The following is a 60,920-nucleotide window of genomic DNA, read 5'->3' on the forward strand; positions in this document are numbered from 1 at the left end:
AGGAATCAGAGTGAAGAAGGGGCACTTTAACCTCAGCTCAACAAAGCTCTGGGTCCTTGCCAGGTATTACAATCTCAAACTCATTACCATTTAATACTTGAATACTAAGCCATATTTTATGGAGATAAGGGAGAGTACAGAGCTGCTCCAAGCACTACTGCAAATTAAATAGTCTACAGACTCACTTTTTTTTTTTTTTAACTAATCTGATTTTTAAAACGTTTTGCTATGTTCCTGCGGATTTCTACTATACACCGTATTTAAAAGACACTGAAAACCATGACGAACAAAGCCAGGCAAAAAATGTGTACTCTATGCTTTTACAACCGTAACACCTGCTCTGAATACTTAATAGATGTTTCTAAGTTTCTGTCAACTGGATTAAGATAAAATTAAACTAAAGGCTAAAATGGAGGTGGAAAAAACATTCGTAAACTTTGCAGCAGCACTGGATGGTGTGGCTCAGTGGATTGGGTGCTGGCCTGCGAACCAAAAGGTTGCCGGTTCAATTTCCAGTCAGGGCACATGCCTGGGTTGCAGGCCGCATCTCAACTTGGGGGTGTGTGAGGTAACTGATTGACAAATTTCTTGCATATTGTTTTCTCTCCCCTTTTCTCCCTCCCTTTAAAAATAAGTAAAATCTAAAACAAACAAAACCCTTCACAGCAGGTTTAAGTAGAAATATTCCTACTAAAGGTTTGCCATAATCTGGGAAATTATTGCTAGTTTTATTTATCACTAGCAATTTATGATAATTTCTGCTTTCTAAATGCTCTCAAATAAAGATATTAAACATTCTTTTCTACAACTTGGTGCTTTGACAAGTAGGACCTATGGAAAAAAGCTATCATTGACAGGAAACAATTAGAAATGCCATGGTACACATAAAGCTTTGTGGTGTTGTTAGTTAAAAGTTGGAATTAAACTAAGGTTTGTAATTAGTAAAGACCAAAATTAAACTGTAGAAGTAAACTGGCAAGGATTTTTTGTGCATGTTACATTAAAAAATTACCTGACTTTTGAGAGGTAGAGCATAAAATTTTATCAACTATTTGACATATCCTTTAATACACTTGGACCTAAATGTTTCAAAAGGAATTCCTATATAGCCTTGGCTGGTAACCCTCAGTTGGCTGAGTGCTGGGGCTTGTGAACTGAAAGGTCACTGGTTTGATTCCCAGTCAGGGCACGTATGGGAGGCAACTAATCAATGTTTCTCACATTGATGTTTCTCTTTCTCCCTTCCTGCCTTAAAAAAAAAAAAATTCCAGTAAGTTAATTACTTTAAAAAAAAAATTGAGAACAGCCCTGACTGGTGTGGCTCAGTGGAATGGGTATCATTCCGCAAACTGGTTTGATTCCCACTCAGGACACATGCCTGGGTTGCTGGCCAGGTCCCCAGTTGGGAATGTACAAGAGGCAAGAGAGTGATGTTTCTCCCCCTCTCTAAAAAAGAAAACAGATAATCCATTATACCAAGAATCCCAATATATATTAAAAGGCTGGTACAACTATTTCTTGCTACTCCATATTTTTTCCAATTTTACTGTTACATACTTAAACATGTCTAAACTTCAGTGTTTGGTATTTCTTCGTCCTTATTAGCATTTTAAACTCCCAAGGGTTAAAAAAAATCACGAACAGCCTCATTTTCTTTGTTATATAACAGGAACAAGAAATCCACCAGCACCAAGAACTTTAAAACTCAGATCTTTAGTAGCACTCTTAAGAACACTCTAGATTAAAAATGTAATTTGTTAAAGCATGCAAAAAAAGTGTAACAGTGAATAAAAACCACAACTGACAGACATATTGGTTAACATTCCAAACATGTATAACCAATGAACATGACCTAAGTTTTTATTGTATTCACTTCAGAAACTTGAATCCACAGATATAAGCAGTATATAACCAGAAAGTTACAAGTAAACACAGATTATACATGCAAATTTCTGTTCACAAAGGTCACATGTGCAGGTATATGGATTAGAAGCGTGCGTCTAGATTATGGCCAAACTGTTTTTAAAATGCAGAAGTGTAAAATTACATCTTGAAAATATGAAAAGATGGTCTACACACTTCAAGAATCAGATGTTGCTTATACCAGGGGTATGACAGCTACAGGATTCAAGTGACAAGCAATAAGGTCTCAAAAAATTAATACTGGTCAAGAGAATGGGAATTTTTTTACATTTCACTGAAAATACATTGACTACTAGAATACGAAATCTAGCAGAAACTCAGGGAAAAAAATTACAAAATCTAAAGCCAATTACTTAATATTTCTTATTACCTAAACAACAGCATAACATTAAAAGAAAACTGCACCTGTATTTAAATTGCTACTCTCAGTTAATGAAGTTCTCCAAAAATGAAATGCAATACAAAAAGCTTCAAACTCAAAACGAAAAGTCTGCAAGGCTCAGATTAAAATGTGGAATGTTTCAGATGAAAGTAATAAAGGTACAATTGGTTTTGTTCTTTATTGAATGGAATCAAAAGTTTTGACATTTCTTTGAAGCTTAGAACTACTAAATTTCATTTCTTTGAATAGTTTCATATATCTTTTTCTTAGTGGTGCAAATTGTCTTAAGTAGTTTACGAAGTCAGACTCTACAAAGTACGTGTCTGTTACCATTCTGATAAAACAAAAACAATTCTTCATTAACTTAACCGTATATGTGTTTTTGCTATAACACTTAACACATGAACAGACATCTATTATTTTTTTCCACTAAAACAAAAGAGTACAATGGTTTTTTTCTAACTATCAGTATTGTATTTAAAAAAGGTTAACATTAAAAACAAAGAACCATTATTTCCTTTGAGATCATTAAGCTTCTTGCACATCTTAAGTTTCCTTCTTCTGCCTGCGTTCTTCTGCCAATTTATTCAGAAATTTCTGAAAAGAAAAAATAATTACAGGGATTGAGTCACTTAAGAGAAATACAAATGAGTTAACTCCAAAATAAAATAGTCTATCCAACTTTGGGGATTTCAAGGTAATTTAGCCTATAATCTTATCACTATTTTAACGATTCAGTTATTCCTATTAGTGTACAAAACTAAACTGGCTCAGGATATCACAATAAAGCATAGGAGGAAAAAATTGTAAAACGTGAAAAACAATTATTTCAACATGCAATTAACACTAACATAGAGAAAAACAAGACCACAGTCACATAGAATTGTTGCTACTATAAGAACACCGATTAGTTAAAATGGAATGAATTCATTCAATGTCCCTTCTATTAAACCAAGTGGGGAACGTTTTCTTCAAGGGCCAGCAGCAAGTTTTTTAGGTTTGTGGGCCATTTGGTCTTTTATGTCAAGTATTCAATTCTCCTATTACAGCAATAAAAGCAGCCATAAATAATACTTAATGAATGACTGTGGCTGTATCCACCCCCAAAAATTTATTTATAAAAAACAGTGGATGGGCTGCAAGTGTAGCTCGCTGACCCCTATATTAGACCTGTAATTTCTATAGTTCTTAAACACCAGAGATCTGTTAAGATATTAATGAATGTACAAAAAATATAAATTAAAAAACAAAAAACACTTAAAAATCTGATCTAAAAATATCAAAAGCTTTTGGCTGAAATTCATCAACTGTATAGTTACTGGAAATTAGTGAGGATTAGAAGCCATTATAGCCTTAAAAAGTTTCTTAAAAAGGCACAGGAAAATATCAAGTAATTTATCATTAGCAAGATTTTGTAATTACTTAATCATTCTTAAATAAAATTGACACAGTCCTTTTAAAATAGGAAAGAGCCACCTCCTAAAGAATATCTAGAAAACACTAGAAAGCACGATATTCTTTATAAAAACATATTTAAAAGTAATACAGCCAAGAACTAGAATTATTTCCTAAATTCAATTATCTTTATCCATCTAGTCAACACACAGAACATATTTGATGACTAAATACTTTTGTAGTTTTGCATTATAAAGCATAGTGAAAACCCAAGTTATCTACAATTATAAATTCAGTTCTTCAACTCCGTTGATGTTTTCCCATCATCTATTTCAATGCTCAGTCTTTAAAGAAGCCACTAACTAAAGTATAAATTATCCAAATAGAAATGTTATTATTGTTTCATTAATTTATCCCATTAACCTTATAATCTATTGGTCATAAAACTTACTGAAGTGTCATTATTAATAAATAATAAAGTCCATGTGAAAGTCATTAATTATGACAGGACACAGCACTTTTTAAAGCTGGAAAAGCTTTATATTATGCCACCTGGTCCCCTGGCTTCCAGTATTTTCCAAATTAGAGAAATTACAGCCCAATATCCATTTGAGAATACTTAAAAACAACATGGATTTTATTATAAAATTTATGACATTGTTAGGAATTACTAAATTATTCTCCTTTAATTAGAGTGTATTACAGAAAGAGGCTGAACAAATGTTTCTTGAATTGATTATAAACTACTTAGGCCCCATCAATAAAGCCAGAAGATACTATACACATTTTATTTTCCATAAACTTACATGTTTTGTTTTAGTAAAGGAACTCTTCTTTTTTAAGGTTTAGCCTTACCTTTAATTTCTGATAATGAGGAAGGCTGCTGCAATGAGTATTCTTTGCAACTTCTTCATTTGTATAAAAGAGTGAACACAGCTTACAGTAAAACCCTGTTTTAGGTATCACATAGTCTATACCTAGAACACAAACATACATTCTTACAAATACAGTAAACTGAGTTATTAGTGCTCTCAAATCTTTGTGTGTGAAAAGTCCAATATAACCTAAGCTAAAACAAAATCCAACAAAAAACAAGACATTATTAGTGAGTTGTATTTAATTGATGTTCAAGGTCCCACCTAATAGTACTCTTAAAAAGGCAGAAATGTAACAGGTAAAACAAAACAAAAAAGCAAGGTGAAACTCTCAGAAAACTTTTGAGAAGAGTACATACTGTGTAATGGTAACACAAAAGTAATACAAAATCAGGAGACTTGGGTAAGAAAAGAGAATATATCAATTAAGAGTTACAAATTGTTTTGTACACAAATAAATTTAAAATGCTATCGGAGCTTATGTAAGACCAATTTTAAAATCATATAGTAAGAGTTTGGGGAGGGTGAGAGGGGAAGAACAAAGCCTTAAATCTCACCAACAGGAACATTGGGCTGATACGGTCCAATTCTATACTCATCTGGGATTGTATAGTCCTCCTTGTTTTCATCACTCTGGCCATCTGCATTTTCACTTGTGTCTTTGTTCGGATCATCAGCATTCTCAGCAGATTCAGCGCCTGGTTCTGCATTTTCCTCATTTTTAATTCCATTTTCCAGCGCTGCTTCATTTTCTTGATCAAGTTCCTCCATCTTGTCCACCTTAATTTCAACCAAACCATCATCATTTTTGTCACCAGATTTAAATGCCATGCCCGATTTACGAAGTTTCTGAAGTTCCGAATCTTCCTCATCACCAACCTCATCTAGAGTGACAAAACCTTCCATATTCCCTGGGAAACGACGCTGTTAAGAAAGACAAATTTACTCTGCAACAATTGTCCTGCAGCATCCCTTCCATTTTTGCTTTACTTGAAGGGAAAGGGATAGCGTCTTTGTCTGTATGCATTCTCTCAAGATACTGCCTTTCCTTTTCCCCCAAAAATCACTAATTAAAAATACAAAACAAAAACCTTAAACTTGTTTTAAAGCTAATTAACTGAAGACTTGTCTTCTTTATAGAGTATATAATAAATGATATGAGGGCATTCATATTCTACACTGAGATTTTTATACTTCTGGGAATATATAAAAAAACGGATTAGTTATAAATAGATGATGTCCTTTCGAAGGCAGTATCTTACAACTATTTAGAGAATACTCAGTCTAACACTGTAGTGGATTAAAAAAATAATAAAGCTCTAGAGCATGACTTCCTAGATTTAAATTTTGGTTCGGCCACTTATAAAGCAGTATGACCATTGACAATTTACAATTTACAGAACTTCTTGCCTCAATTTCCTCATTCATGAAATACAGATAACAAAGGCATCTATTGCATATGGTTACTGTGAGGATTATGAAAATTAATGTACACAAAGAGCTTAGAAAAACTTATAGCATGTAATAAATGCTCAATAATCAGAAGCTCTTAACAATCTGGAAGTAAAAATTAAGTTTTCTAATAGTTGAATGTTATTTAGAAGAAATCAACAGAATTACTAAAATCTCATTTCAAGAGCCATCCATTAAAAATATTTTATTTATTTATTTTTCAAGAAAGGGGAAGGGAGGGAGATAGGGAGAGAAACATATCAATGTGTGGTTGCCTCTGCACACCCTCAGCTGGGGACCTGGGTCCCCAACCCAGGCACATGCTCAGACTGGCAATCGAACCAGTGACCCTTTAGATTACAGGCTGGTGCTCAATGACTGAGCCCCACCAGCCAGGGCTCAAGAGTCATTTAACATAAGGGGCTTGAATCCTTAATGTAAGTAGTTGTTATGAGATAGGTCTTTCCTTACTGTTCTTTGTATCATGTATTCATTTTTATATTCATATTTACCTAGTATGCTCTTATTTGTAATATGTTCTAAGAAAAGTACTTTAAAAGTTATTAAAAAGTATTTGCCCTGGCTGGGTGGCTCAGCTGGTTGGAGCATCATCCCTTACACCAAAAGGCTGTAGGTTCAACCCCAGGGTCAGGGTGCATACAAAAGGCAATTGATGTTTCTTTCTCTTTCTTTCTCCCTTTCTCTCTCTCTAAATTCAATAAATATATTCTTGAGTGAGAATTAAAAAAAGAAAAAATTGAAAAAAATTTATTCAAGTATCTGATCAAGCTCACATTTCTCAAATATAAAAAGTCTTGAACAATTTTTGAATGAGTGGAAAAATGTTCTGAAAGTATCTGCTCAGTTAACTTAATGCAAACTCATACCCCATCTTTTAAAAAAGAAGCTAAACTCTATACAGCGGCCTACGAGTACTTACATACTACCACTACAATATAGAAAAGTCTTTCTCATTCATTACTATAAAGTTCTTTTTGCAAGTTGGCATTTATGGGCAACTATAAGAGGTACTATTTAATCTATTTATTGCAGAGTTTAGTCTTAAATGCTTGCATTATCATTCATATCTTTTTCTAATATAAATGACTAATTCTCTTTAACCTGACTGTGCTAGGGTAAATAATTTGAAACATTTATATGATCTGGCTTTCTATTATAACAAGTTAATGTACAACTCTCTTTACCTTTTTAAGCTTTTTCTTTGCAGCTGAAGAACCTGCATTCCCATCTTTTTTCACAGCTTTGTCTGAGGATTCCTTTTTCCCATCAGAAGTCATATCACCTAAATTAGCAAGATCTGTCTCATCTCCAACTGAACTGCCACTTTCTAGCAGGGCTGCTGCTTCTTCTTCATCTACGAGTAGCTCATCTTCAGATTCAAGAAGCATGCTAGGTTCTTGTTCTGCCTGGTCATCTTTTGTATCTTTTTCACCATCTTCACCTGACTTCTCTTCTTGTTCTTTACCTTCAGTTGTACTTTCAGTCTTCTGGGAACCATCAGTTTTGGATTTCTTATCACTTGGAGATTCTTTGCCATCTGGAGAATAAGATCTTTTTCTGAAATCAAGAAGATACACTTCAATTAATTCTGAAATGGAAAACAAATGTTTAATACACTACTGTTTATACACACACACAGACACACAATGAAATTACCGAGATTTATCTTTTTTCAGTAAGTCAATGCCTCTGTTAGGAATCTAAAAGACAAAATTTTGTATTAGTTAAATTAATGTATTAAAATATTCATTTGCAGAATATACAATTATCTAATTGATAGCTATCCTTCATATAATCAAATAAGCTTATTTAATCCCTATAAAACACCTAAGAATTTAAGCATTTATAGTCAGCAGTTCATTTACAAACATTTCAATAAAGCAATAATAAACATCTTGGTAGCAGAACTGTTCATATAAAAATATGAATACAACAAATACATAAAAGCAATAAAGGTGCTTTTACAGAAGACTATTAGATAAGAAAACTTGCTACTAAGTAATACCGGAGAGAAGAGGTTGCTCTCTCTTTCAATAGCTAAACCCTATATTTTTAATAATTACAAATCAAGTACTACATACCCTTAGTACCAATTTCTTATATTTTTCAGACAGGTCAACTTTCACACATCTCCCTTGAAACCAAAGGGCCTTTTTCAAACAGTGGTCAACCATTGCCATTGCATCTTCTCTGGTCTCCATCTCAATAAAGGCCTTAAAAAAAATAAAAAAGAACATTATTTTTCAAAGATTTGTGTACAACTGTAATACTTATTATTCTTTTCAGCCACTTGTTAGGAGGAAAATTTAATTTTTAGCAGAGACAATGGCAAGAGTTAAGTCCCCCATAAAATAATGACTTGTCATATTTACAAAGGAGCACCAAATATTAAACCATAATATATGAAGGCTTTCTGCAAAAAGTAATTAAAGTAATAAGCTTAAAAGATACTACTCAAAATACTGTTAAAAAAAAAAGTAAATACCAGATGATGCACCAATATTAGTTGAACAAGCAAACAAACCAAATTTTTAAAAATCGTTGGAATGAGAGAGAATGAGAGAGAGAGAGAGAGAGAGAGAGAGAGAGAGAGAGAGAGAGAGAGAGAGAGAGAGAGAGAGAGAGAGATCTGACTGGTGTGGTGTGGCTCATTTGTTTGGGCAACATTTCACAAAGTGAAAGTGTTGCTAGTTCAATTCCTGGTCAGGGCACCTAACAAGAGGCAACCAATCAATCTTTTTCTGCCCCTTTTTCTAAGAATAAATAAAATCTTAGGCAGGAGGGTGGGGGGACAGAGAGCAAGCGAGAGAGAGGGAGAAAACACCTATACACATGTAGGAAGATTTTTGGATGCAAACCCTGGAAGTAAGCGTTACTAGCCTGAACAAAAGAGAGTTTTACTTGTCACTCATACTCTTCAGTATTTATTCAATGCTTTATTCTGAGTATCTATTATAATGTGGGGAAAAAACATTTACCATTGTTTGGTTAAGAAAATTTACCTGAGATGTTAAAGAAAATTTCTTTGTTTTCTTTAATGAAATAATCCTTTTCAAAACTCTACACATATATTACCTGACTTTTCATTCTCATCAGTATATAATTCTTAATTTTCCCATAAGGCTCAGCAAGCTTAAGGACAGCGCTGTCAGAATAGCCAGAATGAGGTAAGTTGCTGAGATGTATCACACGTCCAAGCTCCTGCTTTTGATCAAACTTCTGGTCTGGCTTTCCTTCAGGTTTCTTTAATAAACAGGAAAAAAAAAGATCATGTCAAATGTTCATAAGTACACATTTATTATTAGTTAACACTTAATATTATCCTAGTTATTTGCAGCAATTTAAAGTAGCTAAAGTTAATTATTAAAATGATGTAATAAATGATTGGTAATACAAATCTGAAAAAGAAATAGGTATTACCTTTATTCTTTTATACTTCTGGGATAAATGAACTCTCACTGGCTTGCCAAATACTAATGCTGGTGTTGTTGTATAATAATCCACTGCAGCCTGAGCATCTTCTGTAGTTGCCATTTCAATAAATGCCTGAAATTGTAAACAGACACACATAAAACTATTTCAAACAAACCAACATTGTTCAGAGTATATTTAACCATTAAATAAAAAATATTTTCAAGAATCTAAAAACAGAAATACCAACATTGCTATTGCTGGCTTGCTGTTTTATTAAAGGTCATCTCAGATTTTATTCTTGCTGCTAAAACTATTACTTATGCCTACTGGACTTGAAATAATGATTTAGCACGTTTTTGGTAAAAGTTTGAAACAACTTTCCAAAAAAATTATCCTTTTACAGACCTTATAGTAGCTTAATGATGACAATTTACAGCTTAAGAATCACAATTTATAATCTAATTATTTATTAGTATTAGAATTTAGGATTACAACAGGTTCTTAAATAATGTTTCATTATAATATTGATGTATTGATGAGATCCCATAGGATCTTTAACATTTTTTTTTTACTAATTAGTATGTGAAAAATGGTTTCATTGTATGTCATTTCACTTAAAGAACCTATTAAGTTAAGATTTACTATATTAACATAACTGCACTGGCTTTTTTTCTCTACTTCATTTCATATTGATGATTTAAGGTTACATTTTCCTTTGCATTTTTTCCACATCGAGTTCTTTTTCTAATACACAACCATGTAATCTGTTTAGAAAATATATTAGTGAGGAATAAATACTACACTTATTTCAACTCATACCTCATTAATTTTATTTAAAATGAGATGATTTGAAATGACTCCAAATGGTTCCACTAGCTGTAGTAATTGATATCTCAAGTTTTTCCCTCGCTGAAAATCCATGATGTGAACAACTCGGCTAGTTTCCTATGCATTGGAGAAAAAAAAAAAAAAAAGTCAAGCCAACAAATCTCTTTAAAAGCAATATGAGACAGGTTATGCTTTAAGATTTGGTAGGTTAGGCTAATGTTAACCGAACAGATTAAGTCCTTAAAGTAACAATTCATATAACATTTTAAAGAATTTAAAAACTAGGCAGAAAAATTAAATGTCAGTGGGATACAGTAGATCTCAATATTTCAGAAAAGCCTCTACATTCATTTTTAAATTGAATACCGTGAACACCACTGGATAGCAAAGTTCTACTGGATATCAAGGTGAGATATCTCAACTACAAGTATATTAGTTTTAACTCTTATCAATGTCATAGAAAAGTCTGATGGCTTCAAACTACAGCAGTCTTCCAATACTAAGGACTATGACACAAATTCAACTAGCAAGGATTTAAGTCAAAGCATTCCTAAAACAGCAAATACAGTAAGAGCTGTGTTACTAACCACTCTGCCTTTTTGCATGTGTCTTGGTCCTTGCAGGTTCCCGTTGCCAGCACCTTAATGGAGGAAAAAGTACTTTTTTCACTTGCTATAGCAGGTGATTTCAATAGAAAAACAACTTTCAAACACTAAAAGGATATAACAAATATCTTAAGTAACATGTCTTTTCATGCGTTATTTTTGAATAACAGTTTAAAGATCCTTCTTTTGCCCATAATCATTGTTTATATTTACAGTAAAAACTCTTAGGGAATAATAATTTTTTTAAAAAAGTACTTTATTGATTATGCTATTACAGTTGCCCCCAATTTTTTCCCCTTTTGACCCCCTTCCCTACAGCAATTCCCCCCATTAGTTCATGTCCATGAGTTGTGTATGTAAGTCCTTTGGCTTCTCCATTTCCTATATTATTCTTGTACCTACCAATTATGCTTCTTAATCCCTGTACCTTTCGCCCCATTCTTCCCCTCCCATCCCCGGCTGATAACCCTATCTATGATTCTGTTTCAGGTCTAGTTGTTTGCCATAACATAAATTTTATAATCACCCAGATTTCCTCTTGGTCCAACTGCTGGTCCCCCAAGGTGAAATGAGGGAGGTGGAGGCCCCAGAATTCCTGGTGCTGGGTTTGTAGATTGCTGCAACATGAATGGATCACCCCTAGTAATATGAAGACATAATATATAAGCAGCATGACAAAAACATCCATCAGAAACAATTAAGATTTATTGTTAAAATACTCCTCATATAACTATGGTTCTAATCTTTGGGGGCGTGCGTATGTGAAACAACTAGGGAAAAATCTTAATAGTGATAAAACAAAAATTACTACATAAAATAGTTTCTGAAAATTCTTTTACCCACACTGACTTTGCCCTCATATTCAATAAAAAAATTCAGAAAATATTTTGAAAGTTTAACCTGAATTCCTTACACTGATCTCCTTTACAAATGATAGCTTAAAATTTTTAACTTACATTGTGTGTCCTGTATCATTGTCAGGATTCCATTCTGGGTAGCTTTAAAAAGACCAGAAAATTAACTTTAAAATAAAACTGTACTTTTCACAGAGTAGCCTTGTTTGGCCTTTAAAATAGAGATTACTTAAGTTTAGTAAAGTTATATGAGTGTCTGTTAGATATATTACAGTTTAAACATCATATATAGATGCTTCCCCCCCCAAAATTTCAAAACTTCAAATTAATCCAAATGAACAAAAACAGTAACAAAAAAACAAAAAAAAACCTGTTCCATTCTGCTTCAAAATGTAGGTAATTAATGCCAGAGTCAATTTTTTTCTGTATTTAAGTCTTAAGTAGAAAAGTACTGCATAAGGAATTGGAAGTATGGGCTAGATGGGGAAAGGACCAACCACAGGTTTTCCTCCTCCTATATGAATACCAAGAGCACACTAGAAAGGACAGCCCCAACAGAACTAGACATATACGAAAATTTCAACTCCAGGAAACAATGGATTTTGTATGTGTTGCTCAAGCAGGGAGATTCTTCAGGAATTTCAATTTCATTCTAGCTTAAACTCAGAAATAAAGGAATCCCAAAACCAGAAAATACAACCTGAAGACTTCTGCTTAACAACTAACTTGTAATTGCTAACAACTAGCCCTCTTTTGTATAGTCAATATTTTTAAAGCATGTATTACTGTTACTGAAAATATTCTATGTTTCAAACACTATCTTTAAGTCTATTAAAAATTCTCGTTTGTATAAAAAGACTGATGTTAATTTACCCTAGAAATAACATTAAGTAACAACGTACCACTATCACGGAATCTAATATTCCATGTAAGATCCTGAGTCTAAATGTTTTACTTGTAAGTACCACTGCCTGGAGAGTATCAACTAGGCAGTAATAACAACGTGAATATTACATGTAAATAACCAACTCCCAAAAACCAATCAATGGCTGTTTCTGATTCATGATTAAGGATGCTTTAAAGGTATTTCAAACTCCTACATTTCAAGAAGAAGCTGGCATCGACGACTGTGACTTGCTCCATTGATATGTTGACTCCACTCCTGCAGCAAAGTAAATTAGTAGAATTAACAAAAAATAAAGCTAAAAATATTTTCATCTGAACCATTCAAACTCTAGAATGTTAATCTATAAGCAACATCATAGGTTGTACAAATACCTGCACATTCACTAATCATACTGACTTTAATTTAAAACTGTTTCTCTGAAGCCATGTATCTTGATCCTGCCCTCAAATACGCCAAGCACATTCTTGGAAAAACTGGATAACTTGGTTAATATACTAATAGACCTGACAGGGAAAAGATATCAAGTTAATAAAGATCAAGAATAGTAACTGACCTTGGATCAGCTAAGACAATCATTTCTGCTGCAGACCAAACTAAGTTATTCATGTCATACATTAGAAATGTTTTATAGCATTCTAAATATGAGAAATCATTCATGCTTATATCTACTTTTCTAGAAAATGTACGCTTTAAACGTGAACAATTAGTTAAAGATATAATCTTGGATTTCATCCAGCCTTTGAAGTATGATCCAAGGGTACTACAGACATAAAAAGCTAAGATGATTAAACAGAAATGGCTTTTCTAGGAAATGCTCCCCTTTTATCCAAAAACTAAGGTCCCACTGTATTTCCCAAAAAACAAGAAGCAAATTTCAATGCTTGTTTCCAACTTTTAGGAGAGGAAACATTGTAGTTAGTCAATATTTGCTTTGTGGTGATTTTCAATTTAATGGGATTAACTTTTTCCTATTTCATATATAAATGATTGATGTTTTAGGTAATGTAAGAAAAAGTTGTTAGGAAAAATAGGCTCTGCTGCACACTGCCTGGATTCCATTTCCAAGTTTTCACTTACTTGTTAGATGTGAATCCCTTGTACAAAATAAATTCACTGTGATTCAATATTCTCCTATGGTTTTATAAAAAGTAAATATTTAAAGGTAAACTGCTTATCAGAACACTGCCAGGCACATAGAAAGCACTCAGAAAGTCAACTATTAATAATACACTGCTTATAAAAGCTATCTTGTTTTATAATTCCTGCTTTTTAAGCATTATTGTTTCATAAATTCCCACAAAATGAGGCAACAACTTTTAGAACATTCATACTACCTAATACAATTATATTTGGAATATAAAACATAGGCAGTGTTTTTAAAAAGGGTCTCACAGCTGAATTAAAACAAGGAACCAAACTACAAGAGATGCCTTTTGAAAAACTTTAGGATTGTATTTTATAAACGGGATCCTAATTTTAAAAACTTATTTATATTACAAGTTTACATACATTCCTATGCCATAAGAGAATTAACTAAAACCCCATGAGAGAACTAAGATGGAATACATCCACACAGAATGGCACTTCTCAGAACTTTAAGAGCTCTCTCTCAAACCTAGGTTGTCTTTTGAAAATAATGGCTATTAACTAAGAAATTCAAAGAGACCTCTCCAGCTAGCTCTACATCCAGATATTGGGGATATCAAAAGGTTTTACTTGCAAAGCAACAGACCACTGACTTGTTGGAGGCCATTTTAAAAATGGCTGTAAGCAAGGGGAGCCATAGGTGAAGTTCACAAAATCCAGAAGCGGGATTAAACAAGTAATTTAGAATTTTCTGAACTAAAAATATTCTCAGATTTTACTTTTAAAATATTCTTGGAAAGTAATGTGTTGGGAGAGGAGTAGGATACCCTATTAAGTAAGGCACACTTCTAATTCATAGGAGATGGAAAGGGTCTCTAGTTGAACAGAAAATATTTATATCCAATCCCCCATGCCCTTTAAAGGTTCAAACTTATGCTAAGTTTGGCTGATCTTTCTAAATACTAAAGTACCAGGAAGAAGGCCAAGATGAAAGAATTAGTTACAAATCTCCCAAGCCCACCCCCTACTAATCTGCACTACTATATCTGATCTTTTAAGAGTCAAAGGGATTTTTGAAAACTTTTTTCTCTGGATTCTAGGTTGAGGTAATCCTCACATCAGATTAATAAAGAACAAGGATTCACTTTTTGAATTCAGAAGTTCTGTAGGAAAACTAAGTTATATAAAGAAAGGATAATTTGGAGAAGCAATTCTGGAATGGCAGAATAAAGAACATAACGTCTTCTAGAATAATACTAAAAGGAAAAGTATGAACTCAAGTGAAAAGACAGCGAAAGGGCAGTTTTCTTTAAGTGAAAGAATTTGAGGTTGTGTAGATAAGCAACTTGATGTTCTAAAATGACCTAGAAAGAAAGAAAAGCAACACCATCACTGAGTTACTTAAAATATCAAAAATAGTGATGACAAATTAGACGATGTTTTTCACCTAAAAGTTTCCTATTTCATATTAATAAGTTTTGATCATGTTAATGTTAACACTAAGTGAAAAGAACAGATTTTCCAAGTTATGCAGCAATACCAGAGAGCAGGATTAAATGTTTTAAAAAATTTCCATTATCTACTTTCGCCACAGGAATTTTCTCTAAAGTCATTGTTTCTACATCAGCTATCAAATAAGGACCACTGCTAAATGTGAATATTTAATTATTCTTTCAATAATGCAGGTACCCACAAAACATCAGTTGTGTTAAGGAAACTAGAATACATTGAGAATCCAGGTGATTACACTTCTTAAAACTGGTTCAATTTACAATTACAAGTTTTGTAAATAAAAGTCAAAGGGCCTCTAAACTGGTTCTGAAACAGTCCCAATAAAAACTAGCTAGGGCCTAAGCATTTTTACAGGTTAAAAGTACCTCTTGCATCATTTATTAGTATCGTTGTCCAGAAACTAGAAAGTAGCAAAATTTGGAGAAAAAATAATCATGTATATAAAATATAAGTTTTTTTCTGATTCAAGTCCTCCCATGGTTTCCTTTTGTGTTCCTTTACTCACTTTTCTATATGCAAGCAAGAAGGTTAAATTACTCTCAAAGTCAGAAGGCGACTTCTAACAAAGGTTTTGATTTATGATGACTCCAGTAACAAAGATTTTAAATCCTTACAATCATTTTCATTTGAGACACTAGTGATTTTCCTTGAAATTTAGAGATCCTACCTGAAAACATCAATCAATATTGCAATTACTGCAAACAGGCAAGAAGTTAATAAAAACATTTTGAGTCACCAAAGTTTATGGACCTCTTCGTTTAATCAACTCCCATCAGACCTAGAACTTGAAATTTAGTACTGAACAAAAACTAAATTCCATGATATACATAATATTATCCAACAAATTTGAAAAATAGACAACGCCAAAAACACCTACCAAACACAATTTCCTAATATTTATGACTTTTGGATTCTATGTCTTAAGTGAAAATTAATGTATGAACGTAAATTTAGCATTTAATGTTATTTTTTTTGGCATGAATTAAAGATTAAAATATTCCTTGTGTACTTGAAACTATACATTAATTCAAAAGATTTCGTAATAAAGAAATATATTAAGAATTACATTTTAAAAATTTAAAAAGTACTCTTTAAATTCAAATATAAGTCTCTATTAGTTATGAGACAAAAATAGATATGAACACAGAATATTGAACAAAAATCTCTAATTTGATTTACTCAAAAAACACATGAAAAGAAAATGACCTTTGCAGATGTTACTGTCAATAAATAAAATTTAAAAACCATATAACAGTAACCATCAATTTCATGGCAGCAACATGTTCCAGTTAGAATGAACTATACAGCACATCAGGAAAAACACATAGTCAGATTTATAGATCAAGCTAGTAGAGTGCTATAATGTTGACTTTAAGTCAACTGTACTGTATATTGGAAAAAAAAAAATCAGAGAACGAGTAAAATAGAAACGTTGCAAGAGAAAGGACAACATATTTAAAAGGGCATTTTGAAAAAGTTCCCATTTTGCCAGATGTAATAATTAAAGCAAAGGAGAATTCGATATACCTTTTTTCCCCCTCAAATGACTATATCAGAAGTCTAAGCCTAAGTCAGAAAAAGAATATGCTTATAAAGGAACACAGAGCAGGATACTGCAGTAGTTGATTTTTCTAAGTCTCTAAAGGATTAGATGCAATATGTGGTAATAAAAAGTGAGTTCTGAAGTATGTTTAAGAAAGTTGTGGAAAAGGAGAAAAAAAATGATGAAAAATTCCAGTCACAATATGAGAGTTTGTGTTAAAGGGAAATTAAAAAAGGAAGAATGAACTAATTTAAAATATAAAACATACTGAAACAAACACCAGGGCTCTACATTAACTTTCCCTGTAGCCACAGATAAGGAAAAAAAGAGAATTGTTCAAGAATCCATCTTTACTACATACAAATCAGCAATCAAGACAGATGGAGAGCTAAAATCTAGCATACTGAAATGGCAGAGCACATTGACTGCAAAAAAAAAAAAAAAAAATTACTTAATTCAACAAAGCAGACAAAAAAACTGCTTAAATATGATTAAGAAGAATATACTGATGCCAAAAACCAACAAGATAATCCCAGTGGATGACAGCTTTGTGGCCAGAAGTAATCTAGGCAGATTGTATTAATGTAAAGCCCTGGTTTAAAATGCTCAAAAAACAATTAAGCTTCCAAATAAAGTGTTCTCAAAAGTATAAAAATTCTTGATCAACTCTGTGTCACCAGACTACAGAATTAGAGTAAAAGAATATAGGTAAAAACAGAATAGACACTACAATGTAAAAGAAATTAGAAGCATCTGTTGTATTAACTCACCTTATTAGAATGAACTGGCAAATCACATATAGAGCACAGATGGGGATAACCCTTCGGTAAGAGTCCATGGAAGTCTTCAATATTGCTACTTGGAGGAGCGCCCCTCTTTTTCTCAAAGAGAGATCTCTCTTGTAAGGGACCAGGACCACGTCCCATTCTCTCATACTCACTGTCAAATTTATGATAGTTATGCGAGGTCTCGCCAAAAAAGGAATCATCCCTACACCTTTCTCCATCTCTTAATCTGTCATCTTCATAATCCATTCTGTCATAATAACCAGATTCTTGAGAACGACTTCCATGGTCATAATCAAGCACTGGGTTGAGACTAGGACCACGATCATCAAAACTATCTCTTCTAAAGTGCCTTTTATCTTCCCAATCATCCCTAGGTACTCTGTATGGTGGCTCCCGTGCAGCAGATCTGCCATCTCTACCATAACTTAATGTAGGGCCTTCTTCAGTTCTCCTCCTTTTAAGTTGTAGAAGGATTTGGGGCAAATTCTCAGGAGTAATCTTGTCCTCTGGATAACGACTCAGTTCATCTAAGTCTCTAGCAGACAAACCAAAGCTGGCCAAAATGTTACTGGCCTGGTCTGCATCTCCACGGTGTTGAGAAGACAAAGGGAGTGGACCTCTACTTCCAATGTTAAATATAGACTGCAAATTATGGGAAGAAGTACTAGCAGAAGACAGTGCACTATGAGCTCCTTGTTGATTCAATGAAGAACTCATTCCAAGATTCATTAAACTAGCAAGGCGTGCAGTACCCTGGTTCATCCTTCCAAGAGATGCTGGCATACTTAAAGACTGGGTAGCAGCAGCAAGAAGGCCTATTCCTGCTGCAGACAGGTCACGCCCATGACTCTGCGCGTCCCTACCGAGAGATGACTGCTGGAATGACTTGGACATTGCAGAACTATCTCTTTTCTAGTTTATAGATTTAAAAAAAAGTGTTTTAAGATGGCCAAAAAGAAAGCTCAAACTAGAAAACTAATTTAACTGTGCTTCAAAAAATGGTAACGCCAAGAAAAAGGATCAATAAGGACTGTAGAATCTTCTTCAAGCTGAGAACCAGCAGACAACTCTGTAGAAAAATAAGCAATTTTAGTCATAAATCCCTTTAAGTAGATGCCGTTTTTTAAAGAAAAAAAACTTATGCATCATGTTGATTAAAAAAAAAAACATTCAAGATCTCAAACTTAACAAGGAATTTATTATATATCTTAAACAGATTCCAGATGTATGCAGAGCCTGCATATATTTAAAAAGTAGTCTTTCATGCTAGTTTACCTATTAAAAGGAATTTCATACTAAATTTAAAAACATTTCAATCGAAGGGTTAGATGTATGATATGTACATCAAAATTTCAGTAAAAATATAGATGGGACTCTTCTTTCAGAAGAATAAAAATACACCCTATAGTATGATGCTTAAGTTCCAGAAGACTAAAAACAAAACAAAAACAAAAAAATCAATGTCAAGTCAAAGATGAATCCGTTGTATTCTGCTTTAGAAAATGAGACCTATTATAACTATCAGAAAGAACCAAGTAAAATCACGACTAAATGAAGTTTAGGTGTCAAGTACCTAATATAAGATCTAAGACCAAATACAATAGTTGAGACCTTTATACAGCAAAATCAATTTGAGGTAAAGACAGATGTGAAGAAAATTAAGTGACTTCCTACAGTTCAAGGATTCGGCACAAATTTAAGCCATATAACTAACTGCCTTCTTACTGTCTATCCTATGTTAGGCAGTGTTTATTTCATTTCTAATCTTACAAGGTTAAGAAATAAGTATGGTGAGTATAGAAATAAGAGACCTCCCAAGAAAAACCCAAATACAGGAAGTGTAGGTGACTTAAAGAAGTGAAACCCCCCCAAGTTAGCATCCACCAACACTTATTTAATGTTCAGGGCTTCAGCACCTCTAGAGTTCAAAACAGGTAAAAATGAAAACAAGATCTTGCTTGCACAGACTTCTGGAAACATTTCCCAAGAATAGCCATAATCAAGTGAAAAATTTAAATTCTGAATACAATCACCCAAGTTCTGTTTCTAGATGAAGTTATTTTCATTTTCTTCCTTAAATCATTATTTTTAACCTCAGTTATGTAGAAATTTGCAAAGTATTTACATGATTCTTATAAAATAGTTAAATGATGTACATAACAAGTAGCCTTGATGAAACAATTTTTTATAATCACAACTACATACAGAAGTTTTGAATTGTTTGCTACAGAGTTCTGTTTAAAGGCTTTGTTCAGTAAGTTTTATGTTTGATCATCTATACACCTAAGTACTGATAGTGCAATACATTAAACTTTATTACAATAAAAACCAGGCAATAGTCAATAGCTACAAGTCTGCTGGAACAAATTCCACCAATGATAGAATAAAGCAAGGAAACACTGGACAAATACAGTGGTAGAGGAAGTATTAAAAAAAAAAAAAAAAAAAGATTACAGGCAGGACTACATTTTACAAAAAGATGTAAAAAAGTTAAAAAGACACAGAAATGCTATCAGAAGTGACTGGAATTACAGACGTTTTTGCACACCAAGAAAGATGAACTTGAGAAAGGACATCAAAGAAACTAGTTCTGGATGAGATCCACTATATAAACTAATTAGGCTTTAGATAAGATTAATAAAAATAAAGACAAGAGTTAAGTGGACTTTCTTGGATGAAAGTTTCTTTGATATGTCTTGTAAATGCCATACAGAAAAGCATTTGAAATACTGTGTAAAAATATTGGTAGGACCATCTAAATATTCATGTATACTTTACTGTAAAAGATCAAAACTTTTATAGGGTTTTCAGAATCAGTATTTCAAAGTACCAAGGTTATTATTAATTGCAGTTTTGCTCTTCATGTTATAGCCAAAGCTTTGTATTATTGAAAAGCCAGTTTTTAAAAAGAACTACTGTTTTCCCTCAGGGAAATTATACAATACTAGTATGATCATGTGTAAAACGTTTTTAAAGATCTTATTTATTTTCAGAGAGGAGAAGGGAGGGAGAAAGAAAGGGAAACATTGATGTGCAAGAGAAACATCCATTGATAGCCTCTCGCACCCCCCCCCCAACTGGGGACCTGGCCCACAACCCCGGCATGTGCCCCAAAAGAGAATCAAACCAGTGAACCTTAGGTTCGCAGGCCGGCGCTCAATCCACTGAGGCACACCAGCCAGGGCATGTGTAAAACTTTTAAATATCATATTTTAAGAAAATGCTTGTTGGATTAGAAATCTCCATTACTTTTCTTTATAAGGTACAATGAAAAAAATGGAACTGCAAAAAAGAAAGGTTAAGAGACAGTAAAAGATAACCTTAAGGTAAAACAGAAAATGGATGTCAGAAAGAGGGCAAGACAAACGATGTAAATCCCATGACAACTTGTAATTTCATTAAGAATAACCTTAAATACATCCCCACACAAGGACATGAGAGTAGTATTACTGAAAAGGAAATTAAGCTAGACCTTTGAAACACACATAATTTTAAAAAAAAATTCTTATATATTTTTTATTAGAACAAAGAAACTAAGAAATCAGACATGACAATATTGTTTAAAGAGCTTTTATAAAAAGAATTCCTTTAGGATCTTTGGTCAGCGGTAAACATTAAGACAGTCATTTTAAAAGGCTCATGTAAGCAAGAACTACTGCCTATTAAAGTTAGCACAATACTGAGATGTTTACTAAAGATTTTTAAGAGTAGCTAGCTTCTTTTACTTTAGGTTTCTTCCCATAATTATATGATTGCCTTTTCATAGTATACTAGAGGTCAATAAAAGTTTGAAAATTGTTGGAGAATTGTAAAATGTAATGTCAAAATCTTAATTACCTATTTCAGAACATTTTACTTACAAAAAAAGTGTATCTTCAGCCTCCCATCAGGAAAAATTTAAAAAGGGCTGACATTATCCATAATTAGGTTTCACAAATGCTGTTTACTACAATCTGATACAGTACTTAAATTCTATTTTTAAGATTTTTTTCTTTCTTTCTAGAAAGAAGGGAAGGGAGGGAGAAACAGGGAGAGAAACATCCATCAGTTGCCTCTTGCACACCTCCAACTGGGGGCCTGGCATGCAACTGTGACATGTGCGCTGACCCAGAAATGAACCAGCGACCAGTTTGAAGGCCAGCACTCAGTCCACTGAACTATACAAGCTGGGGTGGATACTCAAATTCTTAACAAACAAGCTTAAAACTCATCTTTATAGGCAATTCTATTAAATAACCTATAACTTAAAGCTAGTTTACGGTCTAACTGTAAATGCTACTAAATATGTTAGCTTCATGTTCAACATCTGAACAAATACTAACTGTATGTACTGTTAAGAATTAACTTTCAAGTTAATATTCGATCCTTCCACTCCATGAATAGCTAGCTATCTGATATTCTTTACTGGATTTATTTTTGTTCCCAATGAAAAGAAGTGGAATATTACAAGTATTTTGAAAAACAAAGCTTAACATACTCAGAAAGTTCATGAACAAAAGCAAATGGTTGTTCCATATCTAATTTCCTATATAAAATAAAATTACCTGTTAGTCTATTATTCATTCCTTTACTTATTTAGCATAATTACTAAATAAGCATAAACAGATGTTAGTTCCTTAAAAGATATTAAAAAAGAAAATTTTCAGCTTCTAAATTCAAAATTGTAAAAGGCTATGTTTTAATGGTATGGATCTTTAGCTATGTTCTTAACTGTGTGAATTACTTCTTTAAAACAACTAATTTTAAGATGACAGACCCATAAAATTTGTAGATACTCAGGAAAAAAAAAAAAACACACCTTCATGCTGATATTATTTTAACCTTTCATTTCACATAAAAACTTACAAGCAACAGCCAGAAAACTATAGTTTCTTACAGTCTTTTTCCCTTCTGAATTAAAAACACAAAGGGTACAAGAAATTCTCATATTTCCCAAATGTTCTATCAAGGTCAAACATCCTTGTGATTTAACTTATTCTTGTGAAAATATGCCAAATGTGTTTAAGGTAGCAACCAACAATACCAACACAGTAAAAATGTCCTAACCATGTCACCAGTAGATGGCAGGTATAGCTCACTATTAGTAATTTCAAAGAAACATTATTTGAAAAGGTAGCTGTCTAATTTTTGTCAGCTACAAGAAGGAAAAAGAAGATGCATTTATTTCCTGTGGTCAGAACTTTCAAACCAAGCACCTTAATCATTTCCAATTAAAGTACAGGGTTAGACCCTGGCTGGGTAGTGTCACCCCAAATACACCAAAGTTGCAGGTTCAATCCCTGGTCAGAGCACATACAAGAAGCAACCAATGAATGCATAAATGGGTGGAACAACAAACTGATAGTTGTTTCCTTCTCTCTCTCTCAAATCAATTTTTTAAAAAAAGTGTAGATTGCTGGTATCCATGAGAGAACTACTGAATTTACTGGGAATGGTGCCTTGAACTTTGCATAAAGTCAGGGTTAGGTTAATTATTCCTTAGTTTTCTTGCTTATTAATTTTATAGTTTATCAACATTTTTATTGTAAAGTGTAATTTATTTCATTTAAAGGTTTAATTTTTCAAAAATTATTATATCTGAGGAACTATTCAGTTTTTTATATAGATCTTGAGCTACTTTAAAACCCTATTCTCTCTTATCTATTCTTCAGTGTTATAATTTCATCTCATTATTGCATACTTATTGAGTAACTTAAAAACGTTTTTCAGGATAAAATAAACAACGAATTAATTTGAACAGTAAACCCCAAGGGGACTCCTACGGGCCCTGGAGTTGGTCGGGTTTCCTCTTCCTCCTCTTCCCTCAATAAACCTGGTGTAAAAATCTTTATAAATAAATGAACAAACAAACAAACAAACAAATAGTAAACCCTTAGGAAATAAAGCCCCAGCTCTTGTTAATTTCACTTTTGTGTAAAGCAATACATGCAATATGTGCTTCATCACACAATAGGAAAGATTAAACATAAATGTAGAGCCGAAAGGCTGGGGGGGAAAAAAAAAGCAGACACCAATTAGGACTACTGCTCTTAATCCATCTCACAGACCTGGATTCAACTTCTAGACCACTTCTTGATTATTAGGCTACCAATAAAAAAGTGTTGTAAAGGGTCTGCAGCTGCTAACATAGAAAATATGTTTATCAGCAGAAGGAATTCCTAGTCAGATTTGGAATATTTTTCTTCTTCCTACCTTGAAAATTTTTTCCTACTTTCAATTAGACATTAAATATTTTCAGACTAAAGCAATAAACGAAACTGGTTAGTAAACCCATACTACAGGATAGAAAGTCATTCCACTTACTGGACAATTTTGACTTATTTGATCTGATATTACTAACTTGGCTTACTCTTTTCTCTACTTACAAATAGCAAAATTAGTAGTTTTCATCAAGGCACCATTCTGCACCCTTAGGATTTTTGCCTGTACTCTATGTTCTATTTTCTTGGCTCCCACAAACTCTTGTACAACTCTTTGATTTGGTATATACTGAGATTTTTGGAGCCCAAAATGCCCCGATTTATATCCTGGTTCTATTACAAAATAGCTGTGTGACCTTGGGCAAATTACTTGTTTCCCATATGTAAAATGGGAATAAAAATACCTATTTCATAAGACTGTTAAGATGCAATAAATTAATCTACATAAAATACCTAGTATGGTGTCTGCTACATGGTAAGCACACACAATATCAACTATGTAATCTGATCCTTAAAACAAAAGAGAAAACAAACTTTAGAGATAAAAGGACTGACCAAGAGATGCATGCACAAAGACCTTATAAACCTTTCACTTGCACTGTTATCTTTGTCTCATCCATTTCTATAAAAGCCAGAATTCATATTTGAACCTTGTTACCAAACCTGAAATCAGCTTAAAAGACCAGATTTAAAGACCGGTAGTAATTAAGACAAATAAAATTGAAGAACAGAAGTGGATTCCAGTGAAAGCAGACAAATTAAACCTCTATTTTATTCACTCTCCACTGCCAATCTACCTTTAAATTACCATCTCATTCTCCAGAACAAAGTCCTTACACCTCTATTTCCTCTGCCATAAACTCACTGGAGATCTTCAGTTCTGTTGCCTGCCTTTCAGCTGGCCTCCTTGCATGCATCCATCCATGCCCAGTTTCCAATATAAAGTTCTGAAAACATCACTCATTATCTTCCACTCTACTACTTAATAACACTCAACACCTTACTACTTACCACATGAAGTCCACACTGTGGTCTTCAATGCCTTTCATATATTGGTTGCCTCCTACTTACCTAAACCCACTCTCCACTATACACCACCACCTCATGAGAGAGGTCATTTTATGAGTAGTTAGAGGCTGCTCAGTAACTGTGCAAATTATTAGCTGGAATGTGTCTCTCCTCTCATTATTTAAAACTAGTAAGGCCATGCACCTCCACTTTATATAATGCATTATACAAACCAATGTATACATTCTTAGAAAGAGAACATTAACAAAACCTTAGGTAACTTTTATCTATCAATATCCAATGCATTATTCCTCCACCACTTCTGCCATTGTTTTTAAACTTTATCACTTAATATGTACCTTAAAAACCATTAATTTTGTATTAACATTTTTATTAATTGACTTAATATGTATGTAGTTAAAAACTTGCTTTTAAAAACTCATTTTTACATGAATTTTCACCGCAATATATACTAGTATGGTACATATACTTATTTGTTCTGCAATTGATGAACATTCAGGCTTTTTCCAGTTTCTTGCCTTACCAAGAACACTAAAATTTCTCGGTGTCTCCTCCAAGAAACACCAAGATGTAAATGTAAACTACCTCCTCCTCCATGGTGCTGTTCCAGAATACCAAAGCCCATACGAGGGTACATTTAAGCATCAGTTATTCTGATTTTCACAACTCACAGCAAGAATACTTTTAGTACTGGGTTGGCAAAAAAGTCCATTATGTTTTTTCCATACAAATGCTCTAGTAGTGCTTAGTTGTCTTTTAACTTTTTTCAAAAGAATTTTGTTAGACTGTATTTTGACAACTGTCATATCAGCTGCGTTAAAAAAAAAAGCATACCAAAATTGGTGACTTTTTGTGCAGACATTTTAATATTGAAGACGGAAGAGAAGCAACATTTTCAGCACATTACGCTTTATTTCAAGAAAGGTAAAAGCACAACTGAAACGCAAAAATTAAGATTTTGTGCAGTGTATGGAGAAGGCATTGTGACTGATCATGTGTTAAAAGTGGTTTGTGAAGTTTCTTGGTACTACTAACATTTGGCGAAATAAGTCTTTGTTGTGGAAGATGTTTAGCAGTATCCACTAGAAGCCAATAGTGAGAGATGGCCAACATACCCAAAATATCCAGATCAATATAAAGTTATTGGTGAATATATATAAAAAAATTATTTTACAGAAAAAATAAAATAAACAGACGTTTTGGCCAACCAATACAAATGTTTGTATTTATTTGATATTGCTATTCCTTTCCCAGCCACTGCCTGCTCAAACACCTGACTGTAAAATTTTACACATGGCCCTGGGTTGTATGGCTCAATGGATTGAGTGCTGGCATGCCAATCAAAGGTATGCTGGTTTGATTCCTGGTCAGGGCACATGCCTGGATGTGGGCCACGTCCTCAGGTGAGGGTGCGCAAGAGGAAACCACATACTGATGCTTCTCTCCCTCTTTCTCCCCCCGTTCCCCCATTCTCTCTAAAAATAAATAAAATCTTTAAAAAATAAAATAAAATTTCACATATGGTGTTAGGTTCTTCTATATCAATGAAAGATGTTTAATATCCTAGTAATCACAAAGGGTTGGGGAGAGAACTGTACAAATCACCTTGAAAAACCTTAAAGTTCACTACCAATCCATGATACTGAAAATTCAAGATCCTATTTCAGAATCTATTATCAATGCACTACTTTCCATGCCTGTTGCATTTACTGCCTGTCCACTATGACATCCACCACAGGTGGCCCTCCCACCCTTTGCTCTTCTTATCCAGCAACACATGGAACAGCAATAACTGGGAAGAACTACATCCAGCCCTCACCATGGCACCCTTTTTTGTTTTCCTACTAACAGATTTCTGCCTCAGATATGTATCAGACTAACTGGGACTCTGGATCAAAGAGAATGTCAAGAGATATGCCACTTAAAAAACTTTCCAGAAAAAAGTATTTTATATAAATTAGCCTTTAAACTGTAGAATAGCTTTTTTAAAAAATGTAATTAATCCAGTGAGAAGGCCCACTACATAGCTAAGAATTAAAAGAGCGAAACTGCACCTTCTACAACACTTTTACCCTACCCCTAAAGAACCCAGTATCCTCTATCCAAAAGAGAGTCAAGTACACTCAGAACAGGTTGCCCTCAACTGTAGGACACAATGCAATTCTAACTAAACAAGGTATAAAACAAAAGATGTGCTAAGAACATCTAATGAACCCTTATCCAATTCTTTGGTTTTGCTCATTCTTAAAATAGTCAATGGCTAGGATACATATTGTAAACTACTTAGCATTAGTCCTAGTATAGCAAACTTAGTATTTTAAAATAATGTTTTCAGATTCCTATTTTTGTCTAGATACAATAACCAGAGTATCTTACACAACAAGCACTACTGCTTTCTGTCACTTGTAAACTGCACTTCAGACTTCAAGAAACTGGATCACTTGTAACAATTCCCATCAAAAATACACAAGAATCCTAAAAAACAAAACAACACAAAATTCTGGTCTTTTAAACAGTTCTAACATTACAAAAATGTTCCCTTTCCCTCCCTCATTACAAAAGTAAATATAATTTTTTGGGGAAGTTTCAGAAAAACACGAGGAAGGAAATACAAATCCACAATGCCACCAACATTCAGAGCTAACATGTTGGGGTGTATTTCTATTTTTATGCATATTTAACATTCTTTTATACAACAAAATTTAAAACCTGGCATCAGTAGTTTTATTACATTTTCTTTCTTTCCAATTTATACTATATTCCATTATCATTTTCCTGTCATTACTCTCCTCTTATAGCTGTATATTTGCATTTTAAGGCCATAGTAAGATCTCCAAATGTTGAATCTTTCACTTTTTAATGAGCTTAATAACAGAGATGAACATTTATGTACATAAATCAATAACTTCCTTGGGCTTTAATCTATAAAATTAGGGATACGAACTACATTTTATTTTTAAAATTATGTAATACACTTTCTTCGCATTCCTCAGTTAAAATTTATCTTTAACTGACTTGTAATATTATTAGCGTTTACACTTCTCAATAAGTATTCATAAAGTTTGAAGACTCCTTTAACATAATATTCAGATCAAGGGTGGTTAAATCCTTAATTAGTTCAAAACACTACATAAAAGCAAGAAGTATGTAAAGATGATAAAAAGAAAACTTCCTCTCTAGGTAAAGTATATACTAATATTATTAGAATATAATGTTAAATGTAAAGGAAGAAATGTAAATTTAAAGCACTTCAACACAAACATCTTCTGACTAAAGATCGCTTTTCCAAATGTTACATAACCAACCAGAAAAATGCTCATGGAGTACTTCAATTCTATTTAATTGAGTTTGCAAAAACGTTCTTACAATTAAGTGGATACACACTACAGTTTTTTCGGGACAATATGTCTTCCCCGCCTTGATTACTAAAATACTAATGTTGAAAAACTTTTGACGATAAACTGCGTAGGTGACTAACCATTGAGTTTTTAAAAGGAAATTTTATTTTCAACATTTAAGTCTTAAGATATATTTTTGCCCGCAAAGTAGTTTAAATTTACCTAGGAGAAAACTATCTTATTTTTAAAAATCTTCAACCACGCTCTGTACAACAAGCAAAACACCTCATCAATACAAAAATCTCATAAGTACAGCCTGGGAAATCAACGACTCTCACATTACTCCAACGCACTTGAACGACTAGAAATTTCGGAATCGCCATAACCGTTCTAGAAATATCTGGATGGAAAAACTGTGAGCTCATGGGAATATTCCACAGATAGGGCCACAGAACGGTATAAACCTAGGAAATATTCCTCTACGGTAAATGGGAAAAGTCCCTGTAGAACACAGAATGAACATCGCACAGCGCTGGCAATGAAAAGAACATCGATACAATGACTACCACGGTACTCCAAACCCTTTGTCTACAAACCGGAAGGTCCCACGCGACACGTTCCTCTCTAGAGGAACCTAGGTTTATAGTATTTTAATAAGGGGAAAAGGAATTTGCGGTGACTCTCTAAAAAAGAACAAATATCCTGCCTTGCAGCGCACTGCAGAGGGCTTTATCCACGACGCAATACCAAAAAAACAAGCGCCAACGTTTCATTTTTCGGCCATTTTTAAGCGACTGGGGGTGGGGAGGAATTGTTTGAGGTTCGGCTAAAATAGCGCGCGCATGTGTCGGCAGGCTACAGAGGAGTCTTAGGGGGCGCTATGAAGCGATGGGTAAGGGGCAAAGCGAAGGCCCTGACTCCAAAAAAATAAAAAAACACGAGGCTCAAATCTCCGAGCTTTTCAGTCTGCGAAATCCTCCATTTTGGGATACATTTTCAGGCCCACAATGCAAAAAAGAAAGCAAACATGTGGAACTAGCACTATCCAAGGACTTCGCTCTCTTAATTATCCTCCCCAAACGGCAGGCCCCCTAAGGATAGTCGGTCCCTCAGGCCTTCAGTGCTCCTCCCTTCTTCTCAACGCTGCAACTCGCGTGTAACGGGCTGGTCGTCCCGCCCCCGCCCACAGAAAGTCCAGGACGCGGGAAGCTCGGTTGATCGGCTGCCCTTGGCAGCCCCCGACTCTCCCACCGCACCCCAAGCCCTTGGCTGGCCGCGTGTCTCCCTCCGGGACCGCTCACCTCAGCCGCCCGAGGAGGTTGGTGGCGCCGCCACTGCGCTCCCAACATGGCGGCCGCCGAGGAGGCGGCTCACATACGCAGCGCGGAGGCAGAGCGAGCGAGCGAGAAAGGCGCGCCGCCGGCTTCCCACAGCCCCTGTCGCCGTCGCTGCCTCCTCCGGACTGACGCGAAGAGCCCCCGGCCACCCCACCCCGATTCTTACCCGTTTCACGCCTACCTTAATGAAAAGGAGAGCGGAAAGGAGAGACACCTCTCTCCGAGCGAGCGGGACGCGGAGGCTCCCACAATCCCTCGCAGCAACGGCGCTGGTAAGAGGTGGCGGCCGCGGCAGCAGCCAAAAAACCCACTCTCGCGAGAGAGCTTGCCCCCACCCACCTCGGATCTTGTTTCTGAGCGCGCCAGACCCCTCCCCCTCACCAGCGGGAGCACTTAGCTCTCGTGCTCTGCTGTGGTCGTTTTTCTCTAATAGTGGAGCCCGCCTGTGGCGGGAAGTACGGAAGCAGCTACAGCCAACGGGTTCGAGTCCCATTCCCTTCCAAAACCTTTTTCCAAACCCTTAAATTGCATGGTGTTAAGTTTAAGTAGGATGTGTTAGAATCAAGTCGCGGGAGCCCTGGCTTAGACCAGATTTCTATCCTCAGGCTATTCTGATTATTCGCCGAAGAATTGTAGGAAGCGACAGGAAGGGGGAACCAATGCCATTTTGACTGCTTTTTAATACCAGGAATTCTGTGCTGATGGTATTCATTGAGGCGTAAGACAGCGAACCCATCCCGCCGAAAAGACGGGCATCACCAATTGGTGAATTTGACTAAATGTAAAACTGTTGAGACCGATAGGTTCTCTTTGAGCAAGGAAATAGCAGGAAAACCTGTGGCGGACGTTGATAAATTGCATAGATAAGGCTGCCGGAAATACCCATTTCCCTGGGGTTTCAAATGCAAAAGCAGAGGGACAGTCTCCTTCTGAAGTCTGAAGTAAATCAGTGAATACAAGTCCAGATTTTTATAATCTTAAGTGTGCTGAGTCAAACTGGCATCTTCGGAAAATTATTCTGGCTCCACTGTGAAGATAGTGGAGGGGCATATATGGAGAAGACTAGAGACAAGTAGAAAATTGAAGAGATCATTTAGGACAGAAAGCAGCTAGTCCTGTTAATTTGAGTGGATTTGGGAGATGAGGGAGAGAAATGTCATGTATGAATGACAAATCTAAAGTTAGCAGTGCTATTGAGGGGGCATTGGAAGATGTTTCAGCTGAGGAGACAATAGACGACTCTAGCATCAATATTTTAAGTATATTTTATTGCTTATGCTGTTACAGTTGTCCCAATTTTTTCCCTTTGCCCCCCCTCCACTACGTATCCCCCTTTACCACCAGCCACCCCCCCCCCTTTAGTTCATGTCCATTGGTCGTGCATCTAAGTTCTTTGGCTTCCCCTTTTCCTATACTATTCTTAACATCGCCCTGTCTATGTTGTACCTACCAATTATGCTTCTTGATCCCTGAACCATTTCCCCCTTTCCTCTCCCTTCCCCCTCCCAGCTGATAATCTTCCAAATGATCCCCATACCTATGATTCTGTTCCTGTTCTGGTTGTTTCCTTAGTTTGTCTTGGTCTCCGTTTTTATTTCTTAGATTCAGTTGTTGAGAGTTATGGATTTGTGTCATTTGACATCAATTTTTTTTTAATTAATTATTTATTTATTTATTTATTATTTTACTTTTAGAGAGGGGAAAGGAGAAAGAGAGGGAGAGAAACATCACAGTGTGGTTGCCTCTCACTCATGCCCCCAAATGGGGACCTGACGTGCACCCTAGTAATGTGCCCTGACTGGGAATCGAACCAGTGACACTTGGCTTGCAGGCCGATGCTCAATCCACTGAGCCAAAGCACCCAGGGCTTGACATCAATTTTTAAAGTCAGGAGTGGTATTTACAGGTCTTGAGCTGGGAGAAAATGGTGTGTGTTAGTGGCAAATCTGACTTGATATAAATGAAGCAATGGGAGTTGACAGTGTGGTGAATAGAGGCTTTAGGACCAAGTCTTCAAAAACTAACCAGGTAGAGTTGAATGGCAAAGGAGACTGAGTTGGGAGGGGGGGGAAAGAAAGAAAAGATATGGCAAAAGAGAGGAGGTACAGAAATTTTGCTGCCTTGACAGCCAAGATATTTAAAGGACAAAAAGATCACCAGGGTCAAATGCTATGAAGGTCAGACTAGGAGTGAAACCATCTACACAAGTTAGGAACATGGGCATTACTGTTAACATTGAATTGCTTCCAGTAAAGTGGGAGAAATCAGACTGGAGGTGCTGAGTTTATGGGAAGCAGGAAGATGGAAACTATCCAATGCAGAAGAGGTTAGCTATTAAGAGACTGGTGCAGCTCAGTTGGTTGGAGCATTGTCCCATAACCGAAAGGTTGAGGGTTCGCTTCCTGGTCAGGGCACATACCTAGGTTGTGGGTTCATTCCCCAGTCAAGGCGCCCAGTCAAGGCGCGAATGGGATGCAATCAATTGATGTTTATCTCTCACATCGATGTTTCTTTCTCCCTTCCTCTGTCTCTAAAAGCAATGAAAGATGTTCTCAGTTGAGGATTAAAAAATATGTACTTTTTTAAAAAGTGGGGATAAAATGATGGATAAGAGAAACTGCCAGCTTGACCATTTTGGTCTGAAGAAGCAGTTTGCACAAGAAATCTGGCCTCAAGGTGGACCTGACTGTGAACAGAGATGGATCAAGAGCTTTATGCATGTTTCTGTTACTGGAGAGTGGAAATGGTGGGCACTAGGGATGGTAAGGAATGTGTCTACAAAGCAGGAATTTCTACTGAGACTTTGAAAGGTCTAAGTGACAAGTTTGATACAGCTATATTATACAAGCCTTTACATTTTTTTAATTTATTGATTTTAGAGAGAGGAAAACATCAATTTTTTGTTCCACTTATTTATGAATTTATTGGTTGATTCTATTTTTAAAAAGTTTATTTATTTATTTATTTTCAGAGAGAAGGTAAAGGGGGAAGAAAGAGAGGGACAGAAACATTGGTTGGCTGTCTCTCATATGTGCCCCGACTGGGAACCAAATCTACAACCTAGGCCTGTGCTGTGACTGGGAATCAAACCAACCAGTGACCTTTCATTTTGCAGGGCGATGCTCAACCAGCTGAGCCACACTGGTTGATTCTTGTATGTGCCCTGACCAGGCATCAAACCCTTTTGGCTAAATTCAAGTGTACATAACAGGATAGCATCTCAATTCAGACTGATAATGAAGACATTTGCAATTTTGAGTACAGGAGACATTGACTGAGGACATGTATTGGGTTGGCCAGAAAGTTTTTTTTTTTTTTTTCCATAAGGTGGCTCTCGTAGTGCTTAGCTGTCTTTAACTTCATTTGAAGCAATTTTGTTAGATTTTATTGTGACAGCTGTCATATCAGTGTGCATTAAAAAAAAAAAAACCTTATCAAAACTGGTGAATTTTTGTGTAGCCACTTTAATATTGAAGATGGAATAAGATATGCAACACTTTCAGTGTATTATGCTTTATTATTTTGAGAAAGGTGAAAATGCCACTAAAATGCAAAAAGGATTTGTACAGTGTATGGAGAAGGTGCTGTGACTGATTAAACATGTCAAAGATGGTTTGCAGATTTCTGGCCAAGATGGAGGTGTAGGTAGACAGGCTTTGCCTCCTGGCACAACCATAAGAAGGATTATTATCTACCTCAAAACAAAAATCGTCCAGAAATGCCAGAAAATGAAACTTCATGGAAGTCTAACAAAGATTTAAGGAAGTAGGAGAGGCAGAGAGGACATGATGTGGCAGCTGCGGCAAGGTAGTGGCTGTGGCCAGCAGAAAAAGCAGTCACACATTATAAAAGCCAGGAGGGACACCTGGTGAGCGATCCCAGCCCCAGGCCAGACCATACAGCTCACAGTTCCAGTGCTGGGAAAATAAAGCCTCATTGCTTCTGGCTGTGAAAACTGGTGGGCTTGGTGCAGTGGAAGAAACTATTAGTCTCTTAGGAGAGTCCATTTCAAGGGCCCCCAGGGTCCTAGAACATACACAAAAACACCCACTCTGGGAACCATCACCAGGGCAACAGCTAGAGGGGTGCCAGTTGCATATGGCAAGCAGGTGAGTGACTGGGCCTGACCCCTCCCCCACATACAGCACCACAAGGTGGTGAAACGGGCTGCTCTCCCCTGGCAAATACCTGTGGCTTCACCCCTTACAAAGTGACAGGTGCAAAAGCTCTACCTAATACACAGAGGCAAACACAGGAGGCTGTCAAGATGAGGAGACAGAGAAGTAGGGTCCAAAAAGGTAGCAGAGGGAGAACTAAGCAAGGAAGAGATAGCCAAACTAACAGACTCAGAGTTCAAAACACTGGAGATAACAATGATCAGAGAAATGAGGCAAACGCATAAGGGAAGAAGTGAAGGCTAGACTAAGTGAAATGAAGAAAAATCCACATGAAACCAACAGTGAAGGGAAGGAAGCCGGGATTCAAATCAATGTACTGGAACATAAGGAAGAAATAAACAGTTAACCAGTACAGAATGAAAAAACGAGAATTGAAAAAAACAAGGAGAGGCTTAGGAACCTCTGGGGCAGCTTTAAACATACCAACATCCGAATCATAGGGGTGCCAGAAGGAGAAGAGGAAGAGGAAGAAATTGAAACCTTTTTTGAAAAAATAATGAAGGAAAATTTCCCTAATTTGGCAAAGGAATTAAGACATACAGGTCCAGTAAGCACAGAGTCCCAAATAAGATGGACACAGAGAGGAACACATCATAATTAAAATGCCAAAGGTTAAAGATAAAGAGAGACTCTTAAAAGCAGCAAGAGAAAAGAAGAGTTACCTGCAAAGGAGGTATCTCTCCCATAAGACTATCAGCTGATTTCTCAAAAGAAACTTTGCAGGGGTATGGACTTGGGGGGGATTGCTGGGGGAGGGGGGAGCTGGGGGGAGGGGAACAAGGGAGAGAAAATTGGAACTGTTGTAACAATATAATCAATAAAAAACATTAAAAAAAAAAAAAAAAAAGAAACTTTGCAGGCAAGAAGGAGCTGGCAAAGAAGTATTCCAAGTGATGGAAAGCAAGGACCTACAACCAAGATAACTTTATCTAGCAAAACTATCATTTAGAATAGAAGAACAGATAAAATGCTTCCCAGACAAGGAATTCATCTTCACCAAGTCCTTATTTATGAAATGTTAAAGGGACTTATTTAAGAAAAAGATAAAAACTGAACAGTAAAATAACAACAAACTCACAACTATCAACAAATGAACCTAAAAAAACAAAAAGTAAAACAAACTAAGCAAACAACTAAAACAGGAACAGAACCATAGATATGGAGAGCACATGGAGGGTTATCAGAGGGGACGGGGAGAGGAAAGGGGAAGGGGGAGAATGGGGGAAAAGGTTGAGGGATCAATAAGCATAACTGCTGGGTACAAAATAGACAGGGGGATGTTTAGAATGGTGAAGTAAATGGAGAAGCCAAAGAATGTATATGCATGACCCATGGACATGAACTAAGGGGGCGAGGGAATTGCTAGAGGGAAGGGAGGTACCAGGCGGAGGGGGGCAATGGGGGAAAAAAATTGAGACAAATGCAATAGCATAATCAATAAAATATGCTTTAAAAAAAGAAGAAATGCTGAGCCCTGGCTGGTGTGGCTTAGTGGATTGAGTGCCAGCCTGAGAACCGAAAGGTCACTGGTTCAATTCCCAGTCGGGGCACATGCCTGGGTTGTGGGCCGAGTCCCCAGTCTGGGGTGTGTGAGAGGCAACAGATTGGTGTATCTCTCCCTCTCTTTCTCCCTCCCTTCCCCTCTCTCTGAATAAATAAAATCTTTAAAAACAGAAAAGAAATGCTGAAACTGGAAAAAAAAAGTTGTTTGCGAAGTTTTGTGCTGGAGATTTATTGCTGGACGATGCTCCATGGTTGGGTAGACAAGCTGATGTTGACAAAGATCAAATTGAGATGTTGAGAACAATTAACATTATATAACGTGGGAGAAAGCTGACATACTCAACATACCCAAATCAAATTATTGGTGAAAATAAAAAATGTGTCTTTTCTTTTACTGAAAAAAACTAAATGGACTTCTGGCCAACCCAATATTTTGACACCACACAATCACTAATAGCTGACAATGCATTATAATTATAATTTTGAGGGTTAAGTGCCATAATTTCTGTTTTACATAATATTCTTGTTTTACCTAAGAGATTAAAAAGCTTGCCTAGCCCTGACTAGTGTGGCTCGGTGGATTAGGCATCGTCCCGAAAACAGGAAGGTCAGTTCGATTCCTGGTCTGGGCACATGCCTGGGTTGCAAGCCAGGTCCCTAGTTAGGGACATTCGAGAAGCAACCAACTGATGTTTCTCTCCCTCTTTCTCCCTTCCTCCCCACCCCCTCTAAAAATAAATAAAATCTGTTTTTAAGAAAAACCTTGCCTAAGGCCATGAAGCTAAATAGTGACAAAGCCAGGATTTGAACCTAGTTCTATATATGTAAATCTAAACCCAGCTTTTGAACATTACACTATACTGCCTTCAGCAGATGCGCGGTTTCAAAATTTCCTGGCAGTCTACCATCTTCCTGAACCAGGTCTTTTTTGTACTTTAGGCTATTTAAAAACAGAACACTGTTAACCAGTGGTTCTTTCAGCAGTATAGGTAGAGAAGGGGCTTAAAAAAGGAGCTTTTGAAAAGGTAATACATGTGATAAAATCCAAAGAACACAACAAACTTTTTCCCCAACCTCTATTTCCCTACACAAAGGCAACCACCAGCAACCATTTCTTGATAAATATATGAACATTAAAAATTGTTTTTATTTGATTTCAGAGACAGAGAGGAAGGAAGAAAAACCGATTTGTTGTTCCACCCATTTATGCATTGACTCCTGTATGTGCCCTGACCTGGGCTTGAACTCGCAACCCCGGCCCATGGGGACAACACCCCAACTGAGGCACTGGGCCAAGGTAAATACCTAAACATTTTGTATGTGTGCGCACATAATATGATGAATTAAAGATATTCATGAATTCCACTCTTCTCAGAGAATAATGAAATCAATTTCCCCTCTACTTGAATTTGGAAGGTACCTATAACTGGCTTTGACTTAAAAAGATCTGCTTTCACCCACTTGGAACCCAGTTGCCATGTGGTGAAAATCTCAACCAATATGAGAGGGCCCCACATCAAAAGAACCAAGGAACTTCAGTGTACAGGCTCAGCTGAACTCCCAGTGACAGTCAGGGCCAACTACCAAGCAAACTGAAGACTATATAGCTGCAGCCCCAGCTAAGCCAATGTGGAACAGAACCACCCAGCTAAGCCCAATTAACCTGCAGAAGTTTAATACTTGTTTGAACTAGTACAGATTTTAAGGTGCTTTGTTGTGCAGCGATGTACTAGACAAAGCTTTAAGACTGCACATTATTCTTGTTTTACTTCTTCAGTTCTTTCATTAAGTCTGCCTAGTATTCCATTATATGGATGGTATAAAATTTAACCACTGTTCTTCCAATGTAAATTTAGGTATTTTCCTATTTTCTGCTATTCAAAAGTTAATAGAAAAAAACCATGTAGATATTACTACAAACATGTAAAACTATGTGTAGTTCAAAATAACCCCCTCATTTTCTAGAGCTATGCTGTCCACTGTTTAAAAGTCATAAGCTTGCATTCCCTTTCTCAATCTTACAATCTACATTTAGCTAGCGGACAGCTGGGAGAACATTTTTGCGATTGCAGAGAACTTATTATACAGCGCTATTCTAGAGCAGGGGCAGGCAAAATTTCTGTAGAGGGACATATGAAATTTTAGGCTTATGGGCCATGTGGTATGTAAGAAAAAGCAGTCACAGACTGCTTGTTATTGATTTTAGAGAAAAGGGAAACATCGATTTGTTGTTCCACTTATTTATGCGTTAATTGTTCGATTCTTATACGTGCCTTGAATGGGGATCAAACCCACAACCTTGGCAAATTGAGAGTCCACTCTAACCAACTGAGCTACAGGGCCAGGGCTGACTGTTCTTAACATTAAAATAGGCGCATAATTTTCACGTCGCAACATTTTGATTGCATTGAAATTGCTTATAGATGTTTTTAAAATTAAAAAACTAGATTGCCCTCCTTAATGATGGTATGTCTTCTCTGAACAAATGAGTGCCCATTGCTCTGTTCCTTTAGTAACTGCTATCCAGATCTACTTGAAATCTGATCGCTAGAGAATGGAATCTCAACTATGGATTTTATTTGCTTTAACTGAGGTTAAGCAACATCTTTCAACTGTTTGTATCTTTTGCCTATTTATCTATTGGGTTGTTGAGCTTTTTGATTTATAGAAATTGGATTAAATAAAAATTAACCTTTGGCAAACATCTTCTACCAGCAAACATATTATATTCTGTATGGTGTTTTCCCACACAGAATCTTTTTAAGATCTAGTCACATCAGTCATTCTTTTTCGGTACTCTTCATTTTTAACTTAGAAGGCAAAGCCACCACATGATTATATAAAGAAAAAAACTTCCTATTTTCTTCCTGTTCTTTTACAATTTATCTCAGGGTCTATTTCTAGACTTTCTTATCTGTTCCATTAATTGAGTAATGTAATGTATTCAGGTGCCAGTACCACCCCATCTTACTCTTTTTGCAATGTTTTCATATGGCATAGGAATAGTTTTCCTTTATGACTCATAATTCTGCACATTACAGTTTTCTAAATGCATGTTAGAATCACCTTGTCGAGTTCCAAAATTACTGCTGTTACTTTTACCAGATTTTTTAAAACTTAAGTTTTCTTCAGAATTATGTTTATGTTGAGATTTTTTGGGCATGGTATAGCTTAGCATTTAGTCTCATTTGTCAGTATTCTAATGTTTTCTTCATTATACATGTCTTCTTAAATATTTCAAGTTTTATTTTCCTACCAGTTTACCTTCAAACTGATTACTTGCTAGTTCAATGAACTATTTTCAATTGACACTCATAGCATTTAATAATTTACCATCTATAAGAGATTTTTACTTTTTCCTATTTATACATTTACTTTCTTCTCTTGCCTGACTCCCTTTGAATGAAGCTCTCTTTCTCAATAGGAACACTTCTAGAGTTTTCCTATAAAGCATCACACCAGCTTTTGGAGTAAGATACATTTTTATCACATTAGTAATCTGGACTCTCAGCAATTTTAGCAAATGCCATTTTAGCATTATAGGGGGATTATGTAATTTTTGATATTAATTGTGAATATTCTCAGTGTATTCTTAAATAATCTAGAAATGACTTCTGTATTGTGTTTATAATGTGCATCTACTAAAGTCTTTATCCCTTAATTTAGCAGGTATGTACCAATATATATGTGAAGTTAAAAGGGAACCAACTTCACTCCCATCCTCTAAAAAAGTAAAACCTTGAAGAATTTAATAGGAATTGATAAATCCTATCACAGAGCAAGACTAGGGGTAAAGATGTGTGACCCATTCAGGCCCTCTAGAAGAACATTTGTTTTTTTAAAGATTTTATTTATTGATTGATTTATCTGACAGAGGGGAAGGAATGGAGTGAGAGAAACATTGGTGTGTAAGAGAAATATCAATTGGTTGCCTCTTGTATGCACCTCAAATGGGGACCGAACCTGCAACCCAGGCATGTGCCCTGACCAGGAATCGAACAGGCGACCTTTCAGTTTGTAGGCTGGGGCTCAATCCGCTGAGCAAAAGGAATCATCCTCAAGCTACAGCACAAGTGCCTAAGATGCTGAATACCTGAAAAAAAAAGTATCTGGAATTTTAACAGGTGTAAAGACACTAGCAGAAGACAGACATTTCAGTAGTCCCTGAAAGATGTGTTAGTCTGAATGAGGTTGATGACAATAAAGACAGGTGGATATTTATAAGAATTAGTTGGAAAGACCTGGGACACTATATACATGAAAGCCCCAAACCAACCACTAGCTTTGGAGATTCATTGAACACCATATTAAGTTCCTGGACGCACCAACTGTGCAACCTTGGGTAAATAACAACATGTACTTGTAGGGATTTGTTGAGAGGATTAAGAGATGTGTAGAATGAATTTATTAGAAATTCTGGAACATGGTCAATATACAGTAAATGCCAATATTCTACCTTGCCACATGTCCTGCAGAATATTTACATAAATATGCTAAAATGATAAAGCCATAGATTCAAAGATAATTCACTTTTATAGAGCCAAGAGTAAACATGTTACAATTATCCATTTAAATCTGGTTCTAAGTTTTATCCTGGCACCTACTTGTCAATTATAATTTACAAAGATGTTTCACAAATTTTCTTAACTATGAAGACATTTACAGATTACCAAAAGTAACAAAAGCCCACACATAATAGTTAACAGAAGTCTCAAATTTGAACAAATCATCTGCAAATCCATTATATTCATTTAATACTTTTTGAAGCTAAATTCAGTTTCAAATAGTTGTGCACTACTATATATCTTTAGGGTATATCACTAGCAATGATTTGGAAATCTGACACCTTTGTCTCCATGATTTTTTGTTTCAAGAAAAGTTTTTTAAATTGTCACCCAAAGTTATATTGACTTTAGAGAGAGGAAGGGAAAGAAACATCGATGTGAGAGAGAAACATTGATCACTTGTCTCCCGTATACTCCCCAACCAGGAATCAAACCTGCAACCTTTTGGTGTTTTGATGTGTAGGACGATGCTCCAACCAACTGAGACACCTGGCCACAGCACAAACATTTTTTAAAAGAACAAAATTAGCACTCTGATTACATTTACTTGGGTATTATTGAAAAGCAGGATATTCCTATGGCCTTTATCTAGGGTACATTATTACACACAAATATTAATACTTACTAGCTGAGACTCTTCAGTTAGCTATCAGTAGAATTGAGGCTGCTTGGTTATATGGGAGTGAGATAAACCTTTAGAAGGTGGAGAATGCCTTTTCAAAGGACTCTTACATAGCATCTGACTCTAGCTCTGTGGTAAAACATGGTGCAATGACACATATATTGGGTCCTCAGTCAGGGAAGGTGGCTTCTCTGTAGATGTGCAGTCTGAGCTAATATCTCAAAGTAGACAAAGCAGAGAAGGAAGGTGTAACCAGAAATAGAAACGGCATGTGCAGAGACTTAGTCTCAAAAGGCTTACCAAAGCCTGAAAGAAACCAGTATGGCCAAAAGGGAATCTGAGGGTGATAGATGGGGTGAGTTAAGGACTAGATTGTGCAGGGCCTGGCAGGCTATGTTAAGGTGAGCAGGGACTATATCTTGTTCATCACTTATTTCCAATGTCTAGCATAGAGGTCAGTGGATAAAAGCCACAAAAAGGTATGAGTTAAATGACCAGTCTTCTGACAAGATGGGTAATTAGCATAGGTTACTTTTTCCTCTACTCATCCATGAAACTATTATTCAAAGAAGAGGGGTTTAGGGATCTGAGAAATTTAATGTGAAATGTCCCCTGGAGAAACAGATTATGACTGGGTCCTACTTCATAAGGGCAAGAAATGGAAAAACCTAGTGTAGAAAAGGATAGAATGCTATGGGACTAGTAATATAGGCTAAGACAAAACTTTTCTATTATGTCCTTTCCCTCTCCTGTTCATTGCCTCATGGCCAACCCATCACTGGTTGGGGGTGACCAGCATATCACAACTTTACTTAGTACCTAGAGTTCTCTAGGGAATTATAACTAAGGGGAAGTAGAGAAAGTTCTGCTGTCTGTCACTGATGAAGCCATGATTCTAATGCAGGGGTTCTGTGCCTTGAGGGCATCGCCATTCTCCTTCAACTCATTAGGACACTAGGGCCTGGGGTTGGCTCCTCCCTTTCTCCAGAAACTGATAACATAATTCCCATCCTTTACTGTGAGCTCATAGGGTAAAAAATAATCAGTCACCTGAGGGCTGCAGCATCCACTAGGAAAGATAACAGGCTCAGTCCCTATTCTAGATTAAAGAGAATAAAGAAAGACAACAGAATAAAATGTGTTGAATATGAAAAATGGAATGTTTATAAAATATAAGAGGGCAATGAACTATGGATCCTGATTAGCATATATATATATATCATTGCACTATCTTCTGACAGGGCCTATAAGCAACACCTCAGCATCAAGAGGTGTTGGGTCCTACTATACTGGTGCTAACACATCTAGCATCCAGATCTTGGTTCCTTAATACCATTAAATTATAAAGGAACCAGGGCCCCTTCAATAACTGGTTGACTTTGGGATTGGAACAGGAAAAATACAGCATGAGCCTGGAGCATTTTATAGTGCCATAGTGAGGAGTCTTTAAAAGCAACAATAACCCCATAATGATGGGGGCATAAAGAAGAGACACAGGGGCCAACTGAAAGAGCTCTCCAAATGGTCAGGGCTGGAACAATTTGAAAATACAGTATTACTGGATTATTTCCCCAAGTATACAGTAAGTATCTATGAGCCCATGAATGAATGGGGGAGAAAAGATCAATATCTTTCTGAAAAATTGTAAGTAACCTGAGTATACATTCTAACTTAAGTGTAGGCTGCACACAGTGATTGCAAAGAGTACAGAATTAGGGCTCTGGCCACATAGCTAAGTTGGTTAGAGCGTCATCCCGATATACCAAGGTCATGGGTTAGACCCCCAGTCTGGGGACGCACAGGGGCCAACCAATGAATGCATAAATTAGTGGAACAACAAAGGGATGTTTCTCTCTCCCCCTTTCTTTCTCAAATCAATAAATAAAAATTTTAAAAGTACTGGATGGAGGGGACTAATTTTACAGTGGACAAACCTGGCAAATAAGACCTCAGCCAGGTGATCAAGGCTAAAATCAACAGTAATGAATCATATTGATATGCATTTTTTAAAATTTTAATTTATTTTTAGAGGGGGGGGAAGGGAGAGAGAAAAATGAATTGGTTGCCTCTCATACACGCCCCGACCAGGGACCAAACCTGCAACCCAGGCATGTGCCCTGACTGGAAATCCTTTCACTTTGCGGGATGATGCCCAACCAACTAAGCCACAGCAGTTAGGGTTGATATTATGTATTCCTGATTATGTGATGAGAATGACACTTTACCTCTGTGGTCTTCCTCTCAAAATCCCTTAAGCCGACCGACCCTAATCATGAGAAAAGCTCAATCCTAACTGAAGGACTTTCTACAGAACACCTGACTCAAAACTCAAGGTGATCAAAAACAAGGGAAGTCTAAGAAGCTGTCACAGCACAGAGTTGCCTAGGGACATGATGACTAAAGGTAATATCTTCAATGGAGTCCTAGAACTAAGGAAATCAGAATAAAGTATGGACTTTAGTTAATAATAGTATATGGACATTAGCCCATTAATTGTGACGAATGTACTATACTAATATAAAATGTTAATATTAGGGGAAACTGTATGTGGGGTACACAGGAATTCTTTGTACTGTTTTCACAGCTTTTCTATATATCTGCAACTATTCTAAAATAAAATAAATTTCAGGGTCCATTTTATCACCCCCTTCTCAGGTAATACAAGCAGTATAGAACATTCTCCCACCCCAAAGGGCTTTTACTAGAAAACAGGGAGGGCCGAAGTAACAGAGCCCCTTTAAACCAGGCTTTAAGGTACTCAGCAGACAAATACATGACCCACCAAGTTGGATCATTAAAATAGCAATAAAGAGAAAGATGTTTTTAAGCAGACATTCTAAGTATTATTGTTGATTTGTTAATTCAGTGAAATCGTTTCCCAAGAGAATATTGACAGGACCATTAACTGGAGCTATTTATAAAGCCCTAATTAAGCAGCAAGATTAGATTAACAGGAGTCACTGTCACTTTTTAAAGTTCTTAATTAGTTGCTCTTATCACTTTGTTTTCCTTTGTGTGAATTCCTAGGCACTGAGCCTCCTTTCAGTGTCCCTTTGGAGCCTACAGAATTTATTCCTCTGGGATTTTGTTTTCCTGATTAAAATTAGAGATGTAATCCAAAATTTCAATGTAAAAGTCCATTGACAGTAGTTCTTTCAATTCTGAAAGGGAAATAAATTGGCAGGCAACAGGACAGTGTTGAATACTTGGGGCCCCCTACTCATTCTGATTTAGTTTTTCCTCTTAATATGATACAGAACTGGGGCCTGAAACTTGAACAGAGCAACAAAGAGGGGCACTTGTGTTTACTAACTACTACTTATGGCCAGAGGTGACAGCTTAGATATTTACAGACTGGTAAACCAGCCAGTCTAATTTCAGCTTCCACTGTAGCATGGGGAAAAAAATAGGGAAAGAGAAGGAATGAATAAAAAGCTACTTTGCAGTGTTTTACTTCATCTTAAGAATCACCAGGAAAAAACAAGTCAACAGGGAGTAGCAGGTGACTAATTAATTTTACTTATCAAGTAGGAAACCCCATTAAATTACCTTAATGTGCATGATTAAGTCATTGAAACATCTTAGGGTATTAAATACAGGCACAAATACCAAATAAATTATCCCTTTCCAAGTAGCAACATAGGGACCTCACTCTGCACCTGAGTAGCGTTACCTTGGTCAGGAAGGCAATCTGCTCAGGGGAACTGAGATCCCTATTTTAAACCCTGGTTATTCATGACATATATTTCCCCTTTCCTTAGAAGCCATTTCTATAATATTTCACTGTCTAGAACTGAGGCTATGATCAGGCTCTGCTGGAAATTAAAGACTGCTATTCTTTCTTACGTGTACATTAAAATAGAACCACTATAAAAGTAATCCATGCAAAAGGTATACATAAGCCCCAAAGATAAGAAATAAGGACTGTTCTACCACTGAAGTCACCTTAGTCCTCTGAAAGATGAAGAATTGAAAGCTGCATGGTAAAGCCTCACTAAAATGGAATTTTTCTTTTTTATTTTATTACTGATTATGCTGTTACAGTTGTCCCAATTTCTTTCCCCCTGGTCGCCCCTCCCTCCAGTTGTCCCCCCCACTTTGTCCATGTCCATTGGTTGTGCATATAGTTCTTCTCAACATCTGTCTACTCCACTCCCTCCTATTATGCTTCTTAATTCCTGCATCATCTCCCTGCCTTTTCCCCCTTCCCCCTCCCCACTGACCTCCCGCTATATGTCCCCCATACCTATAATTCTTTTTCCCCTCTTGTTGCCTACTTAGTTTGCCTTTGTTTCGATTCCCTAGCTTCTGCTGTTAGTTGTTGTGATAGTTTTCATTTTAATGTTCATAGTTTTGATCCTCATTCTTCTAAACCAGTCCCTTTAACATCTCATATAACAGTGGTTTGGATCTAACAAACTCCTTCAGTTTTACTTTGTCCTGGAAACACTTTCTCTGCCCTTCTATCCTGAATGACAGTTTCGCTGGATAGAGTAATCGTGGTTGTAGGTTTTTGATTTTCATTCCTTTGAATATTTCTTGCCAGTCCCTTCTTGCCTGTAGAGTCTCCTTTGAGAAATCTGCTGATAGTCTAATCGGGACCCCTTTGTAAATGAGTCTTCCCTTCTCTCTTGCTGCTTTTAAGATTCTCTCTTTATCCTCAATTTTTGATATTTTGATTATAATGTTCTTGGTGTGGTCCTCCCTGGGTCCAGCCTATCTGGAACTCTCTGTGCTTCCTGGACCTGAAAGTTCATTTCCTTCTCTAAGTTAGGGAAGTTCTGCTTCATTATTTTTTCACATAATTTTTTAATATCTTGTTCTTCTTCTTCACCCTCTGGCAATCGATAATTTGAATGTTCGATCACTTATAGCTGTTCCAGAGGTTTCTGAGCCTCTCATCATTTCTCACTTTTTGTTTCCCCTTTCTGCACTGGTTGACTGTTTGTTCCCTCCCTATGTCCTGATTTGTTAATTTGACCCATGGCTTTCCCTTTCTCACCACTTGTCTTGTATGTACTTTTGTTCATTTCAGCAGGACTAGCCTTCATCCTTCCCTGTCTTGATTCAGCCCTGCTGTTAGGTCTGTAAGCTGTCTTATAACTATAGCTCTGAACTGAGCCTTGGAAAGATTCACTATTTGTTCATTGGTGAAGGTTTTTATTTGTTTTTTCGTTAGCTGTGTGATTGGTATTTCAATCATTAATTCTGCCATTCTGACCGTTGTTTATCTTTCCTTCTTGGGCGGGGTGCTGTCACACCTCCTACGCTATATTGGGCAGAGCCCCGTGTGCTCGTGTGACCTGGTGACTTTTCTCACCACACTGTGGTGCTTTACGTGGGGGCAGATGTCCAAGATGGATTCCCGCTGTTACTCTTCGCTGAGGAACAGGGCTGCCTGCCTCCCAATGGGGTCTGCTTTCCCGGGCGTTGGAATGGCGAGCTGATGGATCTGGTCTGCAGCCGGGGCTGGCTCCCTGGCGCTTCTCTCCTCCCCCCAAATACAGGTGTCTGCTTACCGGGTCCCACTGTTCGCTGCTGTGGCTGCTGCCTACAGCACAGTTCCATCTTTCTCAGACGCGGGTTCGCACTTCCTACCCGTCCGGACGAGCACCACTTGTTTATGACCTCATACATACTTCATACATGGACTTCCATGTAGCTTTATTTTAAGGAACTTATTATTTTTAGTTTTGCAGTAGTTGTAATCCTTCTTAGTTGTAGAGGGAGACAGAGCATGTCAGTCTATGCCTCCATCTTGGCCAGAAGTCTGGAATTTTTCAAATGTTGGCACTAGCCCTGAATCTGTCGCTAATGAGCTGTCAAGTCTCAAGGCCTAAATTTCATTCTCTAGAACAGGGGTTGCTAAACTAGAGCCAGCAGGCCAATTCTGGCCTGCCATCTGTTTTTGAAAGACCCTTGAGTTTGGTTTGGGGGAAAATGTTTGTTGTGACACTGAAAAGTTTATGAAGTTCTAATTTAAGTGTCCATAAATAAAGTTTTATTGGAACACAGTAATGCTCACTTGTTGCCACGTCGTCTGTGGCTGCTTTTACACTGCAACTGCAGAGCTGAGTAGTTGCAGCAGAGATTGATTATATGGTGCATAAGCCTAAAATATTATCTGGCACTTTACAGAAAGACTGCCAACCCCTCCTCTAGAATAACAATGTATAATAAAACTTTCTGCATTGGTGGAATTATCCTGAGCTTTCCAATATGGCAGTTACTAGATACTGAGAAAGAGAAACTGATTTTATTTAATTTTTGTCAATGCAAATAGCCACATGTATTGCATAGCAGAGCTCTAGGAAATGAGAGCTTAGTTTAGGTTTAGTGTTCCACCTGAAAGAAAACCTTACTTACGTTTTTTCTTTGCTCTGACCCTACTACCACACTCTTAACAATTCTGACACCTGATATGTGGGTGTTTTCCCAAGCCAAGCAAATCTATGTTACCAGCTGGGTTTCATACAATTTAACTCAATTCTGACACTATCAACAGCTCGAGACAGTGTCAGATACTACAGGTTAAGGATACATTCCCCATGACTGTCCCCCACCCACCTCCAAATCAGAGGTCCAGTTATAACTGTGCTTCTGACTGATAGCGTAAAAATTGGAGGTTCTGCCCTGGCCGGGTGGCTCAGTTGGTTGGAGCATCATCCCATATACTAAAAGGTTGTGGGTTTACTTCCCAGTTGGGGCACATATGGGAGGCCACTAATCAATGTTTCTCTATCTGTCTCTCAAATCAAAAAACATACCCTCAGAGATGAGGATTTAAAAAAAAAAACCCAAAAAACAAATGTTCCCACAACCTCCTCCTCAGGTTAAATTAATCTGTTAGAGCAGCTCACAGCTCAAGAAAACTGTGTACTTACTGTTTACCAAATTATTATAAAAGGATGTTATAGCCCTGGCTGGTGTGGCTCAGTGGATTGAGTGCTGGCCTGCAAACCGAAGGGTTGCCAGTTTGATTCCCAGTCAAGGCACATGCCTGGGTTTTGGCCAGATCCCCAGTTGGGAGTGCGTGAGAGGCAACTGATTGAGCATCTCCTGCACATCGATGTTTCTCTCCCTCTCTCTCTCCTTCCCTTCCCCTCTCTAAAAATAACACAGATGAACATCAGGATGGGAGGCAGAGAACAAGGTATGTGGGAAGGGGTACCAAGCTTCCATGCCCTCTCTGGGTGCATTGCTCTCCCAGCACCTCCACACTTTCACCAACCTGAAAATTCTCTGAATCCCATACTACTAGGATCTTTATGGAGGCTTCCCACATAAACACAATTAATTATCAACTCCATTTCCAGACTCTTAGCCCTCTGTGGAGAATGGGGAGGGTGGGACTAAAAATTCTAAGTTTCAGTCCTTGGTCTTTCTGGTGACCAGCCCCCATTAGAAGACACTCCAATCACTTGGGGAATTCCATGGGATTTAGGAGCTCTAGTCAGGAACCAAAGTAAAAAACTGAATATTAAACACAAGAGGCTTGTAATGCTCTTATCAGTTAGGAAATTACAAGTGTTCTAGGAGCTCTGGCTGGTTTGGCTCAGTGGATTGAGCGTCGGCCTGCGAGCTAAGTGTCGCTGGTTCGATCTTCCAGTCAGGGCACATCAGAGAAGGAAAACTCTGACTCCAAAAAACCTCCGCTGCCTTGCGGCATACCTCTTCAGGGGAAAGGCTAAGGGAGTAAACCCCGACAGAAAATCCGGAGCCGGAGTCCCTAAGGCGGTTTGACGTTGTAGTCAACACCGACAACTCCTGCGGCGCACCTGAAGCCAAGCTGTATCGACTCCGTCTTTCCCTTGGACCCTTCAGCTGCGAAGAGAGGGGGGGTCTGCTGCATGGGCAATAGCAGACCCTCCATATCACCCTGCCCAGGCTCTGTAGCTTCAGCTTCACTGGAGAGGACACTCAAGCGTCATCGCAAGATGTCGATTCAACACAGGAGGAGACAGATACCGTGTCACTCCCGAGTTGGACTGCACAGCCATTCTCGGCGGTGCAGACAGACTCTTAAGAAGCTACACCATTGTCTCTCGAGACGGACGGCTGCCGACGACGAGGAGCTCTGGGCCAGGAACCAGGGTCAGAAACCAATATATTTCTTTCTATTATTTCACACCACCCATCTGAGCTGAACCAAGTTAGTTAGGACCTACATGATAGAAGGACTGCATACATTACTTATCTTGGTGCAGGCAGGGCTGCCTGTCAGACATCTGAGGTCCTGATTGGAGGCAGGTTTCTCACTCAGGTGAAGGCACCTAGGATTCAGAGAAAAGGAATGACAGGCTGTCCCTAACAGGGGTCCTTTTCTAACAGAAAAAAATTGTTCGCACCCAGACTAGGACCAACTCCACAAGAGGAGTTATTCCACTCTCAGAGGTGCTGAACGCTGCCCAAAGGTACTTGGCTACAACACCAAAACAGTGCTTGAAGCCAGACCCCATTAAAGGCAGTGCTTGCTCTTCCAGCAGTGTAACACCATCCAAGGCATCATACTAGCCTGGATAGCTGACAACTGCTGGATAATTCTGGAAACAGCTTTCTTGTTTGTTTCAGATACCCAGGGACCCAAGGCAGGAGACATGGATAGAGGCATCTCCATGAATTAAATGTTAATTACAAAACAGAGGCCTGAAAGCACTGAGTGCAGACCCTCCTGCCAAATCCTTTACATAAACAGGAAATAAGAATCCCTTCCCCATGCCTTCAGTCAATTTATCCAACAGTCTGGGAATTCCTGTCATGTGCCAGACACTGCTTGGTATCTAGCAGTTAACAAGGCAAGATCAGTATCCTTTCCCTTATGAAACTTACAATCTCCCTATAAATTCCTTAGGTGGAATGATACAGATATTCTCAAAGACCCCACATGCCTTCAGACCACAACCATCAAAATCATACTCGGGCTTAATTTAGTGGGGGCAAATATGAGTGATTTTGCCTCCCAATATTTCCTGATGGACACCAGCTAACAAAGAGGCCTGACACATAGTCCATGTTGGAATGAATAAGGACATTTACCTGAAAACTCCATAGACTGTCCACCTGCCACTAATTTCCTCTTCAGGAGGGCCAAGAATGCCCTACTTCCATCCATCCTAAAAAGAAAAAGATTTCACTGTTCAACACCCCAGACTAAAACAACAGCCCCTAAGGCTGCTTTTCTGTAGAGGTGTAAACAGAAGGCCACCAGACATTTATAATTTAACCAATATTTTATATCCTCAGAAATGATTTTATTTTCCATTTGCCTTTTTCTTGCCTATGATTACCATGAAAACTATCCCCTAAGCCCTCTAAATATCACTAGTCTTAAGAACCCATATGTAAAAGGTTATACAGTATTCATGATGAGCATTTGAGGTATTCAAACAAAGCACTCAACTTTTAGCTAAGAGAATCCTTTTAAGGGGAAGCCAATTGATAGAACAAAACTAGCTTTGATAAATAACTTCCCTGCCTCCCAACATCCTCACCAGTTCCTCCTATGGAAACTAGGATGCCACTTTTCACAGAAGCAGCAACTAAGTCAGCCCTATTGGACAATCTCCAGCATCACCCTGAGGGATAAGTGTTTGCCTAGAACTGAGAACTATCTCTTCTCAGAAAATTAGCATTCCAAAATAAAATCACTACGAAGGGCGCTCAAGATTTACTGTCCCTAAGAGGCAACATCTGTTCGCTCCTGGAAAAACAATAAGAAAACAACACAAATATATTATCAACCTAAAGCAGAAATTAGTATGGTTGCAGCTAGGCCTAGTGTCTACAGCCCCTCAATCAATTGCTATTTTTATATTTTATTTTATTTTTTAAATGTTCTTTTTTTAGATTTTATTTGTTTTTTAGAGAGAGGGGAGAAACATCAATGTAGGAGATACATCGTTTGGTTGCCTCTCGCAGACCCCCAACTGGGGACCTGGTCCTGACTGCAAATCCAACTAGTGACCTTTTGGTATGCAGGCTGGCGCTCAGTCCACTGAGCCACACCAGCCAGGGCTATTTTTATATTTATATTTTAAAGCAAATTCACATCAACATTTCCCTACAAGGCATTCTCATAGAAAAATACAACTATGAAATTCTTCTGCAAAGGGATCATCCTGACTAGCTTTGTATGGTGGGGGAGTGGGAGCCATAAACTTTGATTTCAGTGAAATTAGCAAAAATCCCATGAACTTCCTCCCTGTATAAGGCCCCCTTTAAGCACTTGCTAGGCACTCAAAAAATAAAAGCCTGATTTTCTTCTCTACTTATACATCCCTTCACGGCTTTATTACCTTTTTTCAGTTTCCAAAGTGTGATTCAAACAACTTCATACTAGCCAAACCTGTTCAACCAGAACCACTCAGGAAGATCTAGAGTTTTAGGTTTCTTCTGACAAAGTCATGCTCTTACACATTAAATCTGAATGGATAAGCAACTATGCTGGCATCCTGGTATAGTTAACAACAGAGTTGGCATGAACCAGGCCCAGAATGCCAACCAGCTACTGGCTGCTGTTCTCCCAGCAGTGGAACACTTGCCTAGGTACAAGACAACCTAGGCAGTTGCCTACAGCTGGGGCCAAAGGTAGGCAAGTGGAGTTGCACTCACCTGACACTGCATCTGCAATCAAAGCACTCCAGGTTAAAGTCAGCCAACAGTTAGAGAACACCTGTGTGGAGTTCAAACACCGCGCCCCCCCCACCCCGCCCGCCCTCAAAACACCGTAACAGGACCTGGCCAGCATGACTCACTTGGTTGGGCATTGTCCCACGAAGCAAGAGGTCACCCACTGGGTTCCATTCCCAGTCAGGACACATGCCTGGGTTGCAGGCCTGGTCACGGGTTGGGGCACATACAAGAGGCAACCAATAGGTGTTTCTTTCTCATGTTGCCCCCCTCTCTTTCTCCCTACCTTCCCCTGTCTAAAAAGTAAATAAAATCTTTAAAAAACAAAACCATAACTGTGAGGCCTGAGCCACAGAAAAAATAGCAGGAGATAATTTTGCCTTGGTTAGCATTATTTTCACATGTTATTGGTACTTTTGTCCCACAGCAGTTCAACAGGAGCAAATAAATGGTCTGGTAAATAAGTATCAGGAAGCTTAACGGCCAAGAAACAGCTGACAAGTAACTTAAAAGTCTCTATCTCAATCTCCTCATTTGTAAAATTGGAATGTTATTAATAGTACTCTGTATATAAGGTAGTTAGGAAGCTTAAATGGAATATAAATTATGCCCATAGGATGAAATCTGGTATAGAACAGGCACGCAGTAAACACTTGCTGTTATCAGGAACTACATTGCAGGCAAGGAGATCATGGATATAAGTGAGTAGAAGGGAAAAGTTGCCCTAACTGGTGTGGCTCAGTGGGTTGAGTGTAGTCCAGCAAGCCGAAAGGCCACAGGTTCATTCGAGGTCCGGGCACATGCCTGGGTTGCGGGGTTCCTGGTTGGGGGCGGTCAAGAGGCAACCAATCAATGTTTCACACATCCATGTTTCTCTTCCTCTTTAGACTCCCATCCTTCCCCCATCTCTAAAAATAAGTAAAAGCGAAGAATATATGAAAGGGTGAGGCAGGAGAGCTTGTATGTAGGACCCATGGGCATGGACTCTGGGGGATGGGGGGCTGTTGGGGGAGGGGGGCTGCTGGGCGGAGGGGAGCAAAGGGGAAAAATTTAGAACTATTGTAACAATATAACCAATAAAATATACTTTAAAAAAAAAGTAAAAGCTTTAAAAAGGGGGGAAAGTTACCACGGGAAAGCAATGGGCAGTGAAAACTGGAAAGCTGGTTAAAACTAGGTTATGGAGGGTCTCAATTATGGGATCTCTTTAAGAACTATAAAAGCAACTCTTGAGAAACATAATTTTATGCAATAATGGATGTGAAAGGGATCATCCTGACTAGCTTTGTGTGGTGGGGGGCAGTGGGAGCCAAGAACTTTGAAAGGAACTTGAGACAGGTTGACATTATTGCCAAAGATTTCAACTACTGGTTGAAAACAACCAAAATATTTGCAAGAATGTTAGTAAACATTCCTATCTACTCACTCTTATAATTTATCTTTTTAATATAAGGGTAGGGTACCTAAGACCATACCTTTTTCCAGCCATCTGTAATTTCACTCCTAACCTCCTCCAAATAATTTAGAGGAAAAGTAAACTACAGGGGATTCACTGTCCAGGATTAAAAAATGATCTAAAAACGGCCTGCCCCTTTCAGGGGCTTGGGTTGAAGGAACTGACAAACTCCACCGGACACGTGTTCCTCACAACGCTTCTCAGGTCTCTGGCCCTCATGCCTGGGGAGTGAGGCTCACCGCAACCAGCTCTACGTGACTCTCCACGGACAAAAGGGATGGCAGAAAACAGGGGACGACTCTAGGGCTACGATGTCCCTGTGTCTATTTAAGATGCCCTCCAAACCCCGGGTCACGAGGAAACGAACTCCATTTTCTCCTCGTGCTTTGAAAGAAGCCTCACCCCACAGATGCCTCGCGTCCCCGGCTGGTAATCTCCAAGGCTTCTTCCCACTTGGCTCTTACCCGCAACTGTCCGGAGCTCGGCGGGGCCACTCCAACCTCCGCCGAGGCCACAGAGAAAAAGGAAGCGAAAAGCCGAGAGGAGCCCCGCCCCGGGGAGGTTGCAGGGCGGGGCCCCAGTGAGCTGGGCCCGGAAGCCCCGCCCAGGAAAGACGGAGTTGGAAAAATGCGAATGCGGAGGCATTAGTGAGCATATACTCCTTATAGGAGTTAAATCCCAGAAGAAAAAGGGTAGGAATCCGAACAAGGACTGCGTTTATTTGACTCTCATCCCCTTTGTTGCTTACGGATGGAAGGGGTGCTGAGTTTGGAATTGCTAAAGAGAAAACCTGGTGTGTCCTAGTGTGACTGTGCTTTCTGCCTACCTACACCGAACGCCTCCGGGATGCCGGTTCTCAAACGTGGGTCGCCTTTCGGTTCCTGCAGGCCCAACCCACGCTTTTCCATCTCCCACGCAGATTCTTTTTCTGGCTTTCCCTGCTGCACTCTCAGTCGACTAATGGATCGCCCACCCACAAAGGTCACCTTGGTTTTCAGAATATCTAGTAGGTTTTCGTATATATTATGCCTGTTCCTCCTACAGCCTAACCCTGCGGGACTACATCCCTGGTGCCTGTAGTGGGATCCTTAGCTAAGCTGCAGCAGCTAAAAAACACTGGCTTTCTCTGCTAGACTTACACCGTGGCACAGTCAGCCAGAGAGGCCACATTCTCAGTCTGGACAGATTGCTCACCAAATTACCAGCATTCCCCAAATTCTAGAGCCCCCCTCTTCCTCTCCTCCGCAGCAGTCCACCGGCACCTTTGCCAGGCGAGCTCTTGGGAAACACCCACTGCCCTTGACACCTACCAACATGTTTTATTATCTTACCTCAGCTTTTTCGTAATGGAAAAAAAAAAATATGCTTCCTGTGCACACAGACCTCTGCAGAAAAAGCCCAAAGCCCTAAATTTATTCTAGCAAGATACCCTGTGTTGGAAGGCCAGAGAGCCACTGGAGAAGTGCCAGCAACAAATTCCAGTTTTGTTGGAGTTAGACACAGGCTGTGATTGGAAAAGGATTACATAAATACAGTAATTTAGAAAGTCACACGAGCCGTCCTGGCCTGGTAGGCAGGAGCTCTGCTTTGCAGTTAAATAGGAATGTGGCTGAAGACTACTGCCATAATCAATGTGCTCATCCAACTGTCACAGTGTATTCATAAAGAAAGGTTATGAAAGTATAAAACCTGGCAGATTGAGTGGGTAATTGTCCTGTGGAGCTCTGCTAAAGGATAACTTGCATTGGTATCTCATATATTTTGCCTTCTTTCCTTCCAACACTCAAAAGGGAGAAGACAGAGCTACCCTGAGGATTCATGAAAAGGAAAGATGAGGTTTGTGTGTTTTCAGAGAAGAATCAGGAAGTAATTGAGGCTAGGGAGGTAGTAAGACCTTTGGGGAGAGAGGGACCAATGACCTGGTGTCAACTGGATTCACAGATTAGTCCAGGTCAAAGGCAGGATTATATGGAGGGAAGGCCAGCCATTATGAGTAAGACTGAGCAATGGGCCATGTTCTTATGTTATGTTGAAAAGATGGATACCATTTTTAGGTATAGGCCAGTCAGTGTGTCTTTTGGAGGAAAACCTAGATTATGATTTTTTCATTTCCTAAAAATCTTTCATACTCAACCTTCTTAACTTCCATCCTTTTAAATTCTGAATTCATTTTGGTGGGTTAATTTATGTGATCTTCTATCTGTAATAACTACTTTTCTACTTGTTTGCTTGTTTCTTGAAGACAAAATAGTTAGGAATAATAACAAAAAAGAAAAGAAATAATTCCAGAAAAAAATGCAGCCAGAGGAAAAGCAAAGGATTAAGGTAGGTCCATTAGTTCTGAGTTTGACCTCATAACTGAAAGGCTGGCCCCAAGGGATAGTAGGTCTGCAACCTGCTTGCCTGTCTTTCCCTTTCTCCATCTTTTCTCTTCTTTTTGTTTCCCTCCTTGATGCCTTTTGCCCCCAAGACTGTGTTTTTCCTATCCTCCCTGGACAGGAACCACCAGTAGAGAAATACTGTATTTAATCATTTGTTCAGTCAGTCAATCAACATGTATTAAGCATCTACCAACCATTTGCCAGACCCTGTTCAGGCACTGCAGAGCAATAGAGATCATTTTCTGACAAAAGCTTACAATCTAGTGGGGAAGAAAGATGAGTATAGGTATCCTTGGCATATGTCATGGGACAGCTAACCTAGCCTGGGGAGTCAGGGAGAGTACTAGAAAAGGCAGTATTCCCTCTGGCTGATCCTAAGAGCTTAGAGTAGAAGAGAGATTTCTTCACCATCTATGTCTTCCTCAAGCTGCTGCTCTCTGTAATAGCTACCCAAGTTAGAGTTGGGCCCTGCAGTTGTTTTTATTATTTCTCAAAAACATAGTTGGATTGGCAGGGATATAGAGAAATTAAAACCCACGTACACTACTGGTGAGAATGTAAATGGTGTAGCCACTTTGGAAAACAGTCTGGCAGTTCCTCAAATGATTAAACATAGTTACTTTATGACTCAGCATTTCCACTTCTGGGTATGTACCCAAGAAAATGAAATTATATGTCCACACAAAAACTTGTACACAAATGTTCACAGTAGCATTATCCATAGTAACTGAAAAGTTGAAATAACCCAAATATTCATTAACTGACACATGGATAAACAATGTAGTATATCCGTAAGGTAGAATATTATTTGGCCTTAAAAAAGAATGAATGAACCTTGAAAACATTATATTAAAGAAGCCAGGCCATATATTGTTTGATTCCATTCATTTGAAAGTGCAGATTAGGAAAATCTACAGAAACAAATAGTAAATTCAGGGTTGCTTAGGTCTGGGGGTTGTTGGGGATGGGGTTATAGCTAAAGGTTATGGGATTTCTTTTTAAAGTGATAAAAATGCTCTAAAATTGTGGTGATGGTTTCACATATCTGTGACTATGGTAAAAACCATTGCGTAGTACACTTTAAGTAGGTGAATTGGATATCATGTTGTTACAGAGTGAGGTCCCCAAAAACTCCCACAGCCCACAACTTGGGAATGGGGTATAGGACTCAGTGGAGCACAGTCATTTTCCTGAGAGATACCTAGTTTCTTAATATGTAGATAGCTATCGCTGGCTGGTTTAGCTCAGTGGATTGAGTGTCGGCCTGCGAGCTAAGTGTCGCTGGTTCGATCTTCCAGTCAGGGCACATCAGAGAAGGAAAACTCTGACTCCAAAAAACCTCCGCTGCCTTGCGGCATACCTCTTCAGGGGAAAGGCTAAGGGAGTAAACCCCGACAGAAAATCCGGAGCCGGAGTCCCTAAGGCGGTTTGACGTTGTAGTCAACTCCGGCAACTCCTGCGGCGCACCTGAAGCCAAGCTGTATCGACTCCGTCTTTCCCTTGGACCCTTCAGCTGCGAAGAGAGGGGGGGTCTGCTGCATGGGCAACAGCAGACCCTCCATATCACCCTGCCCAGGCTCTGTAGCTTCAGCGTCATCGCAAGATGTCGATTCAACATGGGAGGAGACAGATACCATGTCACTCCCGAGTCGGACTGCACAGCCATTCTCGGCGGTGCAGATAGACTCTTAAGAAGCTACATCATCGTCTCTCGAGACGGACGGCTGCCGACGAGATAGCTATCGCCATTTCACATGCCAAGAAGACTCCAGAATGGTGACAAAAAGCTTATGGGGCCTGTGTAAAATTCTACAAGTGGCTGTGACTGGTCACCACATACTGGCTGCGTCACAGGCTACGATCGGGCATTTAAAAATAAGGTGGCAGCCATTTAAGTGGGGGGGACTCCATGCGGTTTGCAAGGAGGTAGAAAGAGAGCCACGAAGTGGGAAGAGAGCAAAAGCACCTCACCAGTCAGCCTTAAGGTCGGGTGGGAAAAAGGTGCCACATGGTTCTGGATTAAGAGCTGAAAACACCATGACACAGGCAAAACCTCCCCAATCAGGCACGAATGATTGGGAGCTGCCGGTAAAGCTGAACTGTGTCTGGGAAATACAAAGCCACGGACTTCTGTTTTCCCAGAGGGAAACGGTACCTCTGACTTTATGTTCTAAAATTAGCCGAGTTTGGCAGGCGGAGGCAGAACTATGTGTTTGTGGGTGTTTTAAAGAAAACAAGACTTAATGGCAGAAATCCACCATTAATCTAAATCTGTATAACCTTTAAATAAACCCTTTCCTTTTCACCAAACTCTTGTATTGGGAGTTATGCTTTTTGGCGGCGGGCAATCAAGCCCCTCATAACTGAACAGCCTGTGGGTTCTGTTTCCATCTGGGCAGCCCATGGGTTCTGTTTCAGTGTGACTTACAGTGCAACAAAGCTATTAAAACAACAACAATGAAAGCATGTTTGGGGACCTGAAAAATCTGCAATTCTGATTCAGATTGTGGGCTTCATGGCCATTGCTTATTTTAAGGACTAGAGAGGACTTTTTATTCTGGGTCCTGTGTCCTCTTTGAGCTCCTTCCTCTGTATACAGAGAAACTTAATGCATTTGTGTGGGCAGCACTAGCAGATACAAAAGGGTAGATTGTGCATTCCCATACTTCCCCTCCCTCATAATGATTGATGCCCTCATAATTATTTTGTTTAACCTTTATAGTGTACCTAATGTGTAAAAGGTATATGGACCTGAAAGAACCAGCATCTCTTCATTCCCTCCAATGGTTGAAATTAAATTATTAATATAAAATCCTCCATATAAACAAATAAAGCTCTTTAGAAGATAGGCAATGTGGGACAAAGAATAGTTGCAAAGCATCCTGGGATTCTGGACTCCCTCTACGGCACTTAGGGAAATATAATGGTGACATCAGCTAGAGCAAAACCAATTCCCAGGCTTTCTTGATATTGAGCAAGTTCCAAAACTTAGCTCTCTCCTCGCTTGCCTCCAATCACCCGTTCATTTGATTTCTAGACTCAATTAGTCTATTTCCATACCCCTCATTTTCTCACCATCTCCACCCCCACAATGTCCAAATTGGTCCTCCAACACTAAAACCATTAGCCGGAAATTCATTAGCTGAACACATGGGAAATTACAGAGGAGATTTGTCACTTAGGCTCAAATATAGAAAGTAATTTAAAAAGGACAGTGGTGAGAGGCTATATTTATCTTGCTTGTTTGTGCTGAGTTTTATCTTATTGCCTCTCATTCTCTTCCTGGCTACCTCATTTTTTTCCTTGCTTCTTTTTAAGATAAACGTTGGCCTTTTAATCTTTGTCTCAGTTTCTCTTATCTTACTTTGTAGATTCTCCTCTTTCTGCCTTCGTCATCCATTCACTCATTCAACAAATATTGCGTGTCTACTATGTAGCAGGCCTGGTGCTAGGCATTAAGAGGGATGTAGTAATGAATAAGACAGGCACAGTCCTTTTCATGATGGAGATTGCAGTCTGATGAGGCAGGTGGAGTGAATTCAGACATGGTTACAGGAAAGGCTTAAGGGAGTTAATTGCACTTTTCTGATGCTTAGTTTACCCTGCAGTAAATAAATGGGCATGAGAAAATAGCCAGAATCTTAGCGTGTTTGTGGGGTTAGAGAATAAACAAAATATATTACAGGAATGCAAGGGAATGGAAGACACGGGTTTCTGTGTGATATATACAAGTCCCCTGGGTAGAGAGAACATGGATTTGGGAGTCACCACTTACATATTAGCTATTTGACTTAAGGAAAGTAACCTCTGGATCTCAGTTTGCTCACCTGTAAAATGGGAATTGTAATCTCTAAATTTTAGGTTGTTATGAAGATTTAATGAGGTATCATATTTAAGAAGCCAGGCAAGTGCCCAATGTATGTCACTTCCTTTAACATTATCTCCCTATTCCACCTTTGAATCCCACAATTAAAAAAAAAAATCCTCTCTCTCCCAACTGGTGGGAAATGAGGTTCTTCAAATGGTATTCACCAATCATATAACCGGAGAGATAGGTTGTTACCATATTTGTTATTATACATGCAACATATGACAGATCACTCTCTTCTTCTGGGATAAGGGAAAGGAAGTAAAAAATGAAATTATAGGGAAAAGATTGAAATGAGATATAACAAAGGACTTCCTCACTATGAGGGTGGAAATCTGAGTGGATGCCAGTGAGAGCTACAAAATCTTCTTTTCTAAGAGTATCTGTTCGGACTGGGCTGAGGCAGGCCTACCTTGCAGTGGAGAATAAACATGCCAACCTCTTCAGGTTCCATTTAGTCTAGAAAATCTTTGGAGGAGAAATTGCTATTTCCCTTCCTTTCTCAAGCCAGGCATGCTCTGGGGAGATGAATGCTGTCAGACAGGCTTATTGCTCACAAGAAAATGAAAAATGGCAGCTGCCATTTCAGGCACTTAATAAGTCCACTAAATTGAGAAGCTGCTGATTTGGTTTACCTGATTCCTCCTCTCTGATAAAGAAGAAATCTCTTCTATCAGTGGTTCTTTGAAGCTAAAAAGGGAGGCTAAGCTCCAACTGCGGAAATTGACAGAGACAACATTCAAAGGAATAAGCTGGCTCAGTGGGCAGCACCAGGATTCCTGAATTTCCAACCTCACCCCCACCCCTGGGAAATTTCAGGTTGCCTTTGTTCTGCAGAGTTCTTTCCAAAGGGGGTGAGTTTAGTTGTCCTTTATTCCTCCAAAATCGTTTTTCTTTCTTCTTATATCTCCTTTCCTCGTTCGGTTTCCTTTTCTCTTCTCTTGTGCCTCCTTTTCCTTTTTCTCCTCCTCCTCCCTCCTTGCTCCCTTCTTCTCTCACCTCCAAATCTCCATTTCAGCTGTTGGATCTCCTCGCCCACCCCAACTGGGATTTCTGTTTGAAGAACTTTAGAATTTCTTCTTGATCTAAAGCACTATCCTGATAACAAGGGCAATGCTCTTAGACAGCCATGTTTCTCCAAATGCAGCAGATTCCTTGGGGAAAGACTTTTCTTGCAGGATTTTCAGGGTCTTTCATATGCTAATGTGAATTGTGAATGTCTGAGGGGTCATTAAAAATTGAAACCCACATTTCCCAAACCTCTTAGACCTCCCCCCCACCCCCACAGAGCTTATTCTGGGATGTGGTCTTTGGAACACATTTCAGAAATACTTATCATATGTTAGAATTTTAAAAAAATACTGTAATATTAATCATCATTTGATTTCTACAAATAACAAAATAAAACCTCACTTTACAGGTGAGTAAAACTGAGGCCCAGAGAGGTTACATGCCTGGCTCATAGTAAAATAGCTAGCCAGCAAGCAACAAAGGCAGGTCTTCTCATTTATGACTCTAGTCTCTCTGCACTGCCTGGTACCAGTGCATTTAAGTATAATATGTATGTGACATCATGATATGGCATGCGATATATGATATGGAATCTAGAAGACATACATATTATATTTGGTGAATTATGACATTCATTTTTTTCCCACTCACTAAATGTGTCTTGCACATCTATTATGTGCTTATCACTATTCCAGGTGCTGGGGATGGAGCATGATAAAAAATAGGCAAAAGTCACAAACTCTTGCCTTCATGGAGCTTATTACATTCCAGCACAGGAGGTAGACATTACAAGATAATTAGGTAAATTGTATTTTATTATGCATGTTATATACAGTATTCCCTCACTTATCGCAGGTATTACATTCTAGACGCCCCACCCGCGTGATAGGTGAAAATCCGCGAAGTAGAAACCTTACATTTATTTTAGTATTTATATATATTTTAAGGCTTTATAAGCTCTTCCCACACACTTAAAAACCATTCCCAGTCCCTTATTAACCTTTCCCACTCCCTTATTAACCTTTTCCACACTTTTATAAACACTACTTATGTTCTTAAACATATTCTACACTCTTAAACCTACCTAACTTTAACAACATACGTGTACAGTACTGTAAAATCCTGCAATATAGCGAAAAATCCATGATTAATAATTAAATATAATATTTTTTAAAATCCCACGATACAGTGAGGCCGTGGTAAGTGAACCGCAATATA

General features: G+C 38.0%; 1 protein-coding gene and 1 non-coding gene across 10 annotated transcripts; both read right to left on the reverse strand.

Annotated features, from left to right (window-relative positions):
• Positions 1-1,842: 1,842 nt before the first annotated feature.
• On the reverse strand, positions 1,843-52,968 carry MATR3 (matrin 3). Of its 9 annotated transcripts, none has more exons than XM_090288217.1 (17): positions 52,907-52,968; positions 49,394-49,470; positions 48,546-48,630; positions 17,568-18,654; positions 12,850-12,911; positions 11,852-11,893; positions 11,422-11,534; positions 10,878-10,930; positions 10,282-10,407; positions 9,469-9,594; positions 9,124-9,291; positions 8,130-8,261; positions 7,705-7,748; positions 7,233-7,605; positions 5,133-5,499; positions 4,556-4,677; positions 1,843-2,902 (listed from the first exon to the last, which is right to left on the reverse strand). In XM_090288217.1, exons 4-17 carry the CDS (start codon positions 18,477-18,479, stop codon positions 2,852-2,854), a joined length of 2,691 nt encoding a protein of 896 aa, XP_090144343.1. In that variant the 5' UTR covers positions 18,480-18,654; positions 48,546-48,630; positions 49,394-49,470; positions 52,907-52,968; the 3' UTR covers positions 1,843-2,851. The 9 variants fall into 9 exon arrangements, with proteins under 9 accessions (XP_090144343.1, XP_090144348.1, XP_090144344.1 ...); XM_090288222.1 differs by having other exon boundaries at positions 5,133-5,355; positions 52,907-52,967; XM_090288218.1 differs by having other exon boundaries at positions 52,845-52,965.
• LOC150000714 (small nucleolar RNA SNORA74) lies at positions 48,695-48,895 on the reverse strand. Its single transcript, XR_016513800.1, has one exon. It is a non-coding gene; the product is annotated as a small nucleolar RNA SNORA74 (small nucleolar RNA).
• Positions 52,969-60,920: the final 7,952 nt, after the last annotated feature.

This window comes from Furipterus horrens, unplaced genomic scaffold (assembly GCF_987537825.1).
Source record: "Furipterus horrens unplaced genomic scaffold, mFurHor1.1.pri manual_scaffold_10, whole genome shotgun sequence".
Taxonomy (NCBI): Eukaryota; Metazoa; Chordata; class Mammalia; order Chiroptera; family Furipteridae; genus Furipterus; species Furipterus horrens.

Bases quoted from the DNA above. Each gene is read 5' to 3' on its own strand.
- MATR3 (XM_090288217.1), bottom strand. From the start codon at position 18,479: ATGTCCAAGTCATTCCAGCAGTCATCTCTCGGTAGGGACGCGCAGAGT. The intron at 11,894-12,849 runs GTAGGAGTTTGA...GTCTTTTTAAAG, and splicing joins TGCCAGCTTCTTCTTGAAAT to CTACCCAGAATGGAATCCTG. The intron at 9,595-10,281 runs GTATGAGTTGAA...TTACAATTTCAG, and splicing joins TTTTAAATAAAATTAATGAG to GCATTTATTGAAATGGCAAC.